This window comes from Oryctolagus cuniculus, chromosome 16 (genome assembly GCF_051225735.1).
Source record: "Oryctolagus cuniculus isolate XC-2025 breed Fujian yellow rabbit chromosome 16, ASM5122573v1, whole genome shotgun sequence".
NCBI classification, from domain to species: Eukaryota; Metazoa; Chordata; class Mammalia; order Lagomorpha; family Leporidae; genus Oryctolagus; species Oryctolagus cuniculus.
In genome coordinates, this window is record NC_142882.1 from 38,121,747 (window position 1) to 38,193,835 (window position 72,089).

At 44.2% G+C, this 72,089-nt stretch overlaps 1 protein-coding gene and 1 pseudogene across 1 annotated transcript; one reads left to right on the forward strand and one right to left on the reverse strand.

Annotated features, from left to right (window-relative positions):
- Positions 1-15,255: 15,255 nt before the first annotated feature.
- On the forward strand, positions 15,256-18,156 carry LOC100339106 (uncharacterized). Its single transcript, XM_089315081.1, is given in 3 exon segments — positions 15,256-15,476; positions 15,507-16,532; positions 16,535-18,156. Coding segments are annotated over 2 exon segments (2,166 nt in total). The 5' UTR covers positions 15,256-15,476; positions 15,507-15,715; the 3' UTR covers positions 17,884-18,156.
- Positions 18,157-36,438: 18,282 nt separating this feature from the next.
- LOC100338856 (CGG triplet repeat-binding protein 1-like) lies at positions 36,439-37,262 on the reverse strand (annotated as a pseudogene).
- Between the last annotated feature and the right edge of the window lie 34,827 nt (positions 37,263-72,089).

The window sequence follows — 72,089 nt, forward strand, 5'->3', positions numbered from 1 at the left end:
TTCCTGCACACATGCATGTTCCCCGGGCACGGAAAATCTCCTGGGGGGGTTGGGGGGGTGGGGGGGTGGGCGGCGCTGCAGGCACACGGAGCTAAGTGGGAAAGTCCTCTGGCCGTGGTGTGTTGTTGGGAGTAGATCCGACCCTCCAAGCCAGGAGCCGGCACCTCAAAGCACCTGGGACCCTGGGGCCTGGCTGCTGAGCACCCGCGGGTCTCCACAGAGCAGCACTCGGCTCCCTCAGATGGCCCGGGCTGGATTGCGCCCCACGCGGGGGCCATGGAGTGAGGGGACCAGGCCTCCCCCGCAACCCTGTGAGCACCCTGCAGGGAGCAGGCAGATGGGTTCCAGGAGACAAACACCATGAGGAGCCCCAGACCATTGACCCCACCTGCTGAGGCTCTGACTCAGTAGGAACCTGTGGTGCCCAGGGCTCCTGAGAGGCAGGGGGCAGGGAGGGGGCAGCGACAGTGACCACAGCTCCCAGCCGGCCTGCAGGCCCGAGGGGGCATGGCCAGCGCTTCCAGAGGGCTGCACGGGAGATTGGGGGCGAACACGTTTCTGACCGGTGGAATTTTCCCCTGGGAAGGGCTGGTGGGGCTGTGACCTGGTAGAAGCCAAGAGTCCACACAAGGCATCCCTACATGGCGCCCGGTGACTCAGCACACACAGGACAGCAGGTAGGCTGTGAGCCCGCTTCCGTGGTCTCCGCTGAACTGTGGCCCTGGCCAGCCGTACGCACACGCAGGGATCCAGGTGGCCGTCACTCTGTGAGAGTCCACGCACCACGGGGGACTTCCACAGAAGACCCTGACTTACTAGTGTTATTTGCAAACTGTGCATGCTCATTTTGTGGTACACACCTAAGCCTGGGTGTGTGAGGGCTTCCTGGAGGCAGAGGCAGGAGGGCAAAGAGGGGCCCCACCAGACCAGCAGTGTCAGCATCCAGCTGGGAGCTAGAAAGCTCCTCCTCTCTTTTTCTCCAGCTCTTCGGAGGCTGCAGCAGTCCTGGTGGTGCCAACAGAGTGGACACCCTGGCCGTGCCCAGCCGCCAGCATTTCCAGTGGGCCAGCAGGGGCTGGGGGGCCAAGCTCTCCCACCAGCATTTCCAGTGGGCCAGCAGGGGCTGGGGGGGCAAGCTCTCCCACCAGGCAAGGTCAGAGAAGTGCAGCTCCCCAAGGAAGCAGGGCTCAGGGCAGGGCTCAGCCGCAGGGTAGGGAGGAGAGAGAGGCCCAGGGAGGGGAACTGAGAGGTGGAGCCTCTGGGACCCCACCCACACTGAGCAATCCAGACAGGGCCTTATCTCTGACAGCACCCTGTGTGGCTGCCCAGGGGGCATGGCCAGGTGGGCTACAGAGTCCTGGCCCACCACGGCATAGAGAAAGGAACTGGGTTAAAGCCCATTTTACAGGTGAGTCAGCTGAGGCCAGGAGGGGCCGTGCCCAGCAGCTGGGCTCCAGGACTCAAATCCAAGGTCTCGCCTCTTCCTGCACACCCCTCACAGTCCCTCTGGCCTCTGCACAGGGCGGGGGGGGCGGTGACGCCAGGCGGTGGCTCCGAAATGCCTCGCTGCTGCCCCCGATGCCCGGGCAGCCCCTGCTTATGCCAGGCCTGAGCTCAGGCCCAGCCAGCACCTGAGCCTCTGCATGAAGCACCCTGGCCCATTGCAGCCTCACTAGGCCAGGCCTCTGTCTGAGGCCTGTCCCACCTGTGCCCTGAGAAAGGACACCCAGGTTGGAGCTGATGAGTGAGTCAGTGGCAGTGAAGCCACGTTACGTGGGCCTCACGCTCGCCGAGTCACCCCTGAGTTTTAGGTGGCCGGAGCTCTGTCCCAAACGCAGCACCCAGGAGCACCATGGGCATCAAGGGCTGGGCGGGGCAGGGGAGGAGGAAGGGAAGAAGGGGAGCAGCTCCATCCAGCTGCCCCAGGCCCTGGGCTCTACAGGAACCTGCCTGGCCCCGCCCCCACGCCACTGCAGAGAGCCCTCCCCTGCAACAGTCCTGCTGCTCACTGCTGCCCCCCTCCCTCCAGTGCCAGGCCTCGGGGACCCCGGCTTCCCCTTCTTCTGCTCCCTGGAACCAGCGCCTCTCCCAGGAGCTCTCAGAAGCACAGCCCCACAAGGGCACCCTGGGAACCACCAAGGCTTCAACAACCACCTCAACTCTTAGGCGCTGAGTCCCTAAGACCACGTTCATGTCCTGAAGAAGGTGGAACTGTCACACCACAATGGTCCTCAGAGCTGGGGGCTTCAGGAGCTGATGCAGCCGAGTGGGGTCATGAGAGCGGAGCCAGGGACATGGACATGGACACGGACATGAGTCTCCCAGCCTCTTGCACCATGTGCATCCCCAGGCCATGGTCAAAGCTGAGCTGTGCTCTCTGGAGGTAGGGGGCACCTCAGGGACTCCATCCCAGGGACCAACACTGAGCAACACAGGCAGCAACCTACCATGGCCAGCGCCAGCTTGGCTCTGGGGGAGCCTGCAGCCTCTGAGGGCTGGCAGTTTGGGGGTCCCAGGGGTGCAACCTGGTCGGCCTCTCTCCAGAGGCCCATCACTCAGTGGATCATGTCCATCCCTGCCCCACCCTTCCCCCTGTGGCAACAGGACACAGCAAGTCAGGCAGAAACACCTGCCCTGCTGCCATCTCTGGTGGCCCACAACTGCAGGCTCGCAGTATGCACTGGAAGTCACGCTCCCGGGCGACAGCCACTCGGGGCTGGGGCACTGCTGGCCCCAGCCTCTGCCTCAGGCCTGCTGACATCCTTTCAAGACAAAGGCCCCAGCACGGAGGCTGGGACTCACGCCACACATGGCTGGCGCTTGGGAAGCAAGATCCTGGGACCACCTGCAGACTTACTGTGTGTGTGTGACATAGCCCGTCAGTCATTCGACACACACCTGCTGTGTGCCTGCCGCAGGCTGGCCCCAGAGAGGTCTAGAACACCCAGGAGCAGGGTGGTTGGAGAGGCTCCTGCCTGTGTGCTGGGGGTCTGTGTCCCCAGGAGCATGAGACCCAGGCCCCCAGGTGTGTCCTCCACCCCACCCCTTTCCACTCCCCTCCCCACAGCCTGGGGGCACACAGTTGCCCAGGCCAACAGCTCACAAATACAAGGTTGGAGCAGGAGGAGGCCACGGGAGCCCAATGCCTAAGTGCAGGACAGGTCCCCAGAGACAAGGGCACCCGGCACTGCCAGGGCCTGCGTCTGCTGCTCCTGGGGCAAACAGCCAAGTGCCTGCTCCTAAAACCACTTCCTGTGCCGGGTGGACCCAGAGCTGCTGGTCACAGAGGCCACGGGGAGGGTGCATGGGGGTCTCCCTGGCACCCCTTGCCCCCCCGCCCCCCACAATACCACGAAGCCTCTTACCAGTGACTCTGGTCCCAAGAGGAAGTGCCCCGTCCTCTAGGCAGGCAGGTGTGTGTACATGTACACAAACACACATGCACACACACAATCACACAGGGTCCTGGACAGGAAACAGAGAGTAGGAGACGCACACACAAAGCAATTCGATGGTGTACCTGAACGCAAGAGGTGTCCACCCTGAGCTTGCAGCCTCCGGCATGGGGAGCCAGTGAGTGTCAGTTGTTCAAGACCCAGTGTGCGGGTGCTGTTGTGACAGCTGGGCTGACTGACCAACGCCAAACACCTATGCGTGCCAAACACCATGTGGCCAATGTGCGTTAACTCGTCCCAGCCCCTGGCAAGCCTACGAGACAGCTGCTATTGTTAATCCATCTTACAGACACAGAAACCAAGGCGCAGAGCAGGCAGGTGAGCAGCTGGACACTGGGGATGGAGGGGTGACCGCTCCAGGGCTCAGGCGTGCAAACACATGCCCAGTGGGAGTCAGATGGGTGGGATTAGGAAGCTGTGTGGGCGTGGGTGTCCCTGACTCTGGCTTCCAACTTCAGCAGGCAGAGAGGAGGGGCACTCAGAGAACCTTCCAGAAGGTAAGCAGAGAGGAGCTGGGCTCAACAGCGCTGGGCTTGTGGCACAGTGAGGAGAGGATTCTGGGAAACAAGTATAGCTGTGCACAGCTGTAGAGCCAGGATGGACGGAAACCCAAGGAGCCGAATCTTGGGCTCCAGCTGGGGGGTTCTGTGTGTTAGTGGGAAACGTGCAGCCTCCTGAGAGCCCCCCTACCCCAAGAAGAGGGGGTGTAGCCACGGCCAGGGGGTTGGGTGAGGTCTCAGCTGAGTGCACAAGCAGGGCAGGAACTGGGAGCCAGGGCTGAGCAGGAACCCCAGAGCTCATGAGGCCAGGGGCTGCTAGGGTCCCGGGCTCCCCTACCCCAGCACATGGCCTGAGCTTCCACAGATGCCCCCACTCTTGGAAGAGCACAGCGAGAACCTGGAGCCAGGCCCAGGGGCTGTCAGAGCCCAGGGCAGGGGTGGGGAAGATCTCACCAGCACCCAGCCAGCAGGCAGCCCTGGAGCCAACGCCCCTGAGCGCCACTCATCACTCACCAGCTGTTGCTGAACATCCAAGAAGGCAGGGGTGGGGAGGGAGGGAGGGAAGAGGGCCTGCCTGTCCACACTCAGCAGTAGTGGGGTCAGCCATGGCCCTGGTGAAAGTGCTAGGCACTAGCCAACCCTAGTGCTAGCCTAGCGCCAGTCCACCCCAAACCATTCACCTCAGAGTCAGCCTCACGACTGCTCCATCCACACCAGCACCAGCTGCCAGCCCTCCCTCTCTGTCTCCTGAGGGCTTCTCCCTGGCCCCTCCTCCATGGGGACTCACGGCTGGGCCCCACGCTGCCCCACATCTGGGTCCCCAGCCAACCCCAGACATCAGCGCACCTGCCGCCCTTTCCAGCGGCAGCCCAGCGGGCACACCCTGCATACCTGTCTCTAAGCCTGGGAGCTCCCAACCCTGGGAGCCCCCAGCCCCAGCAGCCCCAAACCCTGGGAGCCCCCAGCCACAGCCACGCTGCCCACGCTCTTGAGGCTCCTCCCTGCCATTTTTGCCAAGGTGTCTCCAATTTCGGAATTTCAAATAGCAGGGGAGGCTGTGACTCCCACACTTCTGCTGCGGCCCGGGCCCCCCTGCTGAGCCCAGACCTCTGCCTGTCCCCCGGGCAACTCCCCAGCCTCTTGCCTGCACCTGAGAGTCTGGAGGGTCTGGTTCTTCTCCCCCGCCCAGAGGAGGCAATGCTGACATGAGCCTAGGTTCCCCTGTGCCCTACTTCCCACAGCACACAGCACCCAGGGCCCTGGCCCCTGCCCCCTCTGAGCCACGCCCTGGATCAGGCCCCTCCCCCTCCCCTGCATGTCACAGAGCAGCCCGATAAGTCCTCCTCCCGGGGCCCCCACCTCCAGGCTTTCCATCTGCTCAGGCCGCAGCCCTGGGGTGCTCCACTCACGTACCACTGGCCTGGACTCTGGTCAGATGTGGTACCCAACAGCCACCGCTTGCTCACCCTCACCCGGATCTCTGCAGCCACCTCCTCCCCTGTGGCTTCTGACCTCAGCTCCATCCAGCCCCGCTCCTCTCTGCTCAAGCCTGCCGTGCCCCCACCCCCAATCCCATGCCTGCCTGCAGCAGGACCTTGGCATGGGCCTGCCTTGCTCTGCCACGCGCACACCCAGACACCCACCTGGCTTTCCCGGCATCGTTACTCCAATACTGCTGAGTCACTGAGGCCTGCCTGGGCCCTGCCACCCCACTGCCGACTCACTCATCCCTTTCCTCCATGCTATTCTAACCCTCAGTGTGTGTGCTGTTTGATTTCTGTGCCTCCCCTGGGAGGTGAGCTCTCGGGGTCCCGGGGCTGTCTCATTAACTCAGCTCCAGCCCATCACAGGGACTCCAAGGATAAGAAATGAACCCAGATTAAACATGACAATAGGTCTGATCTGATTTCATCATCATTTAAAAAAATCATCTATTATTTTTCACTTTATGTTTCTGTGTGGGAGCAAACTGTTGAAATACTTACTTAAGGTATACTAAGCTGATCTTCTGTATATTAAGATAATCGAAAATGAATCTTGATGTGAATGGAAGGGGAGAAGGAGTGGGAAAGGGGAGGGTTGTGGGTGGGAGGGACGGTATGGGGGGGGAAGCCATTGTAACACATGAGTCGTACTTTGGAAATTTATATTCATTAAATAAAAGATAAAAAAAAAAAAAAAAAGAAATGAACCCAGGCAAGAAAAGGAAGTGGAAAATGGAAGGTGCAGCCCCCAGCTGCAGGCGTACACCTTCCCGATAGGTTAACGCCGGCGAGACCTCAGAGACACCAGACGCGTTTATCGGCTTTTCAGCTTCCACTTTATTTTTCAGCAGACTCGCGTTACATGTCGCGAACGCCCGCCCTGTTACCGGCATTCATTCACAACTCCTTCATTCACCACTCCCGCTTACTACTGGCGTTCATTCATAACTCCCGCCTGTTACCGGCGTTCATTCATAACTCCCGCCTGTTACCGGCGTTCATTCACAACTCCGCCTGTTACCGGCATTCATTCATCACTCCACCTTTTACCAGCGTTCATTCTTTACTCCGTCTTTTACCAGCGTTCATTCATTCCTCCGTCTTTTACCAGCGTTCATTCACTACTCCCTCTTTTACCAGCGTTCATTCACTACCCCCGCCCACCGTCCACCTATTTATATATATCATTCACGGAAAACATGTTACCAACTAAGTGTGGGAAACATGCAATAACAGGATGCTTAAAGTCAAAACAGGATCTTGCAATTAGCAACGGGCAGGGTGGAAAAAGCCCAGCACTAAACTTCTTGTGCTTGTACATGTCGGGAGGGGCACAGCTGGCCAGGCTGTCCCGTTCCCCGACACCCAGCACTTGGGATCAGCTCTGCTAAGCTCCTTCACCCACACAGGACAATGAGGCCCACGGCCCACGTCATAGTTGCTCCCCACCCTGGGGGCTGGGACAGCTGATTCTACCTGTCTGTCACCTGATGACACCATGCAGCAGCCATGCACAGCATCACAGGGACCTGTGCCCGGTCAGGAAGTTTCCATCAAATGGGTGCCAAGATGGTGACAGGAACCCACCCTGGGACCTGCCTGACCTCCGCAAACCCCATTATCCTTGCTGCTCTCCGTTCCCCTGCTCACTGTGGGGCTGAGACAAGCGCTGTTGGAACCAAAGGCACCTATGTCCCCCCAAGACTGCTGGGTCCTGAATCAGCCCGCTTGCTGGCCTCCCTCTGATCAGTGCTGGGAATCCTGGGCCAACTACTTGCACACCAGAAGTACTGAGTAACAGCACCTCTCTCCTTCCCAGCCCCTGCCTCTCAGGTCTGCGTGGCCCTGGGGAGTGGCACATCCACAGACAGCTGAGTTTCACAGGTACTCTGTGTTAGGTAGAAAGTCAAATACGAGCTTATGTGTGTGTGACAAAGGCCTAAAGAGAAGATGTCTATGTCCAGCATATGCACCTCAAAGTCATCCTGATAATGTTTCAGGGGCAGTCCAGTATTTGCATCCTGCCCTGGCCCCTTCTACTGGATAACCTGCCAGGTGGGGGTCCCCGCCCCTTCTGCCTGATAATCTTCTAGATGCAGCCCAGTATCTGTATTCAAATACCCTGGTCCAGATCCTGATTCCCCAGGGGGTCTTGCTCACCCTTCCTCTAACTCAGGGTGGCGCCAGCCAGGCTTCTCTCTGTCTGATAACTTCAGGGGGAAAACTCAGGTAGGAGTTTCTAGTATTTACACCCATAAAGATGTGAGAAGACAAAGACCCATCCCCTTAAAAATCCCTGGCCTCAACCAGACTGAGCACTCAGCCCTCTGCCTCTATGCTGAGCCACCCGCCTGGCCTGGCCAGGTGTACTCCACTCAACCATGTAACCTCGCTCTGCCCCCAATCGGAGTGACTGGGCACTCTCTCTCAGGTTCTGTCTGGAGAGGTGCCCATCCATTCTTACGGATGTCCCTTCCCTAATAAACCTTGCTATTTTACTTTCCACTACTCTCTGTCTCATGCCTGAATTCTTTCTTGCACAAAGACAAGAACCTTGCCATTCACTGGTAACACTCCGTGCCCCCCAGGGTACTGACCCGAGCCCAGGAGTTCCACCATAGGAGTCCCTGAGTCCCCCAGCCCAGGCTCCCCAGGGATATTCACCACAGCAAGCACCAGGCCAAGGTCACAGCCCCCAGAATGCATCTGCCATGGGTCGAATTATGCCCCCTGCGCAATACATACTTGCAAGTGCCAAATCTTGGGGTGAGCTCATCTGGAGATAAAGTCTCTGTGGCAGGATTCGGTTATGATGAGGTCACCCTCAATTAGAGTGGGCCCCAAATCCAGTGCCTGGCATCCTTGCCAGGAGAAGCAGAGAAAATGGGGCCCCAGAAAGACAGAGGCTGATCCAGGAGGAACGCAGCCTCGAGCCACAGCTCACCCCTGATGGTGGCCACACAGGTGCAGGAGCCCCGGCCAGCATGAGCAGAGAGAACACAGCCCTGCTGGTACTTGTCCTGGGACCCCTGCCTCCAAAGAGCATGGGAATGAGCTCGCGCTGCTGCAAGGGCCCCGACTGGCAGCCGAGCCTCCCACATCCTCTGCTCGTGTTGGCCGGACTGGGCCCTGGGCACCTGTCGGGGCTCAACTGCTGGGGGCCCCAGCCCGTGAGCTCAGCTGTGATGAAGCCAAGGGTGGCCAGGCAGACACCAAGGCCTCAGGGCTCCTGTCTGAGATGGCAGCACCGGGGGTAGAGGTCTGGGGGTCAGGAGCAAGAGGTGCTGAGGGCAGCCAGGAGGAGCCCAGGTGCCTGACCTCAGCTGCCAGCGGCCAGGCCTCCCGCCGCCTCTATCCCCACCCCGGCCACGCCGTTCCTACAGGAGCAGAGAGGCCTCTGCAGGAGGGGAGGGGGCACAGGCACAAGTGGTCTGGGGGCGACATCTCCTCAGGCTCGAGAGACGCCACTTTCCCTTTATGGGAGCCAGAAGCCTACAGCCTCTGTGTGCCTGCTCAGCTCTGCCAGCTCAGCCAGGCACACACACTTGCTGGTTCAGGGAGGGCCTGGGCTCCCATCCGGCTGCCTCAGGCTCCCAGGAGGAAGCCCTAGACTGGGGGCTCACTACGCCCCAACCTGGGCATCCTCAGGCCTGCCATGGGCAGCACTGGACGAACCCCAGCTCCCCCATCCAAAAGGAGCAAATGCCTCCCTGAGCAGGCCTGGGCTCCAGGGTTCAGCCTCATGCAGCATGGAAGGCAACCTTCAGCCACTTCCATGCCAGTGCCCCTGGCCGGCGGCACCAAGGTGCCAAAGGAGCACCTGCCTCCCTCCCTCGCCTCCACCTCCACCCCTGTCTCATTCCCCAGAACTCACTTCCCACCTGGCCTGAGAGTAACCACATCACACTGGCTCGGGCATGGATGGGCATCCCTGGCCCAGCAACTGCATCTCCTGGGAAATGAGTCCCTGAGTAAACCCTACCTCAGCCCCCAGCTGCACAGGAGGTGATGGAGGGGCAGGAGCATCATCCCAGGAGGAGCAAGGAGGGGGAGCAGGGAATACAGCGGGCATGATGGTCAAGGGGAGGGGTGTGAAAGGACCCTTCTGGAACATGCCGGGCAACCCCTGGGCTGGGGCTGGCATCCCAGGGTCGGTGGGCAAGCAGCAGCATCCACAGGGAGTGGCACCTCCCCTCCCACACACCTGGTGGCTTGGCAGCGAGAGCTCCCTGGCCCCACCTTGCCCAGTAGCCTAAGCCAAGGCACCCTCTTCCCCTGCTCCCCACCAGCAGAGCGGCCCCGCACCCTCCTGTAACTCCACTGTGGCCAGCCTCAGCTTACTGGAGGGGGGAGGGAAAGACCATCAATTGCTTCCATGGGACATTCCTCAACAATTGGAATTTATGTAAAACAAAACTAAGGTAAGTGCTGGCCTTTGTCAGACCTGAAATGGTGGGTGATTGTTGGCTACATCATTCTGTGAAGATCTGAAGGCAGAGCCATGTGGAGCACCCAGCACCAGCAGCCCTGCTGGGGTCACAGCGCCCAAGGCAGCCACCTGAGGCGGCCCCACCTCCACCTGAGTGCACCCTCTGCTTGCCGTGCCCCGACCCTAGGAACGCTGGGAGCAGCAGGGCTGGAGCAACCCCGCTGGAAGCTGCTGAGGTGGATAAACACCCTGTCTGTGGCCATGCCCCTGCCCTAGATCCAGCGGCCAGGTGCGCACAATGCTCACCATACGAGACAGTCACCCACGGTGGGGAAAGGAAACCCTGCTGGCTCCCGAAGAACCCCGCCCCAGGATGCCAGCACTTTGCACCCTACAAATTTCACCCCAGCAGTGGAGAGAGATATAGAACCATGGCCGGTGGCTTTGCCCTTCCACAGTGCTGGGGACAGTGCCTCACAGAGGGTTTTAGGGTCCGGCAAGGTAGGAAAGGCATTAAGAGCACTTGGAGCCAACTGTCCATTTCCCAGGCAGATGCCTTTGAGAAACTGAGAGGGAGAACACCGGGCTGCCATGTTGGAATCATCGGGCCACGCTCCCATCCACGTGCAGAGATGAGGCTGTGGATGTCCACACGCCATCAGGTCTGAGATGGTCTGAGCAGCTGCCGAGGGCAGCTCCCATGTTGGGAGCTTATGCTCAATGTGGGGATGACGGGTCCTTTAAGAGGCGGGGCCTGTGGCTGGTTACTGGCCCCGCCCCATGCCCCACCTTCCTGTCCTGCTCTATCTCAGCTCCCCTGGGTGACAGCAGCCACCCTGGTTTGACACAGATGCAGGGCCCTGGCCAGGGCCTAAACTTAGAGACTTCTTGCTAAGCACTTGGCCTCAAGTGTGTTGTTAAGGGAAGGCAAACCCATGAAGGCCCAATATTAAATCAAGAAGATACAGAAAATCTAGCCAGACCCAAAAACAACCAATAAGACTGAAGCAGTGGGGCCAGCACTGTGGCACAAAGGGTTAAAATCCCTGGCCTGAAGGGTCGGCATCCCATATGGGCGCCGGTTCTAGTCCCGGCTGCTCCTCTTCCAATCCAGCTCTCTGGTACAGCCTGGGAAAGCAGTAGAAGATGGCCCCAAGTCCTTGAGCCCTTGCACCCACATGGGAGACCCAGAAGAAGTTCCTGCTCCTGGCTTTGAATTGGCGCACCTCCGGCCATTGTGGACTTCTGGGGAGTGAACCAGTGGATTGAAGACATCTCTCTCTATCTCTACCTCTCTCTGAAATTCTTTCAAATAAATAAAATAAATCTTTTAAAAAAAGACTGAAGCAGTCATCAAATGATGCTTTTTGTAGAATTAGAAAACAATTTTAAAATTCATATGGAATCACAAAAGACCCAGAATAGGAAAGTGATTATGAGCAAAAAACTGATAAGTGACAAACGAACCCAGACAATACACTGGAGAAACGATAGTCTCTTCAATCAATGCTGCTGGCAAAGCTGGATGTGTATGTGAAGAGTAATGAATTTAGATTCCTAATAATCACTGCATACAAAAATCAACTCATAATGGAGCAAAGACTTAAGACATGAGAGTATGAAATTACTAAAAGAAGATGTAGAAAAACACTTCAAACTATTGATGTAGGTGATGACTTCTTGGATAAAATCTCCAAAGAACAAGCAACAAAAGCCAGGCTAATTACATAAGATTAAAGCAAACTCAGAATCTTCTTCACAGCAAAGAAACGATGAATAGAGTGAAGAGACATCCAATGTGTGTGAGAAAATATATGCAAGTCGGTTCAACAAAGTATCAATACCCAGAATATGTCAGGAACTCAAAAAACTCAACAGCAGAATCATAACCAATCCAGATAAGAAATGGGCAAAGGACCTGAACAGATAGTTCTCAAAAGAAAAAAAATACCTATAGCCAACAAGTATATAAAAAAGCATTCAATAGCCATCAGCTAAAGGTAAAGCAAAACCATAATGAAATATCACTTCACCCCTGTAAGAATGGATATTATTCAAAACACAGAGAACAACAAATCCTGGCAAGCATATGGAGAAATAGGAACGCTTATACATTCTTGCTGGGATTTTAACTGAATTCAAATACCATCAAAAACAATGCGAAGAGTGCATGCAAAATTACAAATAAACTTGCCATATGATCTAGAAATCCTACTACTCAGTATATGCCAAAGTCATGAATTCATTATATCAAAGATACATGCTTCACCATATTGATGCCAGTACTGTTCACAAAAGCTAAATATAGAATCAACCAAGATGCCCACCATCAGATGAAGGGATAAGGAAAATGTGGTATATCCATTCAATGAACTATTACTTATGTAGAAAAATTGTATTATTTGTAGCAAAATGGTTAGAAAAAACTTTCAAAATAAGGCAAGACACAAAAATACAAATACTGTATGTTCTCCCACATATGTGGCAACTTAAATTTTAGAAAAAGAAATACCTGTGTACCCACTTTGCTGTCACTACATTGTTTTGTCAAACTTTGTTTTAAATCTTGTCAAGTAAACTTACAGTAATCAAATGCTGCTATGGTTTTAATTATTTGTGACTATTTAAAAATATATATTATGGAAATGAACATTTTCCCCTTGATTATTGTTACTACCCTCATCTATTTTACTACTTATGTTTTAACTCTTTATGTTGATCTTTTTACTTATAGAGCCATTGAAGCCTTTTATTATAACATAAATTTAAAGTATGCTATCTCAAAAATTGTCATAATAATTTTAAAATAAAAATTTAAGTGCATTTTTCAATTAATTAAGTTAAAATGGTAAGAATTTATTAAAATTTTAACAGGTAGATCAACAGAGGTTTGCAAATTTGAAACAAAAACTGTATACACAGTGAATAATTATAATTGTTTTCCAAGGAAAAATATCTGTATAGTAAATAATTATAAAGACTCTAAAATATAGGCAGGAGTGAGAAACTCAATCTGGGTCTCTAAGTGGTTGGCAAAGATCAAACTATTTGAATGATCACCTGTTGTCTCCTTGGGTGTAAATCAGCAGAAAGTTGGAATCAGAAAGAGAGCTTAGACTTGAACTGAGAAACCCCAATACTAGATGTGGTCATCCCAATGGAGTCATAAACAGTATATCAAATGACCTCCCCAACTTTTTTTTTTTATTTTTTATTTTTGACAGGCAGAGTTAGACAGTGAGAGAGAGAGAGACAGAGAGAAAGGTCTTCCTTTTTCCATTGGTTTGCCCCCTAAGTGGCCGCTACAGCTGGCATGTTGCAGCTGGTGTGCTGCGCCAATCTGAAGCCAGGAGCCAGGTGCTTCTCCTGGTCTCCCATGGGGTGCAGGGCCCAAGGACCTGGGCCATCCTCCACTGCACCCCCGGGCCACAGCAGAGAGCTGGACTGGAAGAGGAGCAACTGGGACAGAATCTGGCGCCCCAACCGGAACTAGAACCTGGGGTGCTGGCGCCACAGGCAGAAGATTAGCCTATTGAGCCGCGGCACCAGCCCCCAAATTTTATTATAATTATGCACTCAGGCAAGAAAATAATCAATACACCAATTACATATGTTTTCTTGATTCTTTCTCCCCCATCTCATATTCTCATTCTAAATTTTTTCACAGATTTATTCTCAGTTTACTTGATGATCATAAGGTTAACCCTACAGTAAGTAAAGAGTTCAATAAATAGTATGAAGAAAAAAATTAAAAAAAAATAAAAGTTGGGAATGTCATTTGATATACTGTTTATGACTCCATTGGGATGACCACATCTAGTATTGGGGTTTCTCAGTTCAAGTCTAAAATACTGTTCGACAACCGAAGAGACAAAGACTGCACACAATCATTAATTTCAAAATGTCCATTTCATTTTAGGTAGCTTTGCATTGAGAATTACATATGAAGTTAATTTTAGGAAATTTATAATCTAAAGCAGCCTTTTCTGAGAAAAATAACTTATTTAATTGTGGTCCCTTGTGTGTGTGTGTGTGTGTGTGTGTGCTAATTGGGAGGCTGAATCCTGAGCACACAAGCTTAGACACAGGGAAAGAGAGAAGAGAAATTCACAGAGAACTGACTGTTAAAAAAGGGAGAACTCGAGGCCAGCGCCGTGGCTAACTAGGCTAATCCTCCACCTGCGGCACCAGTACTCCAGGTTCTAGTCCTGATTGGGGCACTGGTTCTGTCCCAGTTGCTCCTTTTCCAGTCCAGCTCTCTGCTGTGGGCTGGGAAGTGCTTGGGCCCTTCACCCGCATGGGAGACCAGGAGAGGCACCTGGTTCCTGGCTTCGGATCAGCGCGGTGATTAGCTCTACTCATAGAAAGGAGTAAAAAATTTCATTTAAATAGTGATAGGAAAAATATTTAGTGAATGTGTTAAATTCTTGTATCAGTATATGTGCTGCTGATGTGAGCACATAAGTGTATTAAATTCTTCAGAGAACTTTAGGTAATATTCAAGTTAATATCAGAAATTTAATTTTCCACAAATGTTTCAAACTTTTAAGCTCTATAAATGTTTTCTTAATCTTGTAATTAAAGAATAAAAACATAACAAATGCACTCAAGAATTCAAGACAGTATTTCTTAGAAAATTAGTGAGTGTTAACTTTACATAATGAAGATGATGAATTAGAAGTCCCAGCTCTTAAATGAAATCTCTCTGTGAGTGAGATCCCAGTGGAAAGAAGTGGCCATCAAAGAAGGAGGTACCTTTCTCTGAAAGGTGGAGAGAACTTCCACTCTGATTATGGCCTTGTCTAAATAAGGTCAGAGTTTGTGAACTCAAGAGGCTTCGATAGCCTTGGAAGCGCATGACAAGAGCCTCAGGTGATTATTGACATCATAAATAATAGTGTCAATTGTTAAGTCAACAACAGGAGTCACTGTGCGCTTACTCCTCATGTAGGATCTCTGTCCTTAATGTGTGTACTATGAGAATTAATGGTAAAACTAGTCTTCAAGCAGTACTTTATACTTTGTGTGTCTGTGTGGGTGCAATCTATTGAAATCTTTACTTAGTATATACTAAATTGATCTTCTGTATATAAAGATAATTAAAAATCAATCAATAAAGAATGGGCTGGGAGACGGAGTAGAAGGTGGGATGGTTTGTGGGTGAGGGTGGTTATGGGGGGGAAACTGCTATAATCCAAAAGTTGTACTTTTGTAATCCATACTTATTGAATAAACATTTTCTTAAAAAAAAAGAAGTCCCAGGTCTGTATTCAATATCTATTTTCCTTTGAGCAAGTCATTTCTCTTAACCTCAAGTCTTACAAAAATATATTTTTCATAACTTATCTGCCTGGCAGTTTTAAAGATTTTATGAGATTAGAGTGCTCGCCAGGTGTGCGCGGCCGCGGGTCGCGTGTCCAGCGTGTCCTACTCTGCCACGCTGCCCGCGCGCTTTTCCGGCAGCACTGCCCGGCCCTCTTCTCACTGCCTGGCCTCTGTTCCCCCTTCGGACGCTGCCATCCTGTGGAAGCCTGCGCAGCCACACCGGGCCTGAGACGGCCGCGGCCAGCGGGAAGCGGAGGGCTTCTTGTCGCGGCAGCCGCGGCAGGTGAGGGGCAGGCGTCGTCGACCGCGCCAGGACTTGTCATGGAATCTTTATCTCTAAACTCAACAGGCACAACTTCTGCCAGCATTGTGTGATGACCAAAAGCAACAATTCCTGGGAAAGCATTTGAGGACCTACTTCTTCATGGTATAATTCTAGAGACCTGTAAATGTTTCCAAGGACAATGAAAGTGAATATGCCTCCTCCAGTCCATAGATGCAGATTGTGCTGCAGACCTCCCAATGGTATATCCTCAGGTTTTGGTGTCATTTGAAGATCTGTCTGTGGACTTCACCTGGGAGGAGTGGCAGGACCTGAACACTGCCCAGAAAATCCTGTACAGGGATGTGATGCTGGAGACCTATAGCAATCTACTATCCTTGGGACACTGCATTAGCAAACCTGACTTGATTCTCAAGTTGGAACAAAGAGCAGAGCCATGGATGGTGGAAGAACACCCAAACCGGAGCCCAGTTGCCCAGAAAGGGGATGACCTGATTGGGACCAACCAGGAAAGTCAAGAAATAAATTGGAGGCAACATGTAATCACAAACAATAACACATCAACTAACAAGGGAATTGAATTGAGAAATAGACTTAATTTAACCTCACACCATATTCCCAAACTGATTATCAAAAAGGAAAACTTTTCAGGAGTAAAACCCAAAGCATGCAATATATTTCACAATGTGCATTTCCCTAGCGGTCCTGATGAGATGCAAGTATACTTTAAGAAATCTTATCTCAATAAGGAACAAGAAACCCACAGAGGAGAGAAACCCTATGAATCTGCTGAGTATGAGGGACCTCTCATTTCTAAATCAGATCGTACAATAAATCAGAGTAAACATAAAGGGAATAAAACCTATTCTTGTAAACCCTGTGGGAAATATTTTAGCTGTAAGTCATGTCATGCAGTCCATCATAGAACTCAAATTGGAGAAAATCCCCATGTGTGTATTGAATGTGAAAAAATCACTTACCAGAAGTCAGAGCTCATTAGAAATCTAAGAACTCCCATAGGGGAGACACCTCTTGAATATAGTGAATGTGGAAAAGCCTTAGCAAGAGGTCCATTTTCATTAGGCATCTGAGCATTCACACAGGGAAGAAACCTTATGAATGTAATGAATGTGGAAAATCCTTTGGCCGGAAGGCACATCTCATAAGACATCAGAGAATTCACACGGGGGAAAAACCTTATAAATGTAATGAGTGTGGAAAAGCTTTTTGTTATAAGATATCCTTTATTATGCATCAGAGCTTCCATACAGGGATGAAACCCTATGAATGCAATGAGTGTGGAAAAGGCTTTTACCAGAAGTCGCACCTCATAGCACATAAGAGAATTCACACGGGGGAGAAACCTTATGAATGTAATCAGTGTGGAAAAGCCTTTACTCATAAGTCACTTCTCACAACACATCAGAGAATTCATACAGGGGAGAAACCTCATGAGTGTAATGAGTGTGGAAAAACCTTCTGCTTGAGGTCATACCTCGTTAGACATAAAAGAATTCACACAGGGGAGAAACCTTATCAATGTAGTGACTGTGGAAAAGCCTTCTGGTGGAAGGCAGACCTAGTTGACCATCAGAGAATTCACACAGGGGAGAAACCTTATGAATGTAACGAGTATGGAAAAGCTTTTTGCCGGAATTCCTACCTCATTACGCATCAGAGAATTCACAAGGGTGAAAAATTATTTGAATGTAATGAATGTGGAAAAGCCTTTTGGAAGAGATCAGTATTTATTAGACATCAGAGAACACACACAAGGGAGAAACCTTATGAATGCAGTGAGTGTGGAAAAGCCTTTCGGCAGCAAGCATCCCTTATTATACATCAGAGAATTCACACAGGGGAGAAACCTTATGAATGCAGCAAGTGTGGAAAAGCCTTTCACCAGAAAGTATTCCTTATCAGACATGAGAGAATTCACACAGGGGAGAAGCCTTATGAATGTAATGAGTGTGGAAAAGCCTTTGGCCAGAAGACACACCTCATTGCACATCAGAAAACTCACAGACTATTGAAACTTCAAGAATGTAACGAGTGTGAAAAAGTCTTTTGGTGTTCGTCAGATCTTGTGAAACATCAGCGAATTCACAAAGGTGGAAAATGTTTTGAATGTAATGAATGTGGAAAGCCATTTAGCCGGAAAGAACACCTCATTAGGCATCAGGCAATTCACACAGGGGAGAAACCATATGAATGCCAAGAGTGTGGAAAAGCTTTTTTCCGTAAGTCACACCTCATAAGACATCAGAGAATTCACACAGGGGAGAAACCTTATGAATGTATTGAGTGTGGGAAAGCCTTTTCCCAGAAGTCACACCTGATATCACATCAAAGAGTTCACAAAGAGAAATCTTATTAATGTATTGAATATGGAAAAATCTTTTCCTAAGGTGAACCCTGATTATGCATCATAGACATTACAAGGAGAAACATGAATCTAGTGAATGTGAAAAATGTTTTCCAGAAATTTGAGCCTCAAAAAAGCATAGAATTTACAAAGCAGGGAAACATTTTGAATACAATTAATGTGAAAAAATAATTTGTCAGAATTTAGATTTGACAAGTGTGACGATAAAGCAAATAGGAGTGGAGGGAGTCTTACTGGTAGAATGAATGTAAAACATATAGTTTTCTAGCAGTGTTTATCACACATCAAGGGGCTCAGAGATGAGAACCATGCACATGTAGAATTTTCTACCATAAGTAATTTCTTTCTGTCAGATAATTTAGAAAGATGAAAACCTGTATGAATGTAATGAAAGTAGCAAAACCTTTGTTGCAAGGCAAACATAAACAAATGTCAGCACAATCACAGAAAACCCTTTGAAAATGTCATGTGTGGAAAAAGCCCTTTGCTGGAATCACCTCAGCTGGTATTAGGGAATTTATGTGACAGAATTATCCTGTGTGAGAAAGACTGTTTTCTTCAAAAACATTTTGTCCTCTTTGATGTAGAATCTATTTGTGCTTTCACCTTATTTTGAATAGTAACATGTAAATGAACTGCTTTGACAAGTAAATATCCTTATCAAAAAAAAAAAAGATTTCATGAGATTAGATTTTAAAATGCTCAAGAAACAGTGAAGTAATGGACTAATCTGTTCTTCACCTTTATTACAGAAACAATTTTAGAATTTCAAATATAAATAAATGCTTGGGTTTTTTGAGATTTATTTTTTATTTATTTGAAAGACAGAGTTACAGAGAGACGTAGAGACAGAAAGAAAGGTCTACCATCCACTGGTTCACTCCCCAAATGGCTGCAATGGCTGGAGATGAGCCAATCTAAAGCCAGGAGACAGGAGCTTCTTCTGGATTTCCCACATGGATGCAGGGGCCTAAGCACTTGGGCCATCATTTACTGCTTCCCCAGGTGCATAAGCAGAGAGCTGGATTAGAAGTTAAGCAGCAGGGATTTGAACCAGCATTCATATAGGATGCCAGTGCTGCAGACCAGGGCTTTAACCAACTTCACTGCAGTGCTGGCTCTATGAATGTTCGTTTTCTCATAGTTTTTAATAGCCAAATGTTTGTGTTTTCATAAAGTATGACTAATTTCTAATTGTCATTATTGGATTTTCTTTTTAAAAGATTTATTTATATATTTATTTCAAAGGTAGAGTTAGAGAGAGAGGAGGGACAAAGAGAGAAATAGAGATCTTCCTTCTGGTACCCTACCCAAATGGCAACAAGCTGGGGCTGGACCAAACCAAAGTCAGGAGCTTACTTCTTTTCCATACAAATAATATATCTCCTATTCAGAGAATTCTAATGCATGGCACAATCTAAAATATTTAGAGATTTAAGATAGAAATAGAGTACTCAACATGGAAGGGTTTTATTACCACAGAGCACAGATTATATAAGAGGCTAACACAAATTGGTGGCCACTCTGAGGAACAGCAATATGGGACAAGTCAACAAACCAGGAAATAGCACATACAGGATATAAAGGAATTTTAGGGTACAAACTTGGTAGCAAACTAGAATGGAAATTTTTGTTTTCTACAATACTAGGCTATGACCTGGGCCCAATATAAAGTTTTGAGAGTGAAAGAAAGGATCAGTATGTTCACTTTGCAGTAAAGCTAAGAGCCCCAGCTGCAGGGATAAGGTACTGCTGCTTTGGGAACAATGAATGAGCGTTCAAGCCTATGTAAGCTAATTAATAAACTTTTGTTAACAAACACAGTCATGTTGGGAGCTCAAGTGTTCCTATTTATAATTTATTCCAAGACTAAGTGAAAAGGACCAAAAATAAGCCTTTTTATTCCCACTGTGGTAATTCTATTGCAGAAGGGACTAATTTAAATCCTTTGACAGACAAGAACTCTGCCAAGATTACTTTTCTGAGGTGGATAAAAATTTAAATGAAGAATTATGTATTCTCTAACTTGATATAATATATTGAACTCAAAGTCGGGTAGAAAACACAATAAGTAAAAGTTAACTACAGGCTGGAGGTGATAATGTTAAACATGGAATAATACTCATGACAGTTTCAATTAACCATGCTTAGACACACATTCCAGGTACTGAATTAAATACTATAAAGACATATTTGTAACCACATACATCCACCCTGGAAGGATATTTTATCATCCTCCTTTAGTATAAGGTAATATTTGATAATAATGTCCAAAATTCAGACACCTAGCAATTGGCATAGGTAATAATGGAGCCCAATCTGTGTGCCTTTTCTATTTATCAGTTAAGGCTGATCTTCATTAAAAGAAAAGTTTATCCAATTGAAATTATCTTTCCTGCCTCTTCTATATTACAAATTTAAAGTAAAAAATCAGGGGCAGTTATTTAACCCAGCAATTAAGACATGGCTAAAATACCCACATCCTGTATTGGAATACATACATTCTCAGCCTGAGTTCCTGACCCAAGCTTCCTGCTAATCCAGACTGAGGGAAGCAGCAGCAATGGCTCAAATAATTGTACTCCTAACACCCCATGGGAGAAATGAAATGAATTGTGTTCCATGTCCCCAGCTTTGCCCTGGCTCTTCAGGGCTGTTAAAAATTTAGAGAATGAAACTTTATTTTGGTGTTCTCTATCACATCTCTCATTTTAAAAGTAAAAATAAGTTTATCATAATAAACTAGAAATATAAAAATAATGAAATGATTTTAATATGAAACCACAGTATCTGAAACTAACAATTTATAATCATTTTAGGATAACATCAATATTTTTCAAAGAAAAAAAGTAATAAAATAGACAAACTTGTTTTTTTAAAGATTTATTTCATTTATTTGAAAGACAGAGTTACAGAGATACAGGCAGAGAGAGAGAGGTCTTCCATCTGCTGATTCACTCCCCAGATGGCTGCAACGAACGGAGATCCACGTGGGAGACCCAGAAGAAGCTCCTGTCTCCTGGAAGCCTCCTCCAGGTCTCCCACGTGGATGCAGGGGCCCAAAGACTTGGTCCATCTTCTACTGCTATCCCAGGCCATAGCAGAGAGCTGGGTAAGAAGAGGAGCAGCCGAGACTAAAACCGGTGCCCATATGGGATGCTGGCACTGCAGGCAGAGGATTAATCTACTGCACCACAGCACTGGCCCTGACAAACTGGTTTTAAACTCTTATTTTTGGTTACTGTAACACTTTCAAAAGTATATACAATGATATTAAAACTATTACTAAATAATAGGTCAAAAAAGTGAACTTTTTAAATAAAAGATCATATGATCAAAAATTACAATAAAAATTGGCCAATATAAGAATCGAATCATACAACATATGTTCTTTTTCTTGCTTAGTCTCAATAATTGCTTTCCTAACTGATGATTTGCATTGAGGTTTTATATTATATACCAATAATTATAAGTTATTGTTTTTTTTAAAAGATGTATTTATTTATTTGAAAGTCAGAGTTACACAAAGAGAGAAGGAGCAGGAGAGAGACAGAGAAAGAGAGAGAGAGAGAGAGAGAGAGAGAGAGAGAGAGGTCTTCCATCTGCTAGTTCACTTCTGAATTGGCAGCAATGGTTGGAGCTGCACAGATCTGTAGCCAGGAGCCAGGAGCCTCTTCTGGGTCTCCCACATGGGTACAGGGGTCCAAGGATTTGGGCCTTCTTCTGTTGATTTCCCAGGCACAGCAGAGAGCTGGATCAGAAGTGGAGTATCAAGGACTCGAACTGGTGCCCATATGGGATGCCAGCACTGCAGGCAGCAGCTTTACCCACTATGCCACAGCGCTGGCCCCATAAGTTATTATTCTTTTTACTAATTTATCATCTCTGACTTTTGTGATTTTTATAATTTTGGCAGTATACTCAGTTTAACAAAGAACAAATTGCCCTACTGTTTCATCTTATCAACAGCATTAATATTAGCTCCTTTATTTATTAAAAACCCTGCTATTTCCTCACCATTTTCACATATTGAAAGTTAAAGTGGTGTGAAGCCATCTTGTAAACAAGGTAACATTCACCAAATTACATGTGTGTTGCTCAACAAAATTGAAGACCTAACAATCTCAAGCACATCATATAGAAAGGAAGTAAGAGTGTCATCCGTTTTACTCCCATGCTTTCACATGCACTGCTCTTTCTTTAGGAAAAACTCCTATCTTCTACTTCATCACACAAACTATAGTAACCTCAAAAATCACATAAAACATTTGCTGGAACCAAGAGTCTTGGTTCTATTTAAATATTCACCAGGACATATTATGATCATTTGATTGCTCCTCATCTAAATTCATTTATGTTTGTATCTCTAAATCCTAAGACATGGTAGTAAATGTTTAGGTATTTTTATTGATCCTGTGACCCCCATGACTATCTCTAAAACAATATTTCCCAATATCTTTTCTCAAGAATATTTATTTTCCCACAAATTATTTACTGTGCTCTATATATGTTTGTAAAATATTACCAAACAACATATCATATGTCTAATATTAATCTCTTTAACTTAGCTTAATCCCTAAATATCATTTTTGTAGCAAACTTTTAGATTTGATGTATTAGAGTAGTAGTGATAGATTTCTGAGAGCTCTTAAATAAATACGGAGGTTCCTCTCTGTAAATTCACTTGATTCTACTTTGTCAATGGTATCAGGATGACAGATGCCATTGTCAGGTACTCTTGACTCCATATGGGTCACTAAGCAAATGGGTTCTGATTGAAAAGACACAGACTTCAAATACACTTCATTTTATGATGACTAAATGGCCCGGATTTTTCTCTGATTATAAGAGTATAGATTTTTACTTTAGCTATTAGAAAGCTCAGGATAAAAATTTGTTCTCAAAACAATGATAATTCTGGGATTCTCATATATATCTATTATTTGTAAATATGGTTTTACTATGGTTTCAATTTTAATTACTACTTAAAATATATAAATACAATGGTTTAACAGTAAAAATCCCAATACTGATACATGTTTGGCATTTTTAATATAATGAAAGCTACTACAGCACTTGCACTTTAAGGACAATACTGAAAAGAAAGATTATATTGTCTGAAGTATGCCAAGGTAAGTACAAAAGACCATGATCAACTTAATAATGCTAAAATAGTCTAATAGAATGTGATTATTCATATTCTATAACAAGAAAACTTTCAACAATTTAAAATCTTACTTCTTTGTTTTAATGTTTTATTTTACTTGAAAGGTCACAGTAAGGAAGGAAGCAGAGAAAGAGGAGGGGCAACTAAGAGAGAGATGTCTTTATTTTGCTTCTAAAAGTCAATGTCATCTCTAAGAGAATAACACGAAGTATAAATTATGATAAGTTATCATGAAAAGCTTAAAATCTTTATCAAAATGGACCCTTAAACTGGAGTTGTAAACTCAAATATCAATGATGGCAAAGCAGGTAACCTGAGTCAATGAACTACTTGGGTGAGGACAGTAGCAAATGGGAGAACATGTGAATTGTATAAAGCAGGCAACTTCTGCACAGCATACCACACAGACATATTGGCTCAAGAGATATAAGAAACATTCTTTAAGAGAAATCTGAATTTCAGATTTCTCCCTATATATCCTAAATTGTACATGTTGACAATTTATGGAGTAAACTAAACATAAGCTTAGCCATGGTTAGTCTATTGCCTTTGTGGTTATAAATTAATTAGGGTTTGTTGCCAACTAGTTGTATATAAAGCCAATACTCACATTTAAAATCTTGCATTTCTTTAGCATCATATTTTTACTTAAAAAGGCAAAATATCTAATAAGAGTTACTATGCCCAAAAAACTTTTTTCCAACATTTAATGTATAACCAATTTTACTCCATTACCACCAACTGTTAATTAAATAGATACTAGTTTCAAGGGACTGCTGAAACTAAAATATTAAAAGAATTCCAATATGAGTCCTTGCTAACTCCATGGTTTACAGTTTAAAACTGCTACACTGATTATGTGGTATTGTTATATGAAAAACACAGACATACTGAGATAGTCTTCAATCAGTTTCAACTAGAAGACAGGTTAACGAATTTCTACAACTGAAATCATGAAAACCTTGCTTGTAATAAACATTTGTTGACCTGATGACTGAACAATAACCAAGAGATTGGAAATATTTAAAGTGACATCCTCTAATTATTAAAATGAGTATCAATAAGAAAATTTCTAAGGATTCCTTGAATAGCAGTGAATGGTTTGTGGCTGGCAGGAAAAACGTTTAATCTCAATGCTGATACCACTGACACTCCTCAAAACTTCCCAACTAACAGAAGAAAACAAACACTGATGAAAACCAGGTTACTAGTGTAAAATGGGAAAGAGTTAAAGAAAATAGAAACTACCAAGCACCAATTCCTAGAGCTATCTTCAATTATGACACATAAGAATGTGTACATTATAGTTTTCAGTTCAGCTGTTCTAAACCGGTTATGTGAGATGATGATGATGAAAATATTTTAACTATACACGTGTGCCCAGGCCCTAATACATTTACTGTATCAGAATGCTCACAGCAGAGCCTAGACTTGCAAATGTGCCTTGAAATTAATATTTCTACATGAGAACACAATATTAGATACCCATCACTGCTGTCTTTTCTTTTATAATAAAAAATCTCACTCATTGTTTAGACCTTCAACCAAAACCAGGAAAGGGTTAAAGACAGAATCATTTCTGAAACTGCAAGATTTTTCTCTGCAGCAGTAGCTCATAGACTGGCAAACTCAAAATCCAGCTTGCTTTCAAAAGCTGTTTTTCACCAACCTTCCCAACAAGATATTCTAGACTGTAGAACACCTTTTAGACTCTTATCCTCACAGCTATTTCTATCGGAATAGAATAATTTCTGGTAACTATTTAGTTTTCCCTTTGGTCCATCACTTAATCACCACCTATTCACTCCCCATTTGGTTTCCACAGACTTCTCCTAAAATTGGTCAAGTTGCAAGATTACAACTCTTCACAAAATTCAGAATCATTAACCCTAGAATTGAAAAACATCTTTTCTCCACATGTCAACTGAAGGAAAATGAAAAACAAAAACAAAAACAAAAATTGTCCTCTTAGGATTTCTCTGAATGACCTCATTGGCAGACTGGCCTACCTGTTTCTGTTTCTTTTTCTTTTCCCTTTTACCATCACTTTACCATTAAGAGAGAGCTCTTTTTCTTTCAATACAAATATTTAAGAATTTTCTGTGAGTTCTATTTGGTGTAATATACTCTTGGGTTGAGTTTTAAACCAAAGACCATATCCAAGGCAAATAATGTTTTCCTGTATTGTTTTCCAGTAATTAAGAAAAAAAAGTTAAGGAGAAAATATTGAACAACTTAAGTGTATTCACACTTATTTGTCATTAGTACATAAAAGCTCTATTCACCAACCATTCTTTAAAAGGATCAACATTTAAAATGAACTCTTAGATTAGTATTTCAAAACATTTCCATTTAAGGGATGTTTAAACACATAGAAAGTAACTTTGCTTATAGCTATATAAAATGAACATATTTTAAATATGTTAAAAATGAAGTTGGTTTATTCCTATCTTGTTCCTCCCTTCAATATCTGCACTGTCTAAAAGCAATTGTTTTGCTATCCCAGCATTCTCACAGTAGGCTGCATTGTAGAAGGCCATGTTGCCATTCTCATCTATAACATTTGGATCAGCGCCATGATCAAGTAGAATCCTTGCACATTCTTGCTACAAGGCACTGAACAGCCTGTCAGCAATACACCAGAAACAAATTATAAGAGCTAGGAATTCAAAAGAAGCATTCCAAAGGTTTCACCAATTTGGGATATAAAAATGAGATAAATTCAGGCACCCTTGCTCTGGGCCTGTCCTTTAGAGCTGGTGGCTCTGCTGGGTTGGCAACCTCCTCCTCCTGCTCCTGGCCTTCCATGTCCACCCTGAACTCACTCTCATTAGTTCCCATGTAGACCCATAAGCAATGGACTTCTGTAGGAATCTTTCCAGGAAAGCCCATTTTCTACCCTTTCTCTTCCTGGGAGGCACCAATCCTTCCTGTCTATTCCATATGGCAATTGCTCCATTTTTCCTTAATACATACATGTAGTAAAATTCCATAACTATTGTTGCTCCTGTGAACTGTGAGTATACAGGGCTCATTACCTAAATGGAAAGGAAAAGATAGAGATTGATGGGGAGGGAGTCTACTGTTGCTCCAAATCCTGTAGCAGAGGCATCTCAGATGAGCAAATGCAGGGGATGTCTTTTGGGAAGCAACTGATGTCTAGGAAAGAAATTTTCAAATACGACAACACTTGAATAGGGGTGTGTGTGTGTGTGTGTGTGTGTGTAAGAAATCTGTTGTATTTAGCATTGTCTCAAGAATATCACTGCAAGTGGGACATGTGAAATAGAAGTACAGATATATGTGATTTCTCAGAATTCGCTATGTGGCGTGTGTCATTTGAGGTATGTATTTAATATCTTCTCTGCGGAGAATGGATGGGGTTAGTCTGGTGGAGGTGGCTTATATTCTGCACATTTTTTGTAAGTTCCTGGTGCTGACAAAAGAGAATCATGGTGTGTGTGCCTGTGTATGTGTGTGTATTGTGACAGTACATGCAAGCAAGTACAGGAGGGTCATAATCTTTGTTAGGCCATGAGGCAGTAGACATAGCATGTTAAGGAAGTACACACCAGCTCTCAGAACATGCAGCTATTTCAAGGGCTAAAGGCAATATGGATGTGCTGACATATGGGGGAAAAGGTGGTGACAGTGAATTCTCTTCACAACTTAAGTGTTTTCTGGGAGTTAAGACAGGTATCTGTGTGAGAAGATTTAAAGTATTCATGTAATTAGTTAGAAAAGGGTAGATCTGAAAGACTTGCAGGAATGAGGGTGTAAGGACTTAATTGCATAATGTTACTAGGGAATGGGAAAGGAGGAACAGTGAAGGGGCATGTATTGAGAAGATGGCTTAGAGGAAGGAGAAGTCACCCTTATGTGAGTATGTGCCCAAGGCCTTACTAGGCTGCCCCAGTGCTGATATGTGGTGACTTTGGGGTGAGGGGCTGTGTTCTGCTCTTGGGAGCACATTTCCTATGTGTCCCTCCCCAAAGGCCTCATCCTACTCCCTACATCTTGAAGTACTTTCTTGCTTTTAGGGAAAAGTGAAGAAAATTGAGCTGGACAGCTCAGCTGCACCTACATACCAAGTTCATTCCCTTTGTATCTGCCTTACCATCTGCATCAACAAGAATATACTGGATTAGAGAAAAGGAGACACATCTGAGATGGGGGAATTCTCTCCTGCTGCCTAACCATGGGCTGGGACCACCACGCATGATTCAGAAGCAACCTCTTAAGACTTGAATAATTAAAGGAAATAAAAGGAAAAAATAATAACATTGGGGGGCCAGTGCTGTGGCATAGTGGGTAAAGCTGCTGCCCGCAGTACTGGCATCCCATGTTGGTGCCGGTTCAAGTCCCACTTCTTTTTTTTTTTTTTTTTTTTTTGACAGGCAGAGTGGATAGTGAAAGAGAGAGAGAGAGAGAGAGAGAGAGACAGAAAGGTCTTCCTTTTTGCCGTTGGTTCACCCTCCAGTGGCTGCCACGGCTGGCGTGCTGCAGCCTGCACACCACGCCGATCCGAAGGCAGGAGCCAAGTGCTTCTCCTGGTCTCCCATGGGGTGCAGGGCCCAAGCACTTGGGCCATCCTCCACTGCACTCCCGGGCCACAGCAGAGAGCTGGCCTGGAAGAGGGGCAACCGGGACAGAATCTGGCGCCCTGACCGGGACTAGAACCCGGTGTGCCGACGCCGCTAGGTGGAGGATTAGCCTATTGAGCTGCGGCACCGGCTCAAGTCCCACTTCTGATCCAACTCTCTGCTATGGCCTGGGATAGCAGTACAAGATGGCCCAAGTCTTTGGGCCCCTGAACCCATGTGGGAGACCCAGAAGCTCCTGGCTCCTGGCTTCAGACTGGAGCAGCTCTGGCCATTGCGGCCATCTGGGGAGTGAACCAGTGGATGGAAGACCTCTGTCTCTGCCTCTCTCTGTAACTCTGTCTTTCAAATAAATAAAATAAATCTTTAAAAAAAGAAATAATTAGCTACAAGACTGTAAGTATTCCAGCAATGTTCCCCCAGCACTTGCCCCAAAGTGAGTGCAACAATGGTCTTTCCCATTTCCAAACCAAAACCCACCACAGTTCTGCCTGTTGAATTTTAATCTTCTAACAAAGGATTCAAACTCCTGCCTATTGCAAACATTGACTGACCCTAGAGACAATGTCACTCTCAACTCACTTCTGAGCTCTTTTCTTGTTTTTCTTCCTGGCGCAGAATCATTTTGTCAACTGTGATTTCAAACACTACTTGTTTCCCATTATCACATATTTGCTATTGTTTTTTAAATCATGACCTCACTCTCTCAGTTCTTCTAGTCCATGACTCAGATTTATTTCCTGCCTCCCTTTCCCTTGCCGTGTCTCCAGGTCAGGAATCTACCCTAGAGCAGCTCTTTCTACTTCTCACTGCCTCCTTGTTCTTTTGCTTTGATGTCAGGGTTGCCCATTTGGTATTCAGTGGACCTCAGCTCATTATATGATGACTACTTCAAGGAACACTTGACTTTAAGCTTCCAGGGGGCAGGGATATTGATCTTCTTTTACTTAGATATATGGAAGATCTAGATAGATGGATAGATGATTCAGATAGATGGGTAGATACAGGTAATATATAGATATAAATATATAGATATATAAGTGTATATTCTATGTTTATATATTTTCTATACCTATATCTACATGCCCAGATATATCTATACCTTCTCTCCAGTGTAGCATATCAGTATATTATTTAGCATCTAATGGATAATCAAAAATACATATAGAAGAAGAAGACAGACTAAGAAGGCAGTGAAACAGGAAGGAAGGATGTCTGGAAATGGGGCTTTAAAAACTAGAACTAGAACTTATTCAAGAAACACTAATTAGCCGGCGCCACGGCTCACTAGGCTAATCCTCCGCCTAGCGGCGCCGGCACCCCGGGTTCTAGTCCCGGTCGGGGCGCCGGATTCTGTCCCGGTTGCCCCTCTTCCAGGCCAGCCCTCTGCTGTGGCCCGGGAGTGCAGTGGAGGATGGCCCAGGTGCTTGGGCCCTGCACCCCATGGGAGACCAGGAGAAGCACCTGGCTCCTGGCTCCTGCCATCGGATCAGCGCTGTGCGCCGGCCGCATCGCACTGGTCGCGGCAGCCATTGGAGGGTGAACCAACGGCAAAGGAAGACCTTTCTCTCTGTCTCTCTCTCTCTCACTGTCCACTCTGCCTGTCAAAAAAAAAAAAAAAAAAAAAAAAAAAAAAAAAAAGAAACACTAATTGAAAAATAAAGTGCTAACAAATTCTTAGTTTTTTATTATTTAAAAATAAAATTACTGGGACCAATGTTCCTGCACAATGGGCTAAAACACTGCCTATGATTCCAGCATGCCAGCTGTTCTGGGATAAGGCCCAAGGACTTGAGTCCCTGCCACCCATGTAGGAGTCCCAGATGGAGTTCAGGATCCTGGCTTCAACCTAGCCCAACCCTGGTCATTATGGCCATTTGGGGAATGAACTGACAGATGGAAGATCTCTCTCGCTCTCTCTTTCTGTAATTCGGCCTTTCAAATAAATAAAAAATTCTTTAAAAAGTTAAATTAAAATAATTATTCCTAGGTACTACAGAAACTTCATGAAAAGATAAAAAATAAACTGCAAGTTGAAAATGAGTCTTTATGTGAATGGGATGGGAGAGGGAGTGGGAGATGGGATGGTTACGGGTGGGAGGGAGGTTATGGGGGGGAAAAAGCCACTGTAATCCAAAAGCTGTACTTTGGAAATTTATATTTATTAAATAAAAGTTAAAAAAAGATGAGGATCAAGATAAAAAATAAACTGCAAGTTTATTTTGATATAAACAAAGTGCTGAAGTCCATAGTTTTCTTCGTTGTGTGCATTGTTCCTGAACATTTTGAGATACCCCCTATTTTGTAAAGGAACTTAGTCTGTTAGTTATGACATTTAAACCAACAGTCATTTGCCACTTAAATCCACAACGAAGGTTTAAATATCAACTTAGTCTTATCAAGGCTATTTAGATACTAACACAAACATTTACATACTTGATGATAAGAAAGATGAGTGGAAAATGATGAAGCAAGTATAGTATAGTCTTACCTTCTGTGTTTCAAACTCAGTTTGCGCTCTTGCCAATTATGTCAACACAAATAAGTAAATAAAGTTCTGAGTAACTTTCTTCCCCATAAAGGAAAGTTAATACTGTTCATGTGGATTGGAAGCACTAACACTTTCGGTCCTAAGGATAAGCTGAATATTTTGTTTAAGTATTGGGGAGGACAAAATGATGTTTTGTTTTGTTTTTTTTTTTTTTTTTTGACAGGCAGAGTGGACAGTGAAAGAGAGCGAGAGACAGAGAGAAAGGTCTTCCTTTTGCCGTTGGTTCACCCTCCAATGGCCGCCGCGGCCAGCGCACTGCGGCCGGCGCACAGCGCTGATCCGATGGCAGGAGCCAGGAGCCAGGTGCTTTTCCTGGTCTCCCATGGGGTGCAGGGCCCAAGCACCTGGGCCATCCTCCACTGCACTCCCTGGCCACAGCAGAGAGCTGGCCTGGAAGAGGGGCAACCGGGAGAGAATCCGGCGCCCCAACCGGGACTAGAACCCGGTGTGCCGGCGCCGCTAGGCGGAGGATTAGCCTAGTGAGCCGCGGCGCCGGCCAAAATGATGTTTTAAGAAGAAAATTTAGTCAACTAAAAAACATTAATATTTAAATAAATAAATGTCTATAAAAAGTCTGTGTAGCATCATTTTTATGGTAATCTATAAAAGGAAAACCATGTAATTGAATATTTATATTTTCAATATATGTTACACTTGCAAATTTAAGAGTTAGATAGATAAGTGCAAGATAAAGGGAAATTTCATATGCATCCAATGATTGTCTTTAGGATATCAGAATAGCAGCTAATTGATAGAAATGTGGCCAAAGTAATATTTGTAGTAATGTTATAATTTCATCAATTAATAGTATTTAAATGAAGTGCCAAAAAACATTTTTTACTATTTGTAGCTTTTAAATATTTTTTAAAATAATCAATGATTGGTGCGTGTCATGTATAAATTATTCTTGAACTTGAAATTGTACAACTCTTCTAAGTATTGGAGTTCAGCACAACAATGCTTGAGATAAGATTTGATAGCTTAGTAGGACTGATTGATTGGTAGGATTGTTTATTATAATAATGGCCCAAGAAGAGAATATGAATGCAATATAGCTTATATTTTCATGATTTAAGGCCTCTCAAAAATATTGTGTAATCTGGCCCACTAGTTGCACTGTTCTATTTCATTTCTTCTTATGCCAAGCAAGACAACAAAATTGGAAATTATTTCAGCCAAGTAATTGCACTGGAAATAGTACAGTTCAATTGTAGTTGCTGAGTCTCTCCAGAACAAGTTAAAACACATCTTAACTTACAAATCCCCGAAGTCTGACCTTTTGATTTTTCATAAATTTTTCTTCAGTGACATGAGTTATTCTTCTCACCCTTTTCCAGTTAGCAATTTGGATTCCTTCCTTAAGAGGATCTTTTCATGCACACCAAATAGTGCTATCCATCAACTTCTTCCCCTGTTCAGATTTTATTCATCTTAGCAACACCAATTTTTGTTGGAAACAAATAATAGTTATGGACACCGCAAATGGAAAATATATGACCTGTCAACCAGTATAACTTCCTACCAACAGAATTAATTCTTATATTCAATTTATTTTATGATACCTGACATCATCACAATTTTTCTTGTTTAATGCTGATTATAATATTCAGTTTTATATTTTCTCTTTTTTCCAGAGTTTGAGGAAAAAAATGAAGAGAAATATTTTGGCTACACATTCTCCTCCCATCCCGACCCATCGCAAGTCTTTTCTTTGAGCTCTGAGCTCTTAGTGCAGAGGCATCACTAAGCTAATGGGAATTGTCCTCACTATGAAAGAAAAATGAGCTAAATTATTTACTATTAAGTGGAGAAGGAAGAAAGGAAATTTAACCAAAATATGTTTTTCTCTGCTTAAAAATAACCAGCTCCAGGGCCAGCATTGTGGCATAGTAAGCTAAGCCTGTAGCACTGGCATCCCATATGGGTGCCAGTTCAGCTTCTGGCTGCTCCTCTTCTGATCCAGCCCTCTGCTTATGACCTGGGAAGGCAGTGGAGGATGGCTCAAGTGCTTGGGCCCCTATACCTGCCTGGGAGACCCAGAAGAGGCTCCTGACTCCTGCTTTGGATCAGCTTGGCTCTGGCCCTTGGGGTCATTTGGAGAGTGAACCCAGTGGATGGAAAACCTCTCTGTATGTAATTCTACTACTCAAATAAATAAATAAATCTTTAAAAAATATTTTTTAAAAATGGCCAGCACCATAATCACCCCAAAAATATCCCTCCAAATCTCTGTGCTTTGACTCTGAACTCTCTCAGGCAATTATTCAGCAAATACACAGTTCTAACTACAGGGTTTACAAAATTGAAATTCTATTAGCTTAACACTCAAGGCAGGGGCAACAGAAATGGCAAACAACTGATCCGTCCCTTAAAATATTATTTAAAAAGGAATTTACGTGATGTCATGAGGACATGAAAAGTCACTGCCTTTGGGATAACAAAAAGGTTTCAGAAAAGAAGCATTTGTTTTCTTCCTTTTGTTTTTGAAATTTATTTCTAAAAGTCACAGACAACTTTAAAAGCAACACATTTATACTAAGGATACATGCATGAGCAAAAAAACAAGCATGGGAATACAAAAGCAAACAGAGTAAACTTTTAATTAATGAAGTTTTCTGGATACAAGTAGAATACCACTAGATAAGAACTGTTTTTACTTTGAAATCTATGGTGATATGGGTTGAGATAAACCAAGGTTTAGGACAGCCACTTCACTATTCACGTTTATTCAGTGCTGAGCAGAAGCTGAAGAATTTACTTTAGACTAGGACTTGAAATAAAGTTATGAACTAACCTCTCTTGTAAATGAATCAAATTACCATGTTTTAAGGTGATTCTGTTTTCATTTAAAGGCAGTTGGGCCAAGTCAAACCATGGAGAGCCCTTAGGAAGACTAAGCACCAAAGGAGGAGCTGTTTGTGGCATTTGTTTTGGACCACCTTCATTTTATTTTGCTTATATGTGGTTCCTATTAACATTCACATGCAAATTCTTCCAGACAAAATAAACTTTTTGGCTTGGAGACTTTGCCAACTGTACATTCAATAGTTTTAAGCAATTAATACTTCCAATAACCCCAAGCTGATACTTAATTAGTTACAATTGTAATATGCAGAACTGTTTAATAGTTTTCTGGTCCCAGAAATTTCAGTAGGGCCAAATGTGTTAACTGGAAATAGCATTTATTTTACTAAAAACAAAACATGAAAGAAATCTTAATCAAAGATGATAATGGATTAAACAACTATACAGTATCTCATACACAATCTTTCTAAATTTTCACCCTGTACAAAATGATTACAGTGGCCTTCAAGCTTGCTATATGCCCCAAAAATAAAAAAGAAATCAACAAGAAATTTAACATTTCAACAAGCTAGCAACTATTTACTGTAAGCATATATGAACTTCTGGAAGACATACTATCAAACTTGGAGAAAACACCATTAACAGGTAAGCATGTATTGAAGGAGGCAGTTTATAAATCAAACATTACAAAGCTTATGTTTATGCATACAAATTATAAAATAGAAAAAGTTGCTATTTTTCCAATAGTATAGCATCACACTAACACTATATAGTTAAGACTGAAAGCTTCTGTACACGCGTTCACTATACCTCCAAAGCAGCATATGCCTCAGACGTTCTCATTTATTATTTAACAGATGGCAATCTGTTTCATGGACTTGTATCAGTTTGAGCAGGTCAAAACAATCATTCTGCCTTTATTTAATGATGAGACAATGCTAACCAGTTTTAGGCAACAAGTCTCATAATCAGTAAAGAAACATTAATATTAACCCTCACAATATGTTAGACACTTCTAAGGACATGATATAATCCTAAGAGTGAAATGGACTATGCTCCTAGATATAGTGAATGTGGGGATATTTAGGATCCTGGAAAAATACAGTAAGATATACAAGACCTAAAAGATTACATCAGTAATAACTCTTAGAATTCAAACGCAAATTATGGATGTTTTTCTAGTGCACCATCATCAAGTTTACTGTTCAGGACTACTAAAAGCTGTTCTGCCATTACACATTTGAGGTTAGTACATATACCAAAATAATAGGGAGCAGTCTGAATCCTGAAATTTGAAAGAATTAGAATGATTTTATAGCTAACCTTATTTTTGTATTCTGAAAATAATGCTATAAAACTCAATTATTTCCCCAGCTGCTTAGATCATCTACCACCTTAGACAATTCAATTAAACATGGTTGCCTGCAAATTTCTTTCTAGAGGAAGTGAAAGCAAAACACATTTGGTTATACTTTGCTGCTGGTCCCCCATGCATGTGCTTTACTAATGAGAGCACTACTGAGGCATTTACTGTGCTACTTTAACATAACCAAACATGAACAAAATCAGTATAGTTCAAATTTTGACAAATGATTTTTTTGTGGCAGGCTCACTTTTTTAAATGAAAATAAATCAAAATCTAAAGTCAGATGACCACTCTGACAACCTGAATTAGAAACTTAAGTCTGTAAAAAGAAACTTAAGAAACTTACAATGTTGTTTCTGAAAAATATAAAACCTAACCTTTTCCTTATTCACTTTGGCTTTTTTCAATGAAGATTTGTTGTAAAATGACCTCAAATAAACTCCAAGTAACATAGGGCATCATATCTAAGTGCTCTGTAATAGAAATATATTTTATAAACATTTTGAACTTGAAGGTTTTCAAAGAATTTAAGATCTTTAATTAAAGCTCTAGTCTAAGTTTTTAGCTGTTACACTTTTTAAAAACATAATTTAGGTTTCTGTTGAATATTTAGCTGGGCTAAGCTACTCTGATAATCTTATAATTTGAGGTTCAGACAGAGATCATTTCCTGAACATAGGACCTTTAACAGAACTGACTTATGTCCTTACCCAAATAGCTATGCAAGGATACTGCCAGACTGCCACTACAAAATCTTACCAGAATCTCTAGGTAATTCCTAACCAGCCATGCTTAAAAGCCTTGCACCACCAGAGGCAAAACAGATAAAAGTAGAAGTAAACTTATTTCTAATCTACCTACCTAAATAAACTCTTAGAAAATCTTATGGAAAATTTAATGTTTAGAAAGTAATTTCCATATGATCTGATTGATCATCCAGAAAGTAGTAATTCTCTGTAAAAAGGAAACTTGACCATAAATTATCTACCTCATTAAATTAAAATGCCGGCTGGCGCCACGGCTCACTAGGCTAATCCTCCGCCTAGCGGCGTCGGCACACCGGGTTCTAGTCCCGGTCGGGGCGCCGGATTCTGTCCCTGTTGCCCCTCTTCCAGGCCAGCTCTCTGCTGTGGCCCGGGACTGCAGTGGAGGATGGCCCAAGTCCTTGGGCCCTGTACCCCATGGGAGACCAGGAGAAGCACCTGGCTCCTGCCATCGGATAAGCGTGGTGTGCTGGCCGCAGCACGCTGGCCGCGGCGGCCATTGGAGGGTGAACCAACGGCAAAAGGAAGACCTTTCTCTCTGTCTCTCTCTCTCTCTCACTGTCCACTCTGCCTGTCAAAAAAAATTAAAAAAATAAATTAAATTTAAAAAATAAAAACAAAATTAAAGGTATGGTTCAAAAAATGCATTCATAGTGAGAAACTAATATCTTGTCACTGCAAAATTCCCCATGGCTTTTGGCATGAACATTAAAACAAAGATTTTAGTCTTTTGGTCATTTGAAGCTGCCACTGAACACATTAACCGTTTAAAAGGGAGTAAAAAGACAGTGGGGAACAGAAGGCTACTTAAGGTAACCACCTCATGCACAAATAAAATATAGGTGAAATAAAATTATTTCTGCTATGGAGCTGAAGATAAAGAAGTTTCCCATCACCCCTTCCTGTTTGAAGAGGATCCTCTAATCAGAAATAATTCCTTTAAGTTACTCTGTGTGGTGTTGCCTGGCAGCAGCTTCAATTTCTTACACTAGACTTCAATCCAATTAATTAAGTAATCCCACAAGTAATAATCGTGTATGGCAACAGGGTCAAAAAGCAGGGCAGCACAAACATGCACAAACATTTCAGGAGAAAAACCATCACTTTTAAAGATAACCATCAAGTTTCAGGTATCCTAGCACATTCTAAACCTAAGTTTTGCTATATACTATCTGTGACTAAAATTAAGAAGTTTTGCAGTGAGGTTTTCTTTTTTTTTTTTTTTTTTTTTTTTTGCCTGCAACTATATACACATTACAAAACTATTCTGTTATCACATGATTTTAAATGAAATAAATATAAAAATGAATCACACAATCAAAAAATAACTTTAATACTCCACATTGTTTATCTTGATCACAATGGTGGAACATCCTTGTTAACAACTTTGTGAGTTGAGGAGCTGAGTTTCATTTTCATGTCCATCAGGCAGATAAGCTCTCCTCAGTTGGTCTGACTTAGGTATGGAGCATCCTTTCTTCACATGGCGAGACAGGAAAGCATGGACGGCTGGGTGATCAGCCTTCTCAAGTGGGTTGTTGGCTTCCAGGCACATTTTCACAAAGACCTGGATAACACTGACTTCCTCTGTTTGCGCAGTACTGTTGAAGAGATGCAGTTAGGGGCCTCTGCTTCTGTCTCACATTTTGCTTTTCAAATTCTGCCTTCCTCTTGTTATGAGTCTTTGACTTGAGGTGGCCAATGATGGCAGACTTGCGAACATGATTCAGAACCACATTCAAGAAGTACAGAAGAGCTTTCCTCCATCTTCATGCAGCTCCCCTCCAAACTCGCTGACTCGATCCAGGGGAGTCACATATAAAGCAGTTCTAGAACAGTTACGAGCAGGTGGTACTGTTACTACAAATCTTTCCAGTTTTACTTTGAATTCAGTTCAGATTTAGTTTCCAGTCTCCTCCCGCTCCGCCCCCCGTCTTGATACTCAGCAGGGAGTGGTCTCCAGCACAAAGCCAGAGAAACATCAAATGCTGGCACTTTCCATTTGTTCCAACACGGAGAAGCCTTCAGGTCAGTTTTTCAACAAGTGGTGATGGGGAAATAGTTTCTGGGCTTGTACCCTGTTTTCCCTGAGGTGCCAGGAAGTCATGCCTTTACCTGTGGTTGCTGTTGCCGCCGCTGCCGTCATCACCACCGTTGCCCAATCGAGCCCCCAAGGAGCACTTGTTTTCTGATATGAGTTGTGACTTGGAAAAAGATTGGAAGGAGGAATTCATCAGTTAGGCAGCCAAGTGGAAGGAACACATAAGCAAAAACTACAAGGTATGAGTGCGGGCACTGTACTAGGAAAATAATTCTGAGTAGTAGGATGGATATTATAAAATCAGTGGTTTTTATTCAGAAAGCTCTGATCTGAGAGTATGGAGGTTTAATAATAAACTATTGCATTCTTTTTAAAACATTTATTTACTTATTTGAAAGGCAGAATAACAGAGGGAGGAGAGGGAAAGAGAGATCTTCCATTCACTGGCTCCCTTCCTAAATGATTGCAATGGCTGGGGTGCAGCCAGGTCTCCCATGTGGCTGTAGGGTTCCAAGCACTTGGACCATCTTCTGCTGCTTTCCAAGGCACATTAGCAGGGAGCTGGATCAGAATTGGAACAATGAGGACTCAAACCAGTGCTCATATCATAAGCTGCAGCTTAACCTACTGCACCACAGTGCTGGCCCCCAAAATTTTGAGAGTTTTCTTGTCTTTTTTTTTAATTTGACAGGTAGAGTTATAGACAGTGAGAAAATGAGACAGAAAAGTCTTCCATTTGATAGTTCACCCACAAAATGGCCATCATGGCCAGAGCTATGCTGATCCAAAGCCAGGAACCCGGTGCTTCCTCCTGGTCTCCCATGCAGGTACAGGAGCCCAACCACTTGGGCCACCCTCCACTGCCGTCCCGGGCCACAGCAGAGAGCTGGACTAGAAGAGGAGCAACCAGGACTAGAACCTGGTGCCCATATGGGATGCCAGCACCGCAGGCGGAGGATTAACCAAGTGAGCCACAGCGCCGGCCTGAGAAGTTACTTGTCTTGTTGACATAAGATACATTCTTCAAAAGATAGCATTTGAAATATTGTTGGTTAAATCTAGACACTGGAGGACTATCTCCTATTCTAGAAAGAAATGCTGGAGAATTACTGCTGAAATGGAAAGGGGCAGACTTCTGAAAATAATTCCTTTCATATAAGCAATTAAAACAAAAATGGTAAACCATCAACTTTTATATAATGCTGGAAATGGACCAAAGGCTTACAACACTGGGAATATTCATTATAGAAAAATAATTGATTATCAATAAAAATAAGAGGTCCACATCATTTTAGCTTATTATTATCCCCTTCTCTCCAGCCCCATGATAGCCTTGAAAGTCAATAACCTTGAAAGCATGGTATCTATACAAATCAGCAGCATCTATACAAGCATGGTATCTATACAAATCACAGTATCTCGGAGAATTACTTAATTACTGTGGCAACTTTCTAGAAAAGTTCCTGTCTCAGAGCTTGTGTCTCTTTGACATGACTGAAAGATTGCAGTGTGTGAAAAAGCGTGTGCCCAAGTTGCTTGTTGCAAATAATCAGGGCCCAGTGTTGAACCATACAAATTACGGAGATAAGAAAGGCTGGCTATAAAGCTTAGAAAAAAAAGCAGGAATCAGGTGTCCGTAGGGGACTTGGAGAAGTTCTAACATATCACTGAGAATTGAGAAGGCCATGTCCACAGGCAGGGCTATGTGAAGAATGTCCAAAAAAGATCCAAGAAGCATGAATCTCTCACTTCTTGTTCACTTTCAGGAAATACATAGCAGGAAGTGAGTACTAAGGCAGAGTTATGGAGTGCATGCCCCAACACATACACAGAGCCTCTTGGCAAATGCTGAGAAATTTATTTGTTCAATGCACTTAAATAAATTGTTACCCAACCGTGAAGTGGCAACTAAACTGACTAAGCATGGGCTTCGATGCTTACATACAACAAAGAATACAGAATTTGACTAGAAAGGTCAATAAATAAATAACAACAATGAGTTCTGTGGTTGGAGAGGGGTGCTGAGTGCCAGGCTTTTTGCACTATGTTATCTACAGTGTTCAGTTTTTTAAAAAAATGAGAGATGCAATGGAGTAGGAAAGTATTATGTATATGTATATATATGGTTATATATATGTGTAAACATATATATATATATATATATACATATATATATGGAGAGAGAGGTTAAAAACTGACAATACAAAGTGTGCCTGAAGAAACACAACATTGGACTTACTCAGCCAATTCTTTAAATGAGCAAAATATAAATTTGCTCAAATAACTACAACATATGTCTAAAGAGACAAAAAAGCATTATACATACCTAAGCCCTTGGCTGTAATATAAATTAAAAGTATATTATGTCAAATAAAAAGTAAAAAGGACAGAATGAAAGAAGGGAGAAAGCTGGGAATGGGGGGAGGAAGTATCATTGTATTCCCAGAATTGCATCTGTGAACTAAATTGAATCTGTTCTCTGTATTAAAATCTCATTAACATTAGAATTGATGAGTGTTTCAGTATAATCCTGCAGTTGTTGTGACCTGAAATTCCTTAATAAATAAATAAAATTAAAGATATTTTCTAGGAACAAAACAAAACACATGATTAATTTTGTTGTCTTATCAAGGAGAATATTAGTAAACTGATAGAATTTATAAAAGCAAAAATAAACTAAACAGAAGCTCTGGAGTTGAAAAAGAACAACAACTGTAATGAAAATCTGAAGTTCAAAAGCAGATTTGAACTGGCAGAAGAATCAGAAAACTTGCAAAGTTGTCAGTTGAGAAGATCTTGTCTGAAGAATAGAAAGAACAAAGTAAAGTAAAATGAACCGAGCCTCAGCCTCTCGTGGGATGATATCAAGCATAGGGATAACCTAACTGGGTTGATATATTGCTGTTGCAATAAAGTATATTAAAGTTAGTGACTTTAAAGAGCACAAATTTATTATCTTACAATTGTGAAGGTGGTGGTGGTGGTGGGGTGTGTGTGTGTGTGTGTGTGTGTGTCGCAGTTGGCTGAAATGAGGCATATGCTGGGATTCCTTCTGTAGATTCTAAGGGACAGTCTGTTTCTGGTCCTTTCTAACTCGTAGGGGCTTCCTGCAATCCCTGTCTTGCAGGTCAGCACCAGTCCAATCTCTGCTGCCGTCATAACATCATGACTGAATGGTCTTCTTCCTTTTACACTGATTAAGCACTGATTAAGATCCTTAGGCTTAGCTTGTGCCCTGGTGCCTTATCATCTCAGTAGCTGCAGAAAAAACATTTAATAAAATCCAAAACAATTTCATGGTCACAGACAACAATTCAAAGAACTAGGGAAGAAGGGACTCTCCAGGATATAATAAAAGATATTTATAAAAAATCCAGAAGTCACTTCATACTCAATGGTAAAAGATGATTTTTCCTTATAAGGTGAGGAACAGGACAGAGATACTAGCTCTTGTCATTTCTGTTTAACAGTATATGGGATGCTCTTCCCAGGAAAATTTGGAAGGACAAAGAAATAAAATCCACCTCAACTGCAAAGAGAGAAATAAAACTATTAATGGCATGACCTTGAAGGCCAACATGGCAAGGAATTTCCTGTTCCCCCTAAATCTTCTAGGATGAATAGACAATTTCAGCGAGGTTGTGGACAGAAGAACAATACAGACAGAATCAGTTGTTTATCCGTATACTACCAATAAATAATCCAGAAATAAAGAAAATAATCCAATCAGAATATAATACTTGGAAATTAAATGCAACAAATAAAGTCCTGTGCACTGAAACTATACAAATCATTGGATAAGAATGATCGATGAATCAAAGAATTCCTAAGTAAATAGAAATAAATAATCATGGATTGGAAATTTAATGTTGCTAAGATGACAATATCCCTTAACTTGTTCTACTAATTTAACACAATCTCTATAAAAATACCAGCTACCTTTTATTAAAGACATTCAAAAAGTGATAATAAAATTTTGTGAAAAGCCAAGAAGAATCAAAAGAATGAAAATGATTTTGAAAAGGAACAAAGTTGGAGGAATCATATTTCCTCAGTTAAGCAACAATTTCTCAAATATAACAATAAAAGCAAAATGACAACAGAAAAAGTAGGCAAAACAGACTTAATCTAAATTTAAAACTTTATATTCATGGGATATCATCCAAAAAATTAAAAGATAAGCCACAGAATGGAATAACAATTGGAATGCATTCATATGATAAAGAAATTCTAACAACATATTTAAAAAAGTCTTTTACAAAAAAGGAAAATCAATAAATTTCCCAAATTAAAAACTGGCAAAATTTTTAAATAGACATTTCTCCAAAGAGGACATTTACATTTCAAATAGAACCATGGAAAGACACTCAACTTCACGGGTCTCAGGAAAATATAAATCAAAAGGATGGAGAGGAACAATTCACTCCATTTCTGGCATCCAGGTTTCCAAATCCATGTCCCTCCCATATGCAAAGTCATATTAGTGCATCCCAACACTGCAAACATCTCAATGCATTCCAGCATCAACTTCAAGGCTGAAGTTACATTTAACCATCATCCAGATGAAACACTGGTGAAATTCAAGGTATGATTCTCTCTCAGGTGAAACTGCTCTCTTGCTATGAACCAGTGAAAGCAAATTGAGAGCTTCCCAAACACAACAGTGGGACAGGCTAAGGATAGGCATTCCCATTCCACATGCAAGAAATCTGAAAGATGAAAAAGTCCCAAGCAAACCTAAGGTCTAGCTAAGCAAATTTCATTAGTCATATCTGAAAACCAGAGAAGAATCCTCTTTTGATGAGTAATGAGCCTTCCCCACTACCTCCCAAAACTACGTGAGCCACAATCCCAACCTCATGACCCATAAAGGTGACAGCAACAGCCCCCTGAGTCCCATAGTTGGCTCTGCCCTTCAGCTACAGCCTGTGCCTTTGCCCTTGTGTACCCGGACTGGGCAGTCTTGCACACAGAAATCAGGAAGACTCGAGGTAGTTCTTACCATCCTGGCCTGGGCCCTGGAATGCATTCTAACTCACCCTGTAACAGGCACAGACCTCACATGCACTCTGTGCTTAACCTTTGGAGAAACTACCATATTGCTTTCCAAAATGGAAACTTGGGAGAATGAATGTCTCATATTCCCAGCTGTAGTAGAGGGTTCCAATTTCCCCATGCCACTTGTACTTCCCCGGGCTGTTGCAGGCTCGTTGTCTTGAAGGGCTCACTCTCCATGCCGTCACCTTCTTTGTGCCAGCCTTCACTTTCTCTGCTATTCCCCCTCACCCTGGTAATGTCAGCATGAGACAAAACAGGAAGAGGGCCTGGTAAGGCTACACAGTGGTTTGTCTACTTTTAAAATGCCTTGTTTCTATGAGTATGCTATGCCAATTAATTTGGTTCTGCAAAGTACACTCTCTGAAGCTGGTTAATTTTGCTGAGACTTACTCCTTTTGGTTTCCTTCCAGGCAGTTTCTGATTGTCAGAATTCAGTGGGACTGAGCTACAGGCAGGTCTGTCTAGTGTCCAAACATTTACACATGGGGTGAAAAGTAAATTTTTTGAAAAAAAAATCAATATAACCAATTAATATAATAGCATAAATTATATAATTGCTCAATAATTAGTGATGTTTGTACAGCAAGTAAACACATGGTTTCAAAACAGCTTTGTGTCCTTACAATAACCTCTTCATTAGCACTATTGTGGGACACATCTGAATACCAGGAGAAAAAGCAATGAAGCAGAGTTAATATTTTGCATGCTATTAACTGTGAATTTTCTTAATAGCCCAAGCAAAGCTGGTGCTCCTGGCTCCCAGCTGTGCTATTCCTGTCTGCAATGTTGTTTTAATGACTGCCTTGGTTCACTCTAGCCTTATAGACCTGCAATAACTTCATTAACTTTGAGTTGAAGATTATCAGTGTCAGGCAAACCAAGTCACAAACGATCCCGGACTGATAGGTTAGAGCTCATGCTATAATGTTTCTCCAACTCATAAAACGCTTTTACCATGAAGCCAAAGCTTCAGAGATTTTTAGATACGCGGATTTTTTTTATGTGCTGGTAACGGGATCTAATCCTTTTGTAATTTACTAGACTGAAAGAAGGCGCAGGCCAAGCACGTGTTTGAGAAAGTTCACGGACATTCACAGCCTGCAGAACAAATTCCAGCCCAAAAGCAGAGGCATTCATTACAAAGACCTAAAATTACATCCTTCATCTCTAAGGTAGGTGTTTCAAAGCTGGACTGGTACCAAGAACTTTTTTTTGCATGGTTATTGTTTTTCTACAAGAAGTTGAAAAGGGTGTTAAAGATAAGGCAGGTGTTAAGATAAGATTCCTCACCAGGAATGACTCATCACCAGCCAATCGGGGATTGATTTTGTATCTATGAACATGACCAGGGTAGAGACTTGGCTATGCCTATGCAAACTCCCTTTGGTTATGGAGAAATAAATAATATTTTAAGTAAAAGTTTGAAATAGTTCCCACTTCAACAGGGAAAAAGATCCTTACCAGCCATTTGTACCAATTAACTTGTGAAGTGTCAGTTACAACATCACTCTCAAGGTAGTGATTCTGACTTTTCCTGTTACTTTAAGGTGTCATGTAGGTGTAGTCTCACTTTTTAAAATTTCATTGGGTGAAAAGCTAGATCTCTTAGAACACTTAAATGACATATAATTAACTGAATTATTAAAGCAAGGTTTACTCACAAACCAGTGATTCAAGAACAAAGGAACACAAACAGAGGTTGAGATTTTAGCACCAGGGTCTCCAGAGCTATCCTAAGTTAGTTTTGCTAGCGAGAAAACAGATTGATGGATAATATCAAGGCCCAAGTCCTCCTGGTCCCTTGTTCATTAACCTCCACTGGGAATTAAGCAAGGAACAGCTGCTCTCCTTAACCTGGGAGCATTTTTCATTCCCTGCTCTGGTGACTGTGGCTCAGGGGGTCCAATTTTCCCTTCATTCATCAGCAGGTTGGGAAGCAGAGTTCCTAACCCTTTGCAATCTAAATGTGGAACAATCACACCCCTTCACAATCATCGGCCAGTGGGCTGGGACCTCAAGCTTTGCTGGGCTCTCCCAGTGACGCGAGTTTTTAACAATTTAAGGATATTAACTCAAAAATTTGTTTTCTCCTTGGAGGAGCTCAAGGGATTCCAAATAAATGGACTTGTATAAACTGGAATCTGGCCCATGTGCCTTTCTAATTTGTTCAAACTGGGGGAGAGGGCATTGCTAATCTCAGAGTGCTGATTTCAGAGAGCACACGCAGGATCACCAACGGAGTGCTTGTGAGCCGTCGGTATAAGTGCAGAGACTCAGCCTTGTCCTTTGTCTTAGGGAGGGTACCAGGCATCCAGGACAAAGCTACTTTATTATTTAGGTGAGTTTTTTGTAGATTTACCAGATTATTTATTTTCATTAAGCCCACTGGGAAGAGGGGAAAACTTGTTCAACATTAGATATTTGTTAGATCTTTATTTTCTTCTGAGAGGCAGAGCAACACACACACACACACACAAACAGGGAGGGAGGGAGGGTGAGAGACAGAGAGACAGAGAGACAGAGAGAGAGAGATGTCTTCCATCAGCAGTTCACTCCCCAAATGGCTGCAACAGCCAGGTCAGGAGAACTCCATCTGACTCTTCACGTGGGCACAAGGGCCCAAGGATTTGACTCATCTTTCACTGTTTTCCTAGACACATTAGCAGGGAGCCCCATGGGAAGCGGAGCAGCTGGAACTCAGGCAAACATGGGAGGCCAACGTTGCAAGCAGCCTCTTAACCCAGTGCACAACACCAGATCCTTTCATTGTGAATTTTTACAAAACACCAACTGTCTATCTGTAGCAATCATAATCAAAATATTGGCTTTTTTAGCTAAGACAACACTAACAAATCTACATTGTTAACATGAAAAGACTTCAAAAAAATTCATGGAAAATGTAAACAAAAGAAAGTTTTTCTTAATTAATTGCCCAGTGTTTTTCCAATAATCCATTTCTTGCAAGCTCTTTGAAGCAGCCTCTTATCATTACAGATCATCTTCCCACACTTGTCAAGCACACATCAGCTTCCAGATACTGAAAGGCATGTGTCCAACAGGTATTTGTAGGAACTTTCAAACTGTGTGCTGTCAAGGGTAAGTTAAGGACTGGTGGTTTAGAAGAATGATAAGGAAATCCTCCTGTTTCCTCACTCACATGAGTGAGAATTTGTGTGTGTGATAGAGAGAGAAAGAGGAGAGAAAGGTAGAGAAGGAAAGTGAGAGAAGCCGGGGACTCGATATTAATTAAACCTTTATCACATAACATTAGATAAGCATTGGGAAGGCATGATTTAGGCATTTTCTTAAAATCTATAACGGATCTTCACAAGGGAATATATTCATTGGGAAAATAGTTGATCTTACCATCCAGGAGTCTACTTTTTGTTTAAAAATTATATATTAGTGTATGAGTATATCAAATAATTCTATATTAAAAAACTGTATCTTAGAACCAGAGTTGTGGCATGGCAGGTTAAGTCACAACCTATGATGCTAGCATCCCACATGGGCACCAGTTCCAGTCCTGGCTGCCCCACTTCTGATCTAGCTCCCTGCTAACACGCCTGGGAAATCAATGGAGAATGCCCAAGTGCTTGGGCCTCTGCACCCACCTGGGAGAACCTGATGGTATTCTAGGCGCCTGGCTTTGGTCTGGCCCAGCTGTAGCAATTGCAGCTATTTGGAGAGTGAATCAGCCGATGGGAGATTTCTCTCTCAGTCTTTCAAATAAATAATCTTTTTTTTTTTAATCTGGAAATCTATACATGCTTGCACACACCCAAATCGCCAACAGGAAAAGAGTGTCTTAAACTTAAATAACTGTATATTCACTTCAGTCTTGGATGTAAGTACTTATTAGATCAGTTGGTAAAAACATTTTAGTATGAGATTGTAATAATTACTCATTTAGTTTTTCAACTTTTATAAGTTACAATAGTGATCTATTAAGGTACATGTGTTATAAAGGATTTATGCAGTAGTACAATAGGGCAACTAGTTAGGCAATAAAGCTTATCGTTTTTCAGAAAAATGATACCTATATTTTGAATTCCCTTGATTTTTCTGTAAATTCTTATTTTATAGTATAGTATCAATAAAAATTTAGAATTTCAGAGATTATATGCCAGCATCTGTTTTCCCATAATTATATGAATACACAATTTCATCCTTCACATTTTTTCAATATTATAAAAATATTTTCTTACCTTTTTGTTTTGTCTTAATAATGTATATTTGCACATTTCAATGTACTTTGTAATGTATTTACTTTAGTGAGACAGACAGGTAAAGAGAGAAAGCTCCCATCTGCCGGTCACTCTCCAGATGCCTGCAACATCCAGGACTGGACTGAACCATAGCTGGAGCCAGGACTTAATCCAGGTCTCAACACAAGCTTCAGGAATCTACCCACCTGAGCCATCACTGCTGCTGTCTAGGTCAGCATTAGTAGGAAGCTGAAGTCAAGAGCCAGAGCTGGGACTCAAAGTCAAACACCGACTCCTGTCAGTTTTATCCAAGCATTTGCCGTCTTTACTTGGGGGTAGCTGCACGGAATGGCTTTTTTGCTTGATGTGTATTTACTGCTACAAATGTGCACAGTAACTAGTTAATCTCTGCTCTCTGGCTTGAAGGAATAATAACAAAAGCATTCCAATAACGGGATAACAAAGCAAGAATAGGTAAACAAATTAATATATAATTTCTAGGAAGAAAGATTACAAAAGTAAATTTTAGCAAGAATCCTATCCCCACTACACACAAATGGTAACTGTGCACGGTAATGGCTATACTAATTAAAATGACTGTAATAATCATTTTACAATGTACATGTATCAGAACCACATTGAACACCCACTGGATTGTTTCAGAGTGCTCCCCACCTCCTCCAGCAGCCAGGGCAGCCAATCCAGCCCCCCTCCCTCCGACGTAGGGGACGGTTGGGGGGCTTAGAGGTGCGGGAACGGGAGAGGGAGAAACAGCTAAGCCCCCTCCGCGGCCCGCCCCCTGCACTTGCCTACCCTCTTTTCCCTACAACCCAGTCACCGCGCTCGGACCACAGCCTGGAGTTGGCGTGCGCACCGCCAGGCCCCGTGCACCAGCACACACTCCTGCTCACATTCACTCTCCTCCTGGAGCGCCCTCCGCACACTCCAGGGCCCGGGGGTTTGGCCCGCACAAAATGGGGCCCTCAAAATGTATTCCGCCTGCCCTTTTTAAGTTTCACCGCCTCCTACGTTGGCGCAGACAGGGGGCAGCTGCACCAGAAGCACCAACCAAGTCTGGTTTGGGGGCGGGGGCAGAGAGGGCACCTGAGCAGGAGCCTCTGCGGAGACAACTTTCGGATACTGGAGGTGGAGTCTGGGCTTTAGCACACTGCCTAGGCCAGCGCTAGCGTGCACTGGCTTCTTTCCCATCTCGACGCGACTCGCGGTTGCTGACTGCGCCGCACAAGCACACACGTACATCACGTACGCACACGCACACCCAGACCCGCACACACTTGCACGGCCTGTTGGTGTGGGGGTGCAGACCTCCTGCCCACGCAGCAGGCTCTGCAACCCAGGGCTCCTGCAGCTGCGCCCCTGCCCGGTGCTGCGAGCCGCCTAGGACAGCCTGAGTTCAGTATGAGTTCAGTACACGGGGATATTTCCTTTCCAAACGCAGTGAAGCGTTGGTTTTATCTTCCCCTTTAATGCACACACACACACAAGCCTAAATCTTATCTTTTCTAAGTACCAAAGAAGTCATTGGCTCACTTTATTACCTAAATCCCTAAAAAGAAGGAAAAAAAAAAGGAAAAAGACGAACCCCTTCCCCCACATACCCAAACAGCTGAACTGCGAACCGGTGCAGATGTGGCGCCGAGTTTGCCTCTCCAGGCAGCTTGCCACTCCTGCGCCCACCTCTCCGTCCCTATGCTCAGCGCTGCGGATAGGCGTGGAGAAAAGGACAGAACCCTGCGAAATAAGGGGAGGGGGTGGGGCGGACGGCGCGGGCGAGGGAGTCCCAAATGCAGCACTTGGTTACCTGAAACCACTGCAGCACGCCGGCCCTCGCCCGCGTCCCGCAGGAGCCGCAGGAGACCGAGGTGGTGGTTCGGGCCCCGCCCCAGGTGATGTCACCGGCCCGTGGGCGGAGAGACGGTAGCTCGCCTCGCTGGCGTCCCAGGGCACGTGAGCGGCCCCGCGTGTCCCCTTGGCCCGCGCTGGTAGGCTCAGCAAAGAGGCGAAGACGTGAACGGGCCAGGGGCCGGTGGCCAGAGGCAGGAGTCCTTCAGATCCACCCGGAGTCATCCAATGGCTGGGCGGGAGGTTGGTCAGAGGGGGCGGGCCGCAGGTCGGCGCCCCGCACGCTGGGGACCCCCGCATCCATAGCTAGCCCCCGCTTTACTCTCCCTCTCCCGCAGCCCAGATGCTGCCCGCCGGGCGAGCGGTGGCAAAGCCTGGACTCCTGCGCGCTGAGGACTTTTTGTTTGTTTGTTTTTTGCTCTGAATATCCTTGCCTTTCTCCTTCTCATCCACCCACGGGGACCTTCCAACACATTTTCTGATCCTCCTGCACCCCGAGATTGAGGCTATGGGGTGAGGGGCGGGGTGGGACTCTACAGAGCCATAGCCAGCCGGGTGCAGGGGAGCAGCTGCCTGTGGACCCACGCGCCTGCGCCCGTACATCAGCCCCCAGGGCACCCCGGCAGCGTTGGGTGGCGCTGCGGGCACCCAGCCGCAGGCGCCATCCTTGGGGCCTTTCCTCCCTCAGCACCTCTCTGGCGTGGCTCTAGAAAGTGAGGCGTGAGAGGCGAGCAAAGTTCAGTATGTAAATTATTTTGTGCGGTGAATGATTGACAGCAAATGCTAATGATGGTTTTTGTCTCCCCCCCCCCCGCCCCTTTTTTTGACCGGCAGAGTAGACAGTGAGAGAGAAAGACAGAGAAAGGTCTTCCTTTGCCGTTGGTTCACCCTCCAATGGCCGCCCCGGCTGGCGTGCTGCGGCCTGCACACCACGCCGATCCGAAGGCAGCAGCCAGGTGCTTCTCCTGGTCTCCCATGGGGTGCAGGGCCCAAGCACTTGGGCCATCCTCCACTGCACTCCCTGGCCACAGCAGAGAGCTGGCCTGGAAGAGGGGCAACCGGGACAGAATCCAGCACCCCAACCGGGACTAGAACCAAGTGTGCCAGCACCGCTAGGTGGAGGATTAGCCTGTTGAGCCCCAGCGCCGGCCATTAGCTCCATTGTAATCATGTGAGACCACCATCTTATGTGTGGTCATTATTGACTGAAATGTCATTATCTAGCCTATGACTATATATGCTTGGAATTTCATAGAAAATGTAGCCCTACTGGCTGTATTCAATCCTGGAAGGTAAGGAAAGATTGATCTTTCCAAATCACTAAGAGTTATCCTGAACAGCTCCCCACCGTGCTGACATGATACGATTTCTCATTTCTGTATCTTTCAGTTACTACAACTACTGCTATGAACTTGCAGATGTTCGACCCTACACTCAATTTTCAATGTCACTATGAGACTGTTTTTAGGGATAGTTGAGCTTAATAAAACACAGGGCTGGGTCCGGCGCTGTGGCATAGTGAGTAAAGCTGCTGCCTGCAGTGCTGGCATTCCATATGGGTGCCAATTTGGGTCCTGGCTACTCCACTTCCAATCCAGCTCTCTACTATGGCCTGGGAAAGCAGTAGAAGAAGACCCAAGTCTTTGGGCCCCTGCACCTGCATGGGAGACCTGGAAGAAGCTCCTGGATCCTGGCTTCAGATTGGCTCAATTCCAGCCATTGTGGCCAACTGGGGAGTGAACCAGAGGATGGAAGACCTCTCTCTCTCTCTCTCTCTCTCTCTCTCTCTCTCTCTCTCTCTCTCTGCCTCTGCATCTATCTTTGTGTAATTCTGACTTTCAAATAAATAAATACATCTTTAAAAAATAAAAAAAAAAAAAGAAAGAAAATACAGGGCTGGTGTTGTGCTGCAGTGGTTGCTTGCGATGCCGGCATCCCGTATCAGAGTGCTGATTGGAGTCCAGGCTGCTCTGCTTCTGATCCAGCTCCCTGTAAATGCACCTGAGAAATTATCAGAGGATGGCCCAAGTACTTGAGCCCCTGCCACCCACATGGGAGACCCAGATGGAGTTCCTGGCTCCTGCCTTTGGCCTGACCCAGCCTGGCTGTTGCAGGCATTTGGGGAGTGAATCAGCAGATTTCTCTCTCTCTTTCTCTCTCTCTCTCTCTCCCCCTCTGCCTTTCAAATAAATGAAGAAATAATAATAAATATCTTTAGAAATTAAAAAAATATGCATAAGGGGACTTCTGTCTCTCACAAAATGATGAACCAAGCAACGTAAAGCCTTTTTTACTACAAGCATCCAAAAGAAGTGGATAAGAAAGTAATGATGAAAGAATCTTTTAAATATACAGTTAATATCTTAAAGAGGAAAAAAGAAATTTCCAGTGCCAGTAAAGAGAGGAAATGCTGAGAGTGCTGTGAATGTGAACAGATATCCTAGGGGAAGGGAGTATGTTTCATTAGCTATTAGTTTCATTAGCCTTGGAACCAGGGTGTTGTTGCCCACTTGGGAACAGAAGATGAAGCCTTGAGTTTATGTGAGACAGAGCTGGGAAGCTGAGCAGCCCGACCTCATGGCAGAACAATGGAAAGGCTGATTCCTCAGGCAAAGGCTTCATCAGAACAAGGAAATTGAGTTTGTTTGTATCCACAGGGTTCTGAATGGAAAAATGGGTTCCCCCTGAGGTTTCTAAAACCCAAGCTTGAACATCCCAGAAGCCTGGGATTCCAATTTCACTACTGCTGTGGTCAGAACCTCAAGCCAAACTGAGAGCTGTTAATGTGAAATCTAACCTGGGGTGCTCGGGCCCCTGTGATAGCATCAGAGCCCAGCCACTGTGGGATGGGTGCATCTGTAGCCCAGACCACAAAACATTCTCACAGAAAATGTCATAGAGAAAAAAAATCATATCCTTTAAAACTCATAGTTTAAAAGTGACAAAATAAGATGATAATAAATAATCTTCAAATTAAGCATACAATTGAAGGAGTTTGAAAAATAAGAGCAGAATAAATCCAAAGATTATTTGAAATAATGAAGAGAAAAGCAGAAATTAAAGAAATAGGAAATACATGACAGAGAAGGCAAACTCTACTAAAAATTATTTTTTAAAAAACTCCTTAATGAAGTAGATAAAGCTTTAGGTTTGTTGGTGAATGCACAAAAAATACATTAGAAATAAAAAAGGAACTTTAATTAAAATGGCTGTGAAGACTTTAAAAAAATCATTAATCTATGTCAATAAATTTGAAAACATAGTGGGAATAGACAATTTTCTAAAAAATTGTCCTCTTAAATCCAGTCAGGAGGGGTGGGTTAAGCCATTGCTTGGGTTTCTAGCATCCCACATCAGTCCTGGATACTCTACCTCCCACCCTGGTCTCTTCTAATGTGTCTGAGAAGCAGCAACTGGGACTAAAACCATATGGCGCTTCAGGCCAGGGCTTTAACCTGCTATGCCACAGCACCAGCCCCTGCTCCACTTCCGATCCAACTCTCTGTTATGGCCTGGGAAAGCAGTAGAAGATGGCCCAAGTCCTTGGGCCCCTGCACCCACATGGGAGACCTGGAGGAAGCTCCTGGCTCCTGGCTTTGGATTGGCTCAGCTCTGGCATGTTAATGCACCTGGGAAAGCAAAAGAATATAGCCCAAGTCCTTGGGTCCCTGTACCAACATGGGAGACTCAGATCAACCTCCTGGCTTTTGGCTGGCCAACTCTGGGGGAGTGAACCAGCGGTGGAAGGTCTCTGTGTTTTTTGTTGTTGTTGTTGTTGTTGTTGTTTTATGGTCAGGTCTGATTACAAGGGAGCAGGGATTCCACTCCAATTTGCATCAGTTCATGGAAGTGAGGCACACAGGGGCAATGATAATAAACCCGTGTTTACTGCCAGACACTGGTCTAAGCACTTACATCCAACCACCCATTTAGTCCTCACAATCACCCTAGTGAGACGGACTTGGTCATTGTCCTCATCTTGCAGATGAACGAACAGACATGGAGAAGTAAACAGAGGACCTGGAGATAAGCAACATGCTGAGGTCATCTGGCCAGTGAGTGGCTGAACTGGGATTTAGGCTATGTCGAGATGGCTCATGAGCTCCTGCACGTAACCACTGCACCTTGCTGCTTCAGCAGAGCCCAACTGCTCTGTAGAATAAGCAGGAGACAGAAGAATGAGCATGCAGGACCAGTAGAGTGAGTGTGGGTTGGAGAAAGGGCCAGCAAGGAACTTAAACTCCAATGGCTCCATGGCCAAGACAGGACTAGAGACTCCAAGATGTCTGGCACAGACTCACGGCATGCTTGCTCAGGGGTGGACCATGTGAGCTCCTTGTTCACATCTGTGACGGAATCATCAAGCTCCGAGTTGCTTATGGACGCGTCATGATGTTTGGTTTATTTGGGCAAACCCAAAGAGGGGCTGGCCTCTTTATACAGCTGATATGGGACAAAAATAGAGACAGTGTACAGCAGGCAAAACCCAAGGATAAAGGGTTGATTGGCCACTGGGTTGCACAAAGCTCTTTGGAACGGAACTCTGAGATTAGAGAGCCCCATGTAAGGCTTTGAGCAGGCGCTAATGCATCAGCCACAAATAGTGCTGGAGGCATTGCCAGGACAGTGAATGTAAAATGGAAGGTGGAAAACATGAGTGCATGGGGACCAGGTAGAACCCGGCTTGCTGAGCCAGTATGAGGCTAAAGTTAGGTTAAAGTAGAAGAACAGGCTTGCAGTCAGACGAACACAAAAGGAGGTTTGGAGAAGAGAAGCATTATAACAGAAAAGTAGGAGGTATCTGCTGGTTGTGTGGATGTTTGGGGAAAGTGAGTTGAAGATAACTCTGAAGTTACAGTCTGGTGACTGATGTCATTGGAAAGAAAAGGACAGTTACAGTAAATATCAGGTTTTAGGGAAAAAAGCAGAATCAAGTTTTTGACAAGTTGAATTTCAGATGATGGATAAGAAACTGTATTAGATAGGATTTTTACTTGGAAACAAGCAAAACCAACTCCGATGTAAGCAGCAAAAGATCTTAAAAGGAGACGAGTCATTAGCAGAATCTTCTGGAGATCTGTAGGCTGCAATGACTGGGCCTGAGCCATGATGAAGCCAGGTGCAAGACCAAAGCCAGGATACAGGAACTCCATACAGATCTCCCACATGGGCAGCAGGAACTAAGTTACTCAAGCCATCACCATTGCTTCCCAGGTTCATTAGCAGCGAACTGGATTGGAAGCAGGGTAGTCAGGGATTGGACTGGCATTTCAATATGGAGTGTGGGTGTCCAAGAAGCAGCTTAATCCACTGCACCACAATGCCTGCCCCCATATAATTTTCTTTTTATTTTTTTTGACAGGCAGAGTGGACAGTGAGAGAGGTAGACAGAGAGAAAGGTCTTCCTTTGCTGTTGGTTCACCCTCCAATGACCACTGTGGCTGGCATGCTGCGGCCTGCACACCACGCTGATCCGAAGGCAGGAGCCAGGTGATTCTCCTGGTCTCCCATGTGGGTGCAGGGCCCAAGGACTTGGGCCATCCTCCACTGCACTCCCGGGCCAGAGCAGAGAGCTGGACTGGAAGAGGGGCAACTGGGACAGAATCCGGCACCCTGACCATGACTAGAACCCAGAGTGCTGGCACCACAGGCGGAAGATTAGCTTATTGAGCCGCAGTGCCCGCCATATAATTTTCTTTCCTCTTCTTCTTCTTCTTCTTCTTCTTTTTTTTTTTTTAAAGACAGAGTGGACAGTGAGAGAGACAGACAGAGAGACAGAGAGAAAGGTCTTCCTTTTCCGTTGCTTCACCCCCCAGTGGCTACTACGGTCGGTGCACTGCAGCCGGCACACCGTGCTGATCGGAAGCCAGGAGGCAGGTGCTTCTCCTGGTTTCCCATGTGGGTGCAGGGCCCAAGGACTTGGGCCATCCTCAACTGCACTCCCGGGCCACAGCAGAGAGCTGGACAGGAAGAAGAAGACCAGGACAGAATCCAGCACCCCGACTGGGACTAGAATCTGGTGTGCCAGCGCTGCAGGCGGAGGATTAGCCTGTTGAGCTGCGGCGCCAGACGATATAATTTTCTTTTAAAAAATTGTTTTTATTTGAAAGGCAAAAGGGGGTGGGTGGGGATTGATTTTCCATATGGTGGATCTTTCTCAAAATCCTGCAACAGCTGGGGCTGGGCCAGGCTGAAGCCAAGAGCCAAGAACTCCATCTGGGTCACCCACTATGGTGACAGGTTGCAGGGGTCCAAGTATTTGGACCGTGACCTGATGCCTCACAAGGTGCACTTTAGCAGGAAGCTAGAACAGGAGACAGAGTTGGGACACAAACCCAGGCACTCCAGTACGGCAGACACATGTCCCACCTGGTGTCTCCAACGCAGTGCTAAGTCCCGCTCCTTCACAGAAACATTAGGATCAGTTGTCAGCTTTGATGGTCCCTTTTGGGAATTTTACTGGAACTTGATTGAATATTCCAATTGGAGGAGAATTGATACTTAATATTATTGAGATTTTTAAACCATGAACACAGTATACCTCTCCATTGTTTATATATTTAATTTTCCTCAGTAATGTTTTTAGCACAGATGTCTTTATCTTCTCATTAAATTTATCTTTAATTATCATATGCTTTAAAAGTTGTTGTAAATAGAATTTTAAAAGGTTAAATTTTCCAGTTTTCTTGCTGTTAGTATATATAATGCATGCATTTTTTTAAGATTAATTATGTATTTGAAAGTCAGAGTTACACAGAGAAAGGAGAGGTAGAGAGAGAGGTCTTCCATCTGATGGTTCACTCCCAAATTGGCTGCACCAGCCTGAGCTGCACCGATCTGAAGTCAGGACCCAGGAGCTTCCTCTGAGTCTCCCACATGGGTACAGGGGCCCAAGAACTTGGACCATCCTCTACTGCCTTCCCAGGCCATAGCAGAAAGCTGGATGGGAAGTGGAGCAGCCGGGTCTTGAACCGGTGCCCATATGGGATGCCAGTGCTTCAGTCCAGGGTGTTAACCTGCTGTGCCACAGCGCTGGCCCTGCATGCATTCTTGGGATTCTATAAACAAAACTATGTCATCTGCCACATAAATTTATAAAATGTGAACATTTAAAAAATCTTTTTCTACTTCTTTTCTAATATGCTTATTATTATTATTATTAATTTCCTTAAATAGCACTTCTATTTATAATGTTGAATAGAAGTGGTGATGTTTCCAGTTACAACAAGGGAGAGTCCAGTCATTCCCTATATTATCTGTTCAGTGTGAGTTTTATAAGTCTGAAGAAGGTCCTCCCATTCTTACATTGTAAAGTTCTTTTAAATTCATTTATAGGTGTTTGATTTTGTTAAGTCCTTTTTCTGTTCCTATTGAGATGATAACACATTTTTCCCTTAGCTCTGTTTTTTTTAAAGATTTATTTATTTGAAAGTCAGAGCTACACAGAGAAAAAAGGAGAGGCAGAGAGAGAGAGAGATGGCTACAATGGTCAGAGCTGCACCTTTCTGAAGCCAGGGACCAGGAGCTTCATCTGGGGCTCTCACATAATGCAGGGGCCCAAGGACTTGGACCATCTTCCACTGCTTTCTCAGAGCAGAGCTAGATTGGAAGTGGAGCAGCTGGGACTCAAACCGGTGCCCATTTGGGATACCAGCACTGCAGGAGTGGCTTTACTCCCTTTGCCACAGTGCTGACCCCTGTATTATGATATTTTATAGAGATACTATATGCATTTTATTCTCACTGATGGGTATTATTTAATTACACAAACCTGCCATAGTTTAGTTGTCCATTCTACTATATCATATTTCTGTTGGAAATACACCTAGGGGTGGAACTGCTGGCTCTCACCATGAATTGTAGCTAATGCCAGATAGTATTCCAAAGGGGTCGCACCAATTTGCACTTTATCAGCAGTGCCAAAGTCCACTCTTCTACAATGCAGTTTCAGCAGAATTCTTTGCAGCTTCTCAATTTCCAGCACAAGACCAGGTATACCAGGCTATTTTAATGGCATACTTTATTGGTAGCATTACTGCTGATAATAAGGATAACGGAGATAGTAATACTTTGGATACTCAATTGTCTGTTGTGTTAATTTTCTTTCTTTCTTTCTTCTTCTTTTTTTTTTTTTTTTTTTTTTTTTTTTTTTTTTTTGACAGGCAGAGTGGACAGTGAGAGAGAGAGACAGAGAGAAAGGTCTTCCTTTGCTGTTGGTTCACCCTCCAATGGCAGCGGCGGCCGGCACACTGCGGCCGGCGCATTGTGCTGATCCAAAGACAGGAGCCAGGTGCTTCTCGTGATCTCGCATGGGGTGCAGGGCCATCCTCCACTGCACTCCTGGGCCACAGCAGAGAGCTGGACTGGAAGAGGAGCAACCGGGACAGAATCTGGCACCCCGACCAGGACTGGAACCCAGTATGCCGGCACCGCAGGTGGAGGATTAGCCTATTGAGCCGTGGTGCCGGCCGAGACCAAGATTTTTTTAAGCTTAAATTTCTCGGGTAATGGCTTCATTTTCTGGTTACCACTGCTAGCAGAAATATCTTTGCCTCTCATTGTTTTTCATCACACGGAGAGATTTTATTATATTATACCTATTTTCAATTCTGCATCATAATATGCTGTTGATCTACATGGGATTTTAGTACTATGCATTTGATAAAATTAATTAGTCTATTATTGAAGATGATCAACGTTTCTTTTTAACCATCAACATGAAAGGAAAATTCCTTTCTTGGAGTCATAATTTTTGAATTCATGATTATAGGCAAGAAAATGAATAATGTGCATGAGCTCAATCTCTTTGTTTTTTAGATTGACTTATTTGAAAGGCAGAGCATCAGAGAGAGAGAGATGGAGAAAGAAAGAGAGAGAATCTTTCATTCACTGACTCATTCCACAAATGGCTGGAGCCAAAGAACTCCCTCTGAGTCTTCCAAGTGATAACATGTAGAAGGACTTGGACCCCCTCCTCAGTCCTCCTAGGCACGTCGGCGGGAAGTTGGATTGAAGTGTAGCAGCCAGGACTCAGGCTGGCACTCCGACATGGGATGCTGGCATTGAAAGCAGTGGTTTAACCACAATGCTGCCCTGAGCTCAATCTTGTATTTACAATAACATCCATGTGCAAATGAGAAAGTTTCTCTATCTCACAGCACTTCAGCCTCAACAGGCTTTGTTTGGGTAAGGAAGGTCTCTGTGGGGCTGTGTGTTTGTCTTCCTAAATTCGTGGGAGGGTGTAGATGCTGGATGCTCAGATTTGAAATACGGGTCATGTTAGGCAGCAGAAACTTGCACTGAAAGTAGAATAAAGTTTCTTTGAATGATAAAATAGCATCAAAAGCATGCAAATAAAGATATCATCATGACAGGAAAACACTGGACATTCACATTAAACTCTATGGCTCATAGTAAGTAATGAACAGCCTCCAGGAGGTTTGGAAGTCTGTCTTCTGGGGGAAAAGGTGTAGGATGGGAAAGCAGAGGCCCTGCCGCTCTCTGAGGGTTGGTTGGTGCAGATCAGCCCAGGAGGAAGTCTGGCTCCCTGGGCCACCAGGGAGCGCTGAGGAAGCCTTTGTGGATGGTCTGACTCTGTTCTAGCTCCCTGGCATCAACTGGGACAGACACTTGGCTGGATTCCTATGTCCATGCCTAGTTTGGGATTCATTTTTTAACAGAAACTCCTGATTCCAGGACATTTTTGGGCTCACACTTTTCAGTAACTGTAAGTTTTGGATTTAGATAGAGATGGAGCATCCCTAATCTGAAATCCAAGAGGCTTCAAACTCCGAAACTTTTTGAGAACCAACATGTTAACACAGGTGCAAAATTCTGTACCACAAAACTTTGTTCTATTCACAAACCTTTAAAAATATTGCATAAATTACCTTCAGGCTCTGTGTGTCAGGTGTGCATGAAATATGAATTTTGTGTAAAGACTTGAGTCTCATCTCTAAGACACCTCATTAGGTATATGCAAAATTATAAAATCTGAAAAAACCTGAAATCTGAAACACTTTTGGTTCCAAGCATTTCAGACAAGGGTGACTCAATCTGTATAAGTAACATAAAAATGAATTACTTTATTCTATTTGGTTCACATAACTCGAGCTCCATCAGTGTAACCTTGTGTGCAAATCAAGACTTTTTTTTAAAGATGTATTTATTTATTTGAAAGGCAGAGTTACAGAGAGGTAGAGGCAGAGGCAAAGAAAGAGGAATATACCCACTAACCCATTCCCCAAATGGCCGCAATGGCTGAAGCTGGGTCGGCTGAAGCTGGGAGTCAGGTGCTTCTTCTGGGTCTCCCACATGGGTGCAGGGGCCCAAGTACTTGAGCCATTCTCCACTGCTTTCCCAGGCCAGAGCAGAGAGCTGGATCGGAAGTGGAGCAGCCAGGACTCAAACCAGCGCCCACATGGGATGCCAGCACCACAGGCAGAGGCTGCTTTACCCACCATGCCACAGCACTGGCCCCAAATCAAGGCATTTTTTGAAAGTCCAAGAAGAACAAAATGAAATGTGGCTTGATGAGCAGACTTTTGGTTATTGCTGAGTACTTATAAATAAGCACTTAGTTACTTACTGGGGGAGGTAGTTTCTTCAGATGGTAGAGACCTGCCAAGGTCTTTAACTCTTTAACTCAGGAGTACAGGTCTCCTGAACTATGCAGAGGTTGCTGAAGAACAGGAAACAAGCTGTTTCTGCACCCATTCTTCAGAAAAAGAAGATAAGGTTCAGAAAGGCTAAGAGTTCTGGTGATATTTTACAGCAAGACAAACTACCTCCATGTCAGTGGTGGACAATAACAACTTGTAAAAATCTTAGGAATTTGGGCGAGGCTTGGAGGTGTGGTACTTCTGCTCTAAGTAGCTTTGACCTTGACCGAGGGGCAGGTTTTGGCACAGCAATTGAGCAGTTACTTGGGACACCTGCATTCCATAGCAGAGTGCTTGGGGTTTGAGTCCCAGCTCTGCTTCCAATTCTACTTCCCTGCTAACATGCACCCTGGGAGGCAGCAGCTGAGAGCTGAAATCTGTGGGTCACTGCCACCCATGTGAGAGATATGGATGGAGTTCCAGGTTCCTGGCTTTGGCCCGGCCCAACTCTGGCTGTTGGGGGCCTTGGAGAGTGAACTGGATTCCATCTCTCTGCCTTTCAAACAAAATAAATAATGAAAATTTTAAAATAAAAAAATGTACATGACACTGGTTGAGATCTCTTCGTGGTATTCAGCTGGGGCTGGCTGGGGCTGCGGAGCCCACACTGGCCTCGGGATCACACCTGATGCCTTGGCAGAGAAACCTGGTGGCTGAGCCCCGCTAGGACAGCAGGAGCATCTGCACGCAAGGCGGAGTCAGAGCAGGCGAACTTTTACATCCACATTCAGGAATGCTAGGAAGAGCATGTCAAGAGACAAAAAGTGGAAGCTGCCAGTATTTCAGAGCAGTCTGACTACACTCTGTTGATGTTAACAGTCTCGGAGCCCACCTAGAACCAAGGAGAGGGCAAATAACGTGGACCCCGCCTCTCAAAGAGAAGAGGGTAGGAATGCTATATCCACTTAGAACCTGCAACTCTAAGATATCAGATTCTAAATCTGACTCTAATCTGCTTTCACTCTGTTCTTTCCCTGCTGTCTAAACTTGCTGAAACTGGAGAGAAGAGGAAAGGGTGGCCTTTGCCTTACAGACACGTGCTGTTGCTGATGAGAATATGCGTTAGGAGCCCTGTGTTAGTTTCAGGACTGGAGAAACATTGCTGAGATCATTGTTCAAGTCCTAGAAGATGGTTAGTGTGAAAATTAATGGATGCTCATGACTTGTATCAGCAGCAATTTTGCTGGGAACGGTTAAAGAATGTCTGTTGTCTCAGCTAGAAAATGCCAAGTGTGTTTCCTGGGGTTGAGGTGAGCTCCATTTCCTTGTTTCTCTTCCCAATGCAACAGAGATGCTTCATTTTTCATTTACTTGTTTGCATTTATGAAGCGCACTTGTGCAGATACACGAAAAATCTCGGCTGGCTCTTGATCCTGTACAGAAAGGGAGGTACTTCTGGAGGCGAAAGGGAGTGTTTGTGGGCTGAGGAATCGAGGACAGCAGGACCAAGCCATGTCCTCAGAGGGGCCTGCTTCTCTGGGGCCCTGAGACTGCAGAGCTTAGCCTGGAAGAAAGAACCAAGCTTGACCTTGAGGTCTTGAGGCGTCCCGGCCCACGGTGCTAAAGCGCTGCCAGGTTTTAGCTTCCAGGAGCTCGTCTATCAGTTGCTGACACAGGTGGTTCCCCACTGCTACTCTCTGCTCTTATCCACCTGGCCCTAGTGTGTCTTTTTTCCCAACCCTGAACACAACCGTGGCGGCCGTGCCAACCTCATACCTACCACCAGGACCTGAGGAAGGTGTTCCACCCTGAATCCTCCTGGCCCTGGCACTGCTTGATCCAACCTCCACTGCTGGGAGCTCCCTTCCACAACGCCGGCCTGAAGGAGCAACTGCTCACTCATGGGATGGCTCCAGCTCTGCCCCTCACCTGCGGTTCTGGTCCCACCTCTCCCGGCCAGACACTCACCACTTGGCCCATCATGCCACTCTTCCTCTCCTTTGTTACAAGCAACTCTCCGTGCTACTGTCTCCAGCTTACCAAATGGCCCCATGCTGCCTTTCCCTAGTCATCTTCACTCAGGCCCCACTTGCAGCCTGGAGCCACTCCAGCCAAGGTGGGCTTCTCGCTGCCCTCCGCCTCTCCCTTGCCCTTGCTCACATCACTTATTTGTTGGATCTCTTAGCTTTGCTGGCAATAGTCTAGTAGTTCTTATTTGGACAATCTGTGTTTAGGAAAGTTTATGAGAATTTGTGTTTTGTATGTCTTCCTTTTACCATTTCCATAGATTGATGATTTTATTGAATGTAAATAAAAATTTTGGATTCACAAGCATGTTCCCCAAACTTGATAAATATTGCTGCTTGGTGTTCTGGCACCTACTATTGACAAAAAGGAAGATTCAACCACATCTTGTTCTTTTGTGACTAAAGTGGGATTTGTCTTTTCAGAATCTTTTCCTTTTCTATTTACCCTCAGAGGTCTGCATTTTACCATGGCATTCTTTTTCCCTCATTCATACTTTTTTCCTCATTCATCTCAGAATTTTGTTTGATATTCATTTATATTAAAGACACCAGATTTCATTGGGCAAATTCTCTTCTATGTTGCACTTATTGGATTTTCTTCTATATTTGGTGATTCATTATCATCTGCTCATTGTTTTGAGAGCATCAGTTCAAATTTTTTTAGAAGTGCTCTGGTGGCCGGCGCCATGGCTCAATAGGCTAATTCTCCACCTGTGGCACTGGCACCCTGGGTTCTCGTCCTGGTCGGGGCAGTGGATTCTGTCCCGGTTGCTCCTCTTCCAGTCCAGCTCTCTGCTGTGGCCTGGGAGTGCAGTGGAGGATGGCCTAAGTGCTTGGACCCTGCACCCGCATGGGAGACCAGGAAAAGCACCTGGTTCCTCAGCGCGGTGCACCGGCCGTAGCGCACCAGCCGTAGTGGCCATTGGGGGGTGAACCAATGGAAAAGGAAGACCTTTCTCTCTCTCTCTCTCTCACTGTCCACTCTGCCTGTCAAAAAAAAAAAAAGTGCTCTGGTTACAGGAATTTGCATGGTTGATTGGGGGGAAATAAATAGCATATGTCTGGATGATGTGTAATGGTAAAATTGCTAGCTACCTGTTATCTACCTGTAATACTGTCCAAATACATTTACTTCCTCTGACAGCTAAATCAAGAGACAAAGAAGATCTGAACAGCCAGGAACTCCTGTGAAGTTTACAGTTAACAAACTCAACAGATCCCTGGTGCAGTCACCCCCACCCCCAGCTTACATTCAGTCACTTTGGTCCATCCTCCACTTTGGATGGCTCCTCCTTAACCATTTTGTGTTGAGTTATGCTTCTGTTTTACTGTCAGTCTGATTCTATCTGCTTGTATTTTACAGAAATCCCTTCCAGTGTCTTATCCACCACTACAGGGAGCACATCTTAAAGCTTCTGCCTTTTCAGCCTGTTTTCCTTTTCCAATGCTTTTAAGATTCTCAATTTAAAAAGTTTTCCTTCTCTTTTAAGAAATTTAATCAGGAAACAAACCAGAAGTATTTTATTGGCCTGACATATTGTAATCAATCCCTTTATTGATACCAGTAATTGTCTGTTGCCAAGCTTTGTGCACTATTACCTAAATTTTCTTTATTTTTTAAAGAAATATCAGAAGATCTTGCCCTGCCATGAAGATTTGTCAGTTACTTCAAGAAATCACAAAATTTAATTTTCCCTCATCTCTATTTCTAATTCTTGATATATCATTGGACTACGTTAGCTCCAAGTAAATGAATACATTCTTTTAGCTTTCCATAAAAATCTGAAACAAAAAAAAAAAACATGAGAATTAATGATTCAAGAGAAGGAAACAAGCAAAATAATTCATGCTTTCTGTTTTTTCAGTAGAGCTGTGGCTTTTCAAGTTGATGTTTGAAACAATTGTGGTTTTTTTGTTTTTGTTTTTTTATTTATTTATTTATTTTTGACAGGCAGAGTGGACAGTGAGAGAGAGAGACAGGGAGAAAGGTCTTCCTTTGCCATTGGTTCACCCTCCAATGGCCATTGCGGGCGGCGCTCTGTGGCCGGTGCACCACGCTGATCCGATGGCAGGAGCCAGGTACTTCTCCTGGTCTCCCATGGGGTGCAGGGCCCAAGTATTTGGGCCATCCTCCACTGCACTCCCGGCCACAGCAGAGAGCTGGACTGGGAGAGGGGCAACCAGGACAGAATCCGGTGCCCCGACGGGGACTAGAACCCGGTGTGCCAGCGCCGCAGGCGGAGAATTAGCTTATTGAGCCACGGTGCCAGCCTGAAAGGATTGTTTCAACATCAAAGATTTTTCCTGTCCTGAGTCCTGGAGATAGTTTGATTCTGACTATGATGGTTTCAGAAACATAAATATGATTTTCTAGATAATTAGAAATGAACTTCGGGAAATAGCATTTGTCCCTTCTCATCTCCTACACGTCCCACTAAAGCTTTTTCATTTTACCTGCTCTGACTCCCTACACTGAAGGCCTCGACTGAACACCCCTGCAAACAGCCTGTTCAGGCTGCACTGCTTCATTCTGCAATCAGTTTATCTGGAACTCCATGCAGTCACAGCCACAATGCTCCTGCTTCTTTAAAGATGTTCTGACCCACCGCTGAGTTTTAATTTCCTCCCACTCTACCCAGTTAATGAGCTCTACCCTCTTCCCCCCAGCCGTCCAGCCCACTCCTCTCCTGAGATAGAGAATCTGCTACAATCTTGCCTCACTCCCAGCCATTCACATCCTGTCTTCCTACCAGGTGTGAGAAGAGCAATTTTTAACTGGAAAAAATTATATCCCTCTTAAAACCTATCAGCATTCACCAAATGTATCAATTCAGATGCAAGCAATTATTTTATTTTGCTCCCAACCATTCAGTGAACATACAGATGTATGCACATAAGACATTCATGATAGATTTATCTGAAAATAAATTGCTATTAACTATTAACTTATGAAAACAGATCATACCAATATGCTCCTGAGTTATATGGAAGCAGATTCACTAAGTAGTTTCTACACAAGTGTTATCTTTTAAGTCTCCTTTTTTATAATTTCTTTCAGCACTTCTTGCTTATAGCATTCATAAAAGTATATAATCTTGGGGCTGGTGCTGTGGTGCAGTGAGTAAAGATGCCACCTGCAGTGCCGGCATCCCATACTGGCTCTGGTTCGAGTCCTGGCTGCTCCACTTTTTTTTATTTGAAAGGTAGAGATATATACAGTGAGAGAGAGACAGAGAGAAAGGTCCTCCTTCCATTGGTTCACTCCCCAAACGGCCACCATGGCCAGCACTGTGCTGATCTGAAGCCAGGAGCCAGGTGCTTCCTCCTGGGCCCCCAATGCGGGTGCAGTGGCCCAAGCACTTGGCCATCCTGCACTGCCCTCCCAGGCCACAGCAGAGAGATGGACTGGAAGAGGAGCAACCGGGACTAGAACCTGGTGTCCACATGGGATGCTGGCGCCACAGGCAGAGGATTAACCAAGTGAATCATGGCGCCTGCCCCCAGCTGCTCCACTTCTTATCCAGCTCTATGCTATGGCCTGGGAAAGCAGAAGAAGATGGCCCGAGTCCTTAGGCCCCTGCACTTGTGTGAGAGACCTAGAAGAAGGTCCTGGCTGCTGGCTATGGATCAGCTCAGCTCCAGCCATCATGGTCATCATGCACCCGCATAGGAGACCAGGAGAAGCACCTGGCTCCTGGCTTCGGATCAGCGTGGTGCGCCAGCCGCAGTGCACCAGCCGCGGCGGCCATTGGAGGGTGAACCAACGGCAAAGGAAGACCTTTCTCTCTGTCTCTCTCTCTCACTGTCAACTCTGCCTGTCAAAAAAATAAATAAATAAATAAATAAAAATAAAAATTAAAGTGTTTGCATATAAAAATATCCCCACTATAATACAGTAAATTATGTTTGTGTTGCAGTTTACTAATGCAGGGAAATATTTCAACCCAAATTTTGTGAAATAAAGAAAGGCAGTGAATATCAGGCTGCAATATTGTGTTGTCAGTCATTTAGGAAAATTGAGTAGTTGTGTCCTTTACAAATAAAATATTTAAGGGCCAGTGTTGTGGCACAGTTAATTAAACTGCTGCCTGCAATGCCAGCATCTCATATAGGTGCTGCTTTGAGTCCCGGCTGCTCCACTTCCCATTCAGCTCCCTACTAATGCACCTGTGAAAACAAAGCAAGATGGTCCAAATCCTTGGGCCCTGCATCCATATGAGAGACCTGGATTGAGTTCCAGGCTCTTGGTTTTAGTCTGTCCCAGCCCTGGCTGTGGTGGCCTTTGGGGAATGAACCAGTGGTTGGAAGATCTGTTGATCTCTTTCTCTCTATATATAACTCTGCCTTTAAAATGAATAAATATTGTTTTAAAGTAAAATATTTAAATTAGACATACACTTAATTAATACTATTTTTGCTACTTTAGAAATGAAGCAATGAAATGTGATTATAGCTTTAAGAAATTAGTCATTAAACAATGGAAAATTCAGTATGTCTGCCTTTTTCCCAAATTCACAGCTGAGTAGGTGGTAGATCACTTGAAAGTTGGAAGTTTAATACTCAGAAGATTCTGTAAGATCTTGACAGTTTATTTAATTGCTCTAATGAATGTGCTTCAACATCCCAATATTGTGAGAGATTTTCCTGTTGCATTAGTAATATTGCTAAATTTTATATGCTGTACCAATACAGTCCTATGAATTACATTAGACTATTTCTCGTGGTAGTCCATATTGTTAGCACTTGAATGACATCTAACACTATTTTAGCATGGAGTAACATCTTGTAAATCACATATTAATCAAACATACAAGCTAAAACAGATATGCCTATGTATTCACACTTACACAGTTGTTACTTTTTAAGTATATACGTATAGAAACAGTAATTTTCTTTAATTTCCTCTGTTATAATGTGTGGCATAGGAGCAGAAAAAAGCACTAAAATTTTCCACTTCTTCATGACTGTTGAGTCTTCTGCTTATTTTTTTCTGGCTGCTATTCTTGAATTCTTGAACTTATCTATGGTAACTCAACAAGTGCTTCAGATATTTTAAGAAAATGTGGAGATATTAAAGTGCCTTGTGCTATAACATACATTACATTTAATTTACTGGCCCACATTAGCTGTTATTGCTTTAGTGTGGTGGTGTTGATGCCTTGAAACAGTGCTTCCTCAGTCTAGACTCTGGAGTCAGTCTATACCAGAGATGAAACCTTGACAAGTCCCTAACCACAAGACTCTGGAAAATGAGGATAATAATGGCTTACTTTATGGTTGAGCTTTAGGGAGGTAAACATGTACTGTGTTCCACCCCTAACACTTAACAGCCCTCAGTGAAGATTTGCCCTAAATAACTGGCTAATATGCAACCAAAGTGGAAAATCTATATGCACTTTAACATGCTTTCTGATAATCAGAATGAGTTCTTTATGTAGCTTTCTTTCTTTCTTTCTTTCTTTCTTTCTTTCTTTCTTTCTTTCTTTCTTTCTTTTTTTTGACAGGCAGAGTTAGTGAGAGAGAGAGAGACAGAGAGAAAGTTCTTCCTTCCATTGGTTCACCCCTCAAATGGCCGCCACGGCCAGAGCTGCACCAATCCGAAGCCAGGAGCCAGGTGCCTCATCCTGGTCTCCCATGTGGGTGCAGGGGCCCAAGCACCTGGGCCATCCTCCACTGCCTTCCTGGGCCACAGCAGAGAGCTGGACTGGAAGAGGTGCAACCGGGACCAGAACCGGCGCCCATATGGGATGCTGGCGCTGCAGGCAGAGGATTAACGAAGTGAGACACAGCACCGGTCCCTGTAGTTATATTTCTGATATAAAAATGCCTATCATTAGTAGAGTGAGATACACATATATATGTATATGAGAAGCTCTTTCAAAAGAATACAATATGATAAAAACATTTAAATAAGTTTCAGATCATTTGAATATTCATGAAATATACATGGCTAGTTAAGTTCTAAATAGTATTTACCTATGGATGATGGATTACTTTATGGCCATTATGATATATGCAATTTTGAAAAGGAAACTGATTTTGTAATATGTTTGACTTATATTTTGTTTACTGCCATACTTCATGTATTTCATATAAACATTTGCAGCTGGGTTATACAATGTTCTGTTTCTGACAAAAGATAAATTTGTATATCTATATGATTATGTTTAATATTTGAATTTACATATAAACATAATAGTGAATTACAAAAATATGCATCCTAATGAATTGCTTTGAAGAGAAGATCCATGTAACCATATATCTGCTCAAAAGCTCTAGCCAGAAAGAACGTTCCTTACAGTGTCCCTTTGTAAGCACAGCTCCCCCTCCTCACATCTTACCCAAACAAAGGGAAAAATAGCATGCTTTTCATAGAAATCGCTTCTCTGTTTTACCATCATTACAATCTGGAGATGCATCCCTGGAGGTTGCTCATGTGTCAGCTTTCAAAATTTGCTTTTTATGTAAATATTTAGCTGGAAAATATGAAGATGGAATTTGGCATAATTCATATTCCCCAGCGAATGTCTACATATGAGTCAATCTTTGCCTAAAAATATGTGCTTGCTGAGATACCTGCAAACCAGGATGGTGCACAGTGGTTGAGCACACAGGCTCCGAGTCAGAAGACTTGGGCTCAAATGCTGATTTTTCCTCAGTCACCTTGAGAAATTCATTTAACTTTCTCTTGTACCTAAAGTCCGCCCCTGGAAAGTGAGGTAATAACAGTGTTAGTTCATAGGGTGGTTAAGGGAAATTAACTTGATTTTGTAAAGTGTTGTGTTTCTTCAATAAATATTTCAGGAGCCTGACTGTTGTGTGAAGTAAGTCTAGGTTCAGTCAGTATAACCATGCATTTCTAGTGTCTTATATATTCCTTTCCCTAAAATCACTAGAATTAAATAGTTTGAGAGCAAAATATTTTAAAGGAAGGATATTTTCAAATCTTTAAGGAAGCTAAAGCTGTAGTATTCCTATTGAACAATTAACAATAATACTTGTAGCCTCTCTTCTGCCACAAAGGATTTGTATCATTGCTGTTGGCTTTTCAATGTGCTATGCAAGTCTGGGCCGTTATTCTGCCCTGTTAGGGGTTTTACAAAGGAAAAAAGCAGACCCCAGAGGGTCCTCTGAATTGCTTGTATTCACAACATTAATGAACAGAATCAATGATGAGATTATTTTGCTTTTAGTACAGTATAAGGAAGCTGTCCCCACTGGGCTCTTTGCCATCACTGCATGGTTGCACGACATAGGCTGCTCACTACCCTCATTCTGCTGAAATTGCCTGTGGAAAACTCTATCCAAATAAACATAGAAATGTAATTTTTTTTTCTAACAAAGCAGAAAGGCCAAGGATTAACGTGTGATGTGCTGAAGCTGGATGCCAGTTAATCGTGAAGGATTTATAAATGGTGTCATTGCAGGAGGGATGACCTTGTGCTGGCCCAAGTGGCAGGATGCTGTCCCTGTCCCACCTGGAGGGCAGCTCTGGCAAAACAATAAATCAGGGCCAGCTGGAAGCACGCTTGTCCACCTGCATGAGCACTGCTAAATGAGCCCTTTGGGAAAAGCTGTTCAGCTCCGAGAGATGTTTCAAAAGTGCCCATGGAAACCTGGGGAATGCAGGTCTCTCTCACCCCAGCCCACCCCACCCCATCCCACCCCACTCCTAAATTTAAAGAGCTTTGAGAGCTACCTAGGTTTCCGTGGCTGGAATGCATTCTGCACTTGCAGTCATGAAACTGATTCAGATCCATTACAGTCTTACCCTTGACTTTGGAAATGTCAGGTGCTCCTTTTCAAGTACCTGATGTCCTAACCCTCCTTGAGAGGTACAGATTGTGAGGAGGAGGGCAACTGTGACTTTCAGGTTTCCTTTAGATCTTGCAGCCCCTTGGCTGACTGCAGAGCCACATGTGCATTCCAACACTGCAACTGTCCCCGTACCTTCCCTAGAGGGCAGCCACCCTTGTGAAGTGGACAGCTCCCTTTCTCACGACACCCCCATCACTCAACTTTCTACTCCACTGACCTCTCCCTGTGCAGTGGGTAAAACACAAATACACACACACACACACACACACACACATTCATGTAGTAATAACAGAGAGGAATCTCAGTGCAGACGGCGGAAATTCATGTGATTCTTTTGTATTTTGACTTCACAAAGTAGACCCATGTTTTTCATGCTTTTGTAACCTACAGGAATAACACAAAGAAGCAAATATGGGCCAGCGCCGTGGCTCAATAGGCTAATCTTCTGCCTGCAGTGCCGGCACACTGGGTTCTAGTCCTGGTCGGGGCGCCGGATTCTGTCCCGGTTGCCCCTCTTCCAGGCCAGCTCTCTGCTATGGCCCGGGAGTGCAGTGGAGGATGGCCCAAGTGCTTGGGCCCTGCACCCGCATAGGAGACCAGGAGAAGCACCTGGCTCCTGGCTTCGGATCAATGCAATGCGCCGGCCACAGTGCACCGGCCTCGGCGGCTATTGTAGGGTGAACCAACAACAAAAGGAAGACCTTTCTCTCTGTCTCTGTTTCTCACTGTCCACTCTGCCTGTCCAAAAAAAAAAAAAAAAAAGAAGCAAATATGGATGTTAAATCAGGCCTTTGTTCTATATGGCAATCTAATGGTTACTCTTGTTTTTAAGATTTATTTCAAAGGCAGAGTGAAACACACACACATACAGACACACCACACACACATACACATGTAGGGGATCTTTCATCTATTGACTCACTCCCCAAATGCCTGCAATGGGCAATGGCCAAGAAACAGGAACTCCAATTGGGTCTCCTATCTGGGTGGCAGGGGCTCAGGTACTTGAGTTCTCACCTGTTGCTTCCCAGTACATTAGAATGGTGCCAGCTGGGAAGTGAAAGAGCCAGGATTCAAACAGGCCCTCTGTAAGGGGATGTGAGTGTCCCAAGTGGCGGCTGAACTGGCTCCAGCACAGCGCCCTCCCCTGAGGGGCATTCCTAAGTGCAAGCAGATACCACATTATGATCTGGAATGCAAGATTTCTTGCTGCTTTTCTATTAAGTTATAAGAACACCGTTGTGAAATTCATACGGACTCATCATAATTGTACAGTTTTTTTCATCAGTTATCAAATTATCTAGTGACTTACTGAACAGCCAGGAGTGTGCTTGTTGTGTGTTTGTCATTTTAGAACAATGATCAACAATGATGAATTACTTGAACTATGATTTTTTTTTTTTTACCAGCAATTACTTGAAAGAACACAAACACAATCTTGGTTTCTCTACTTCTTGTAGCAATTGGAAGTTAATATATTCACAGCCACGTGATCACTAGCATCACAGAAAGCAGAGCCTGAAATAATACCTTTTTGTATCTCTGGGATCTTGTTCTGTTGGGATGTCTAACACCACTTTCCATTCTAAAGCAGGGTCAGCTGAAAGGGATCAGGATGGAGTCTGGGTTGATTTTGTTAGTTTGGGAGAAGTTCCTTCGCCTCCAGGAGCCACAGTGTCAATGTCTCTGTCTCTGAGACACTGGAATGACTGCTCCTTTGTGAGGTTAAAGGAGAAGGCTTCACAAGCAGGGGCTGAGCTGTGCCAACTGCCTCTCTCTGGGAGAGGCTGTGGAAGTTCAGGAGACTGGCTTTTTCTCCAGGTCTTCCCGGCTCCTCAGTTGATTGCTCTCTCATTGTAGAGCAAGAACCACCTCTGCCAGCAGTTCCAATGCCCCACAAAGTAGGGGTCTTTCAACAGTAGCATCAGCCATGTTATACTACTTTTTCAGCCATTTTGATCAAACTACCAGGTTCACGTTCAGAGCCTCCTGTTTTGATGAGAAGTTTTCATGAATGGCTGATGGCACAAACGTTTTAACTGAAATCATAGCACATGAGAGGCCTCACAAATATTTTAGGTTCTACTTAATTATTCAAAATGTAAAATCTGTTGTTCTTTTGTTGAATAATTTTTACTAGTATCAGTTCTCTTTGAAGCCAAGTTTACATAAAATATGATTTATTGATCATTTTGCTTTTATCCATATCATTTTAAATCAGTTGCTGTTGCAGGACTTATTTTGCTGTTATTTCTTTAATTATTAATTTTGAAAATGTTACAACTCACAAAAATCTCATAAAGTCCTTTCCTAAATTCATTAAATATCATAATTGCTCTGCTCTCTTACACATTTCTCTTTCCTCAAGCCTTTGAAAATAGGATGCATAATTATGATACTTGTAAATTTTATTTTATTTTTCAAAGAGTTATTTATTTGAAAGAGTTATGGGGGGGGAGGGAGAGAAAGATGCTTCATCTGCCAATCCAATTCCTGGATGGCCAAAATGGCCAGGGCTGGGCCAGGACAAAGCCAGGAGACAGGAGCCTCCTTGGGGCCTCCCTCATGGATGCAGGGGCCCAAACACTTGGGTCATCCTTTGCTGCTTTACCAAGGTCATCAGCAGGAAGCTGGATCAGAATTGGAGTAGCCAGGATATGAACTGGTGCCCATATGGGATGCTGCCTTCATAGGTGGCAGCTTTACCTGCTATGCCGCAATGCTTGCCCCATCACATTCCATAACTTCTAATATCATTCTTTATGTTGACATGACAGGCCGGCCTTTTTATTTTCTTGATCCTTGAGTCTCTCCTTTAATACACTAAATGGTTCCTGAATCACATCAGCCCCGCTGAGTTCAGGACCCACCCATAAGTCAGAGAGTGGACACAGATGCCACATGGACAGGGATCATGGCAGGTCACACCAGGAGAGGAAGCCACAGCCAGGGGCATACAGAGGGATAGTGAATGTTTGCTCAAAGATGAGTGAATGAATGAGAGAAGAATGAAAGCTAGAGAAGCAGTCCTGTGGGGTTACAGGGCTCCTAGCACAGAGTGCACCCCCAGTCTATCCCACATTAAGCCCCTTCTATTTGGCAGGGAGGGTATGTCACATTGTACCTACTCCACTTCCCCTCCAAACATGCAGAACGTTTCTGGGTCAGCAAAAGGAGGGGACCCCCTAGGGAAGGCCTTCCCTGACTGGGCCCCTGAGGGCCTCCGATCTGCTTCCACGTGGCTGTTCATGGGCAAAGGTTACAGGGCTTGATTCCCACATCTCTTCTTAGGCAGTGCTATCCATATCTTAACAGGAAGGCCTGGCTGTCTACCAGTTCTCTGATTGGGAAACTGAG